At 42.5% G+C, this 72,089-nt stretch overlaps 1 protein-coding gene across 4 annotated transcripts; it reads right to left on the minus strand.

Moving 5' to 3' along the window:
- Window positions 1-1,689: 1,689 nt before the first annotated feature.
- RNF32 (ring finger protein 32) lies at window positions 1,690-44,626 on the minus strand. 4 transcript variants are annotated; one of them, XM_059932952.1, is made up of 9 exons: window positions 44,483-44,626; window positions 41,729-41,817; window positions 40,907-41,189; window positions 26,624-26,766; window positions 23,970-24,002; window positions 23,287-23,411; window positions 23,034-23,142; window positions 2,614-2,781; window positions 1,690-1,920 (listed from the first exon to the last, which is right to left on the minus strand). In XM_059932952.1, exons 2-9 carry the CDS (start codon window positions 41,741-41,743, stop codon window positions 1,690-1,692), a joined length of 1,107 nt encoding a protein of 368 aa, XP_059788935.1. In that variant the 5' UTR covers window positions 41,744-41,817; window positions 44,483-44,626. The 4 variants fall into 4 exon arrangements, with proteins under 4 accessions (XP_059788935.1, XP_059788934.1, XP_059788936.1 ...); XM_059932951.1 differs by having other exon boundaries at window positions 41,729-41,820; XM_059932953.1 differs by having other exon boundaries at window positions 41,729-41,820; window positions 44,447-44,496.
- Window positions 44,627-72,089: the final 27,463 nt, after the last annotated feature.

Here is a 72,089-nt window from a genome sequence, read left to right on the forward strand (position 1 = left end):
GTCTGGGATCCAGCCTCCCTCTGCTGTCTCACAACAGAAGTGTTCACTCACTCTTTAAATCATTCTCCAAGTTAGTCTCCACATTTTGTAATGGGAAAAATCACATCAGAACAGCTCCACTGTGATAGTTTCGTGATAACCAGCCAACCTGACGTCCATTCCCCCTGTAACTCCACCATTGAAAAGTGAGCACACGCCAACATGTATGGATTGACTCATTTAAATGACATACATGTATATGGCTATATATAAATAAAACATGCCAGATGAGTGTTTTAAAAGGATGGGGTAGAAAATAAATAGGAACATACATTTAGTATTTCTTCCCACACGACACTGGGGCTGTTCTGCACCCGTGGCAGGCGTGCTCCTGGCCTTGGCAACCTGTCTATCTTTTTCCTCCCAGGCCGGGCTTCCTGTCTCCTTGCCTGCAGTTAGCTGTGGCTGCAGTCTTGTGTGCCAGGTGCCCCGGCGTGGCCACAAACGTCTCTGCCTCAGCACATGGGAGAGTCACTTGGGAGCCCGGGCAGAGCCACGAGCCACGGGCCAGGAGCCAGGGTCCACTTAGAGAAGCCCCTCAGCCCTCACCCGCTGCCGAAGGGCTGGGGTTCAAAAGAACAGGCCGCTTTGTCCGTCCCTGAGGTTTGGGCCTTATCTGTTCCAGCAGCTGGGGCACCTCACCATCCAACTGCGCTTCATTCTTTTTTTTTTTTTTTTTTTTTTTTTAATATTTTATTTATTTATTTATTTATTTATGGCTGTGTTGGGTCTTCGTTTCTGTGCGAGGGCTTTCTCCAGTTGCGGCAAGTGGGGGCCATTCTTCATCGCGGTGCGCGGGCCTCTCACTATCGCGGCCTCTCTTGTTGCGGAGCACAGGCTCCAGACGCGCAGGCTCAGTAATTGTGGCTCACGGGCCCAGTCGCTCCGCGGCATGTGGGATCTTCCCAGACCAGGGCTCGAACCCGTGCCCCCTGCATTGGCAGGCAGATTCTCAACCACTGCGCCACCAGGGAAGCCCGCGCTTCATTCTTGTAAGCGACCAGGCTCCCAGGAAGATTTCGTGGATTTCTTCACGTATGAACTCAAACAGTGTATGTGGCTCTAAGTCATTACTATGTGATTTACTATTTTCTGATGTTGAAACCACTGAATATTTTATTTTCATGTCTTGGGTTTATATATTCAAAGTGCTGAAGTACAACAGTAATTTATCCTATAGAAATAAAGCAGTTACTACAAAACAAGAATTAGGAGCGGCAGAGGACCTTTAGGTTGCGGTCGACACTAGCTGTAGGTAAGTACCCAGCCACGCGGGGGCCAGGCCTGGGAAGACAGAGTATTGTAACCCTACCGGCAGCCCCCCTGCGGGCCAATCAGAACCGCTGTGGAAATGGGCCAGTGAGCCAGGCTACTGTGTCAGAAGGGAGTCCCTTTACTGTTACGAGCAATTCCAGATGGCCCACTAGAGGCAGAGCAAATCAGCAAATTACAGAACCTCTAAGACAGAAGTTTTTAGTCCATCCCTCACTTACCTCAACTGATTCAACTCATGAATCTGAAGTTTTCTTTTTATAAAGACTAAAATTGGATGGGTTGTCAGCTTTTAAAATATCGTTAGCTTTCCTAAGTACACTACCAAAATTAAGGTAAACCTTTCCCCCTGAATTATATAATTTTATTCCTGTGAATTCAACATTCAAGAATTTTCTTTTGATAGCAAGAGCGGCAGAGAGGACACACATGGAAGGGAGAACTGTCCCCCAAGGAGAACTCCTCCAGAGCAAGGAGACACGTGTAGTGGAACACGTGTGAGCAGGACAGGAGGGCCGTGTGCCGTGCCGAGGGGGCCGGGTGAGCCTGGCCACCGACGGAGAGCGGGCTGAGGCAGATGGAGCACTCGGGGCTCTCCCGGAGCAGGGCCTGCAACACAGAAGGACACGGGGGTTTGTCACGCAGATGGTTGGTTTCATCGTGATAGGAAGTTCCGGAAATGTAAGTGAGAACTGTACACTGACAGACGTGGATCTTCTAAAAATGAAGACATTTCATTCTGTGTTAAAATAACATTAATTATCTACGTACTCTGCTACTCTTGTGAAAAATGGAAAGGGATAGTGACACCCCTGGGATAACCCATTTTGAAACACAAATACTTTATAAAATGCTGAACATTAATAATACAGAGTTTCTTTTAATTAAGCAATGAAGAGTAGTCTTTTTCAAATTTCTTGATACTGTGTAGCTGCTAAACTTCTTTATACATTTTCCTCTTTCTGTGATTTTCTAAGCAATTGTTTCCTCTGTGGGATTTGGAGTGTCGTTCTTTCACGGCTCCTACAGATGCAAGAGGAGGGCAGGCTGGGACCTGCGGGGAAACTCCGGGGGGCGGGGGAAGAGCATGTGGGGAGGCCTTTTCCCTCGGCGCTTTCACAAAATGCCATCATCAAAGCAGAATTTCACACTCAAGGGCCTTGGCACTCACCCCAGAGTGGGTGGTGAAGGTCCTGGGGCCCCACGTGGTGCGGGCACAGGCCGGGCCCCCCCTTTCCTGGTGGGTCCCGCCCCAGGCAGCACTGCAGAGCCGCTGGCTGCTCTGTCCCGGGCACAGCCTACCTGTGTCTGGATCTTCCTCCACTCCTCTTCCGTGAGCTCGTGGCCACACCTGTCCTCGAGCTGCTGCAGCACGCTGCGGTTGAGGGCCAGGCAGCGGTCGATCTCTGAGAAGAGCTCGTCTATGTCCGTGTGGTAAGAGCACAGCAGGCGGTGGCTGATTTCTGTGAACTGGGGACACGGCGGGGGCACACTTACACAAAGGCAGTGAGAAGTTCTGGAGGGAGGTTGAAGGGAAGCACCTTCTTGAGTCCCGACCACCCTTCCTGCTCATTTCCCTAAGGCCCTGCCTCTGAATAGTACTTCTTGGGGAAATAGACACACGGCGATTTCCTTAATCACTCCAAGTCCAGAGAATTGGTGCAGAGATTTTACCAGAACGGGGCACCTGGTTGTAAGCCTTGCTTGTTAGCAGGGAGTACATTGATGAGAAGTTGAGAGGAGAAAGGATTAGAATTTTGCACAAGTAGTCACATGGTCATCCTGGTCTGGCACCAGCTACTCTAGTCTTCACGGGGACGGTCACTGCACAGGGCCGCTCTCCTGGGGCCACCACCAGGCCATCACTAATGAGAACTGCTTCGCTTCCCCTTGCTCCACAACATCTTCCCCTGGGGTTGCAGACTATGAATGATCATTTTAGTGTGAACGTTTTAAAAAATGGTTTTTAAAAAACATTTAGAAAGTAATCTTTCCAAGAGAAAGATTATCTCCTTCTTTCAAACCGGTTACTCATTCTGCTTTTCTCACCGAGCTCTAAAATCATAATTTTGAACCCCACCCCTTGCCTAAGGACCTTAAAAAATAAGCTGAGTTAATCAGTTATGGACAATTGTATGTCCCCTTGCTACAGAACACATCTTTAGGACTTACCTTAAAATTCTGTTTTCACTGCTAGCATAAATATGGAGACGGCATGTTACATTTTATCTCAAACTTTTGTTCTGCTTTAGAAGCATTAGCCTTAAATACAGTCTCTAATGTTCCGCCAAGCTCAGTCCTTTTATAAAGGTCTATATTTTGATACAAAAAGATTTAGAAAAGCATAGTGATCTCAGGACAAATGAGTTAGTTGTTGGCTGTGGCATGCTGTTGCCTCCTGATGGCAGCAAACCAGAATTGCCAGGATGAATGCACGCATTTGCAGTGCAAGTTCCCTCCCGTGTGATTCGTAAAATGCAACATGCCTAGATCACGTGGGAGGTATGTGGACTCATGCGTGACTTCCCCCAGATGGACCAAAGTGTGTGCATTTTTGGTCCATTAAGTGGTAACAGTTGCTCACTGCAAAGTAGCGAAACTGTGATATCCTCCAGCCTCCCTGCTCTGGACTCAGTCTGGCCTTTGGAAATGTTTACTGTGTGAGTCTCTCTGATCTCTGTGAATTGTAATCTCCCAAATTAGGAATCTTTAAGTCTTCTGTGTATACCCTTCCATCAAGGTGCCATCCACTCCTTTTTAGAAAAGACAAGGTCGTATAGTTATTGGTTTATTAGAAATGTAACGTCTTAAACTTTTTAGGGTTTTTGTTAGTGTTTTGGTTACAGTTGTGCAGGTTTTAGATGGCTTGCCCATTTTCCCATAAGTCCTGCATGATTTTTCAGGAACATACACATTAGCAGGGTTGCCTAGATAGGTGAGTGATATTGTGATTCCAAAGGGCTTCAAGATTCCAGAAGTCGGTCTCCTTAGATGGGCTGGGAAGGAAAAAGAGTTTCATGGATTTCAGTTACGTTTTAAAGACCTGGATTATCACTGTGGGTTCAAATCCAGACTCTCAGTTACCAGCTGAGTGACCTTGGGCAAGTTACATTCGTTGTTGAGGGAATCTTATGAGAAAAGACTGGGCAAGTTCATTTGTACCCCCTCCCTTTTTTTTAGATTCCACATACAAGCGCTATCATATGATATTTGTCTTTCTCTGCCTGACTTACTTCACTCAGTATGAATTTATCTACAAAACAGAAATAGAGTCACAGATTTAGAAAACAAATTTATGGTTACCAGAGGTGAGGGGAGAGGGATAAATTGGAAGACTGGGATTGACATATACACACTACTATATATAAAATAGGTAACTAATAAGGACCTACTGTATAGCACAGGGAACTCTACTCAGTACTCTGTAATGACCTATATGGGAAAAGAACCTAAAAAAGAGTGGATATATGTATATGTATAACTGATTCACTTTGCTTTACACCTGAAACTAACACAACACTGTAAATCAACTACACTCCAATAAAAATTTAAAGAAAAGAAAAAGGCCTGTGAACAGCTGGGGCACAGGAGTAAATGGTTTTTATTAAAGAGATTTGGGGATAGGGCTGTATTTGGTCTTATTTTTTTTCTCTCCCTGATCTTCTCAAAGTGCTGTATGATATACTTGGAAAAAACCCTTTTCGTATAATTGTTTTAGAACTTGCTAAAATGTAAGACTTCACCAGCTAGTCTAGATCGACACCGTCTGCAAGAAATGTCACGTGAGCCATGTCTAATCTTAAAATTTATAGGAGCCACATTAAGAAAAGTTTCTAAATAGGTGGAATTAAATTTAATATTTTACGTAACCCAGCATATCCAAAATATTTATCACTTCAAAATGTATCAGTTGAATAAGCTGTTGAGATCTTTATATCCTTTCCTTCCTGAAAGGCTTTGAAATCCGAGCTTGCTGTGCCCGCGCATCACACCTCCATTTGGACTGGACGGCCACAGGTGGCTCGTGGCTCCCTGCACTGGACAGCGTGGCCTGGCGGCTCAGAAAGACACTAGAAAGGAGTGACCTCACGTCCGGGCACGGAGAGGTAGCCAACCCAGGGCCACTCCGATAGCTCCTCTGTTAAACGTTTGAAGGCTGATGTAAATGGTAGGGGTGATCTGTTGTTTAAAGGGTGTGACAGTGGCGGCTGTCACCTGCTGGCTGTCGTGCTCGTCCTTCCCCAGCACAGAGCGGTCTGCAGAAGTTGGCGTCCCGTCCAGAAACCACATTCCCCGTTCCCCCTGTGCTAGGTGGGGCCACGTGACACAGCGTTTCCAATGGGAATGGGGTCTCTGGGCTGGACACACAGGTCTCTGAGGCCCAGGGGATGGTAGGGCAAAAGGATGGGGGGGACAGTATCTGTGTCCCACAGGGTGGCACGCTGCGACTCAGGTCACTGAAGCTTCTATTTTCAGTCGTTGAAATTAGGGGTTTATTTGTTTCAGCAATTAGCAGTGTCCTGGCTGAGAGACCGTGGCTGTTTCATGGAACTGGGCAGGATGAAAGGAACTCAGCCCATCAAACCTCGCAGTCATTTAGGTGTGTGATGCACGGAACATGTTCTCCGTGGACGTGGAGGACTTTCCCATTTCAAGTATCCTACTCTACTGGACATCCCATGTGCGCGGTTTGTCTGTTCATTTGTTTTTATGTGGACAACCTGGCGGGATGCCACGTCTGGGTAAGTCACCTCCATCAGAAGGTGCCTTCGCGGACCTGGTGTTCCCTCCCAATTCCCATCCGTCCCGCAAGAAGACTCGAGCCTGCGCGGGAAGGGGGCAGCGGCTGTGGTGAGTGAGCCTGCCCAGCCTTGGTCCCTGGGTGTTAACAAGGATGCGTGCTGGGTTTCAGGGAAAGGCCGTGCTGTAACACGGCAGGCGGCCCACGGGGTTTGAATCCAGGCACCTGTGTTTTGGGGTTTTGCATGCAGTTGTTTTTCAGCCGTACTTGGAGGTCTGGAGGAAGATGCTTTTCCATCTATGAATCCAATTCTGTTTCTTGCTGATTCTAATTACACTTGCCTGGCAGCTGGATCCTAGCTTATGGGCTCCAGCCGGCAGTGTTTCATTTTCTCTGTTCCTCAGCCTTTCAAATACCTGATAAACTCCAAATAAATTATTGAAAGTAGAAGAGTTCCCTATACTTTATAAAAAGGAAGAATTACTTGGAAATGCATACAACTGCCTTCCAATTAATGTTTTATAATTCAAGTTTTCTGTAAATTGGGTTTTCTTGAAGTGTGAGGTATTTCCCATATAGACCTGTAAGGTAAGGTCTTTTCTTCCTCCAAAATTATACCTCAGAATAAAAAGGATCACGTTCTATTCCAGACCTTACAGAGCATCTCAGATTATGAGGTATGGTCTCAAATTAGTTCTGAACAGAAGTGCTACTTGGAGCAGACAGGTTGGTGTGAAAGGATCGCAATGCTGCTTCTCAGGTGAGGTCCCCGGACCCGCAGCATCTGCATCACCTGGTAACTTGTCAGCAATGCCAACTCCCGGGCCGGCCCAGCCCTCCTGGGTCAGAACCTGCAGGTAGGAAGCAGCCGTCTGTGGTTTAACAACCCCCACGGGGTTCTGATGCTCACTCATGCTTGAGAACTGCCATCATAGAAGTTTCCCGATTAATTTTTGAGTCAAAGTTATTTAACACAGCTTTAGTCATCATTCCTGGAGACGTAACCACCCAACTCCAAGTGTGAGGTGTCCCCGTGAGCTTTCAAAGGTCACTTAGAGCCACAGAGTAAATGTGGAGGCCACGAGTATTTACATATCCCCCTCTGTATATATATGTTAATGTTGTCACGTGTGTGGCGAGGTATCTCTGTGGTGCTCTTCCTACACGTTGAGTGAGTTCTCACGGCTTGAGTTGGAGCTGGTGTGCACGCTGCTGGGTCCCACGTGGCCCCGTGGGGACGGCCCCCGCTGTCGCCTCCCTGCGCTGCGGGCCGCCTCCGTTCCTTCTCACTGTCAGCTCGGGCGCTGGGAGTGCTGCACTCAGCGCTGGCCCACCGTGCAGAGCTCTCCCTGGGTCCCCGCCTCTGTCTGTCTGTGGGTCGCTCTGTACGCCAACTACGGGGGACACGGCAGAACCACTAGCTGAAGAAACGGGCTCGTCAGTTTCGCAGATGCAGCTAGTGCCTGTGCGGAGGGCGGGCCTTAACGCGCCCGGCCGGCCTCGCTGGCCTCCGACCCTCACAGTCGGCTCCCTGCGCCTTCGTCTCCTCGGGGTTTTCTCCATGACACGGCTGGTTGAAACTGATACCGTTTTCAACGGCGTGTTTCCTGCCTCTTTCCCTCCAGGAAGGTGGGGCGCACCCAGAGGCGGCCGTGAGTCTGGTGGGGAAGCAGGCAGGGGCTCCGGGGCGACGCTCGGGTCTGCGGAGGCCGCTGGGAAGCAGCGGCTCCCCACCCGGAACCACGTCCTGACCGGGCGAGGTGCAGGGTCAGTGCCGGACGCAGGTGCGCGCGATTGCGGTTTCCTGTCCGCCAGCCTGCCTGGCGCACCTGGCGCACCTGGCACACCTGGCGTCACTTTCACACTCGGTAACGACCACGCCTTCTTCCTCGGCTTACACGGAAGCATGTCGTCAGGAGAAGAGTAACAGTCCCCTTTATAGGCAGTGGTGGTTAAAGACTTAAACTGCAGGTTATTCAACCTAAGCTAAGTAATTTTGCCTTTACGCTGCCGTTTAGCTGTGGCAGGGTGAGGGATAGAAAGCACAGACGGGTCCCAGAGGAGCCTGGGCCGGGCCGGGCCGGGCCGGGGCACATCTTGTTCCTTTAAGGACAGGGCGCCCAACCCAGCAGGAAGGCGGGGTGGGGCCGGGAGAGGGTGCGGAAGAGAGGGTCTGACTGCGAGGTGCAGGGGCAGGAGGGGCGGGCAGGCGTGGGCCAGGCGCCCCCAGCTGCTCCCTCGCCCTCACCGCCTGCAGGGGGCACTGCCGTCCCCACCTCGCCCTCCATCCCTGACGCCAGCTTCTCCGCCCCGGGCCTCGCCCCCGCCTCTCCTCAGGAAAGGCACTACTTTCCCATAGGGATCTTCCGGTCTGGCCAGACTCACTCAGCCCACGAGTGACTGTCATGCTCCTCCGTCCCTGCGACCTCTGCACAGCTGTGTGTCCCCCGCGCCTGGGCTGGACGTGCGCTCTCTCCGGACGCCCAGAGAGCACTTTTGGCCCCTTCGCTTGACACTTGTCACCGGCTGGGTGCTCATACCTTTTTCCTGTGTGTATTTCTTATCTCCTCGTTCCTTAGATTCATCTTGGCGAGGCCCTTGGCGTTCAATAAAAAATGTCGACTTTAGTTTGCAAAAGATTAGAAATGGAGACACATACATGCCCTAATGTGCATATTCTAAAGGAGTGCAGTACAAGTTTCTTTGTGGGGGTTGAAAAAAAGGACAGTGTCTGCGTGGAATGATGCTGAAGGAGCCTGCCGTGTCAAGATTCAGTGACGCATCAATGTTTGGCTTCTAATTATAATACTGACGTTAGCTTGTTAATAAACATACCGAAAATCCTTCAGTATATATTTATGGCAAATTTCTAAAAGTGAACTGATGTGACCGTCTTTATTCTTGTGCTTCAAGTATTGGAAAGTTAACAAGGGTAATATTGTAAAAACTTAAATCAGCATATATTTACGGACTCCCTATCGTGGCCAGGTCAGAGCAACGTCCTAAGTGTAGCTATTAAGAAATATTTCTTAAATGTCAAATTCCTGTGTGATTAGCATCCTTCTATTTACTGCCTCACTGTCACACGGGTCAGAGGCCTTCAGTGATTGAAAAGGCAAGCACCACACACGTAAAGACGATTGAGTTCTAGTTTTCAAACTAGTGGTTAATATTAATTCTATGGACAAAATACATAAAATTTTCAATTAAAAAAATGAATATCTTCTTATATTTTTCTTTTTCAGTCTCACATTTCAGATAGTTGATAAATTAAGTAATTACGAATTCAGGTTATTGATATATAAAGCAATTACTGGTCATTTACAAGTACATCCTGGCTAAACAGTAAAAAAAATATACTAACACAAGTGCCCAGGTGAACTCTGTCTGCCCAGGAGGCCCCTCTCAGCATCCATCTTGATGTCAGCAATTGCTTACTAATGTGTTGACTTACGGCCGCCCTCAAAAGCAAAGTGAAAAGCCTGGAATTTACAGCATATCAATGAATCAGTTGATAAGCTTTTACTGGTTTAATATCCTCCCCGTCTTGCTGCTTGGAGCCACTTCAAGTTAGCAACAGAATGTTTGCCATCTCTATGTGATAAAGGAAGTCAAAGGACTAAACAAACTTTAAGACCATTATGCTGTTTGGCGAGATGTAAATGAAAAAAAGTAAGAGAAATCTCCTGCGGGAGGGTGTGGGAGCGGCAGCCCCTAAAGTCACCCACAGCATCTGACAAATCCCTAACCTCACTTTTTAAACAATGCTCAGGACTTTTAGCTTGGGTTGAGATAGTATAATGCATTTGAAAAGTTTTAATTGCAGCAATAAAAGGCCATACCTCAATTATATGACATATGCTAGCAGAATTTCTAGATAAGGATCAAAGGCATTCAAGGACCAACCACTGCATTCTGGGCAACACTTGGGCTTTCTGTACACACTGGTGACAGGTATGAGCACAGCAGCTCTAGTGACCTCTCCAGGCGGCTTTGATCTGAGTTCACCAGACGACGCAGGAGCGCACCAGGCCTCCTGGATCATCCCTACGGCCCCAGCGCCCTCCATGACAAAGGCGCTGCTGACTCAAGGTTACTTCTGACACTTACTTGTGGGTACAAAACGCAACATTTGACCCGCGCAGTTCTTACCGCGGGACTGCCATCTATTTAAAAGAACCTACAGTGTAACACAACTTCACTTTGCTCTGCTTCAGTCTTGTTAGGAATGTGCCAGCGATATTTCAAAGCAAGGCAGATCTGCGAAGAGAAATCCTCAGCATATGGAAGCATGGCTATTTGTACAAAGATGACCTCTGTATTCTACTAATTAGTTAAGACCCAGTAGATGCAGGAAAACTAAGGTAAGGAAAGACTTCATTAATTCCCCTCTGCAACAGAAGAGTGAAAATGCAAGGCCACAGTTCTTTTGCAAGTAAGATAGATTAATTTATAAAAATAGAATGGCCTGAGCTAATCTAATCTAGAGTATTAAAAACATATCCATCTTGGTGAGAGCTTGAAACTTTAAAGGAAACAAGCACTTCCTCATTTATTGTGCCTAAAAATATCACATTATTATCCCTCTTTGCCTTTCTTTTCTGTTGATTAGACTTCTTTTCCCTGAAGGTAATTAAACCAGTGGTTCCCAAGTATGACAAAGAAGTTTTCACCCATCTGCCAGAAGAGAAAAAAAGTGAATTCAGTGGAGTGAAATTTTTTAAAGCTAAATGGTTCAGTGTAAAGGCATATCCTTTAGTATGTGGTCAAGCATTTCCAACTTTCCTGGTGTTGAAAAATAGTCCTCCTTTTATGAGATGATTCTGATGGTGTATGATGCTTGGTTTTAACTCTTGGCAGTGACCTTGTTGGAGCCCTGAGTCTCTCTTTGACCATCTGTAGACTCCAAAGGTCTGGAGGCCACTGGAGTACAGAATGGCAGCAGGCTGCTGGGGGAGAAGGCAGAAGCTGCTGCAACGTCTTGGTCTCACTGACTAATGAGGCGGTGGATCTGACATTTATTTATCTGCCTTGGACAGCAGGATGCATCACATGATCTATTTCTTCTAGTAATTTGCAATTTCAATTGTTTAGACTAAACATAAGACGAATTTGCATTAATTTAACTGTCACCAGTGGTGAGTATGGAGATACAGCTTAGAAATGTGGCTGGTGGTTGCACGTCACCCCAGATTCAAGAACTGTGGTTCCACAGATAATGAAGAATTTTACCATACCTGATACTGTAGTCACTGCACATTTTGCTTTGTAAACACTCCAATTTCTAAAATTCAAACACTGGATCCCTAATAGTCCACTGATCTAAAGTTCTGTGCACATTTATGTTGTGAGGAGGGTGACGGGGTGAAGACACGGGTGTCAAAACGCAGAGCTGAAAGGCAGGCCTGTGCAGGAAACCTGGCACTCCTGGAATGTCCCTGTCACAGAGCTGGTCTCCCGCCCAAAGGAGCCTTGATAAACTCACTGTTCACTTTGGCTTTGGAATTTATCTTTCACTGCATCTATTACTAGGAAACCTACGGACCCCAATTCTTCTGAAGCTGGGCTTCAGGATACAAGTTTAGTTCTGAAAAACTGTAAAGATGAATATAATGAGAATCCAGGACCAAGAGTTATATTTTTACTTTAAATATCTTAATCTGTGATTTCTAGATTTTAAAGCCTCATTATACGGACAAGCTTAAGTTAAAGTATTTTTACAGGTATTTAAAGGAAAATGATCAGTTCAAACTTATTTTTTTACTGAAACACACGTATGTTCCTTGATGAACTGAATAAAATTCAGTTTCTATCATTAGAAAAATGCTATTTAATTCTTTTTGTAAAATAGGGTATGCTATTAAACTAAGATAAAAGTCTTTCCTAAAGGCACCTCTGGATGATGATTTCTTTCTTTACTAACTCAGGGTGCAGGGTTGTTTCATATGTCTAACATTCTTTGTCATCAGGCTGTTCTAGTATTGCACCGTGAAATACTTATTCTACTCACAGGATTACATCTTTTAAAAACCACAAGAAAATAGCCGAAACCCCTAAATAATATATGTGTCTTAATGTATGCGTAAGCCAATGCTCCACTGTTACTAAAAATCCAAGTGAAGGCGGTCCCTTTGCCTTGCCCACCGTCAGTGTGTCCAGTACTTTTCTGCACAGCGGCCTGGCGAGGTGGGGGCCGCTGACCCCTCGCTCCACCTGCAGCGTCAGGAGGGCTTTCGAAGCTCCTACCTCACACCGGGGTCACCAGGCCGTTCCCCCTGCCAGAGCGCGGGCAGAGCTCAGTGCCCAGTACGACATCTATGTTGTAATCTACTAATTTTATTTATTCACTTAAAAAGTATTTACATAATTAATCCAAGTGGAACTTTTCTGAGGATAAGGTATGAAGTAATGTCTATTTTTCTCCTTCACATGAATGCATAAATTAATTGATTTTCTCAATCTTTTTCTTCACTGATCTCATATGTGTCCTTTACTGTAGACTTAGAATCCCTGTGCACTGAGGTGGGTGACTTTCTACTGGTTCATCTAACATTTCACAAGAATCTTAGTTACCAAAATTTTATATATATTTTGATATTTAACAAGGATGTTCTCCCTCATTACAGCTTTATTGGGATATAACTGATGTACAACATGGTGTAAGTTTAAGGTGTACAATGTGATGATTTGATGCATTTATATGTTGGGAAACGATGGCCACCGGAGGGTTAGTTAACACCCCCACCATCTCACACAGTTACCATTTCTTTTTTGTGGTGAGAACGTTTCAGATCTCTTGGCAACTTTCAAGGCTATAATACCATACGGTTAACAGCAGTCACCACGCTATGCATTAGGACATCTCCTAACTGGAAGCTTGCTCTCTGACCGGCATCTCCCCGTTCCCCCCGCCCCTCTCCCCAAGCCCCTGGCCACCACCATCTGCTCTGTTTCTGTGAGTTTGACTTTTTTAGATTCTACACATAAGTGGAATCATACCATATTTGTCTTTCTCTGTCTGATTTATTTCATTTAGCATAACGTCCTCAAGGTTCATTCATGTTGTTGCAAATGGTAGGATTTCTTTCTTTCTCTTGGCTGAATTCCATTGTAGATGTACCACATCTTCTTATCCATTTATCTGCTGACTGACACTTAGGTTGTTTCCGTGTCTTGGCTGCTGTGCCTAATGCTGCCATGAACATGGAAGTGCAGAAATCTCTGTGAGATCTTGATTTCATCTCCTGTGGAAGGAGAGATGCCCAGGAGTGGAATTGCTGGGTCATATGGTAGTCCTACTTTTAATTTTTTGAGGAACCTCCATACTGTTCTCCATAGAGGCTGCACCAATTTACATTCCCACCAACAGTGCAGGAGGGTTCCCTTTTCTCCACATCACCAGCACTTGGTATTTGTTGTCTTTTTGATGACAGTCATTCTAAGAGGTGTGAGGTGATATCTCATGGTGGTGCTGATTTGCATTTCCCTGATGATTAGTGATACTGAAGACCTTTTTCATGTACCTGTTGGCCATTTGTTATGTCTTCAGAAAAATGCCTATTCACTTCCTCTGCCCAGGTGTTTAATCAGACATTTGGGTTTTTTGGCTATTGAGTTGTATGTGTTCTTTATATATTTTGGATAAAAACCCCTTATGAGATATATGATTTGCAAATATTTTCTCCCATTCTGTAAGTTGTCTTTTTTCATTTTGTAGACTGTTTCCAGTGATGTGCAGAAGCTATTAAGTTTGATGTAGTCCATTTATTTATTTTTGCTTTTGTTGCTTGTGTTTTTGGTGTTATATCCAAAAAATCATTGCCAAGACCATTGTCAAGATTTTCCCCTGTGCTTTCTTTCTTTTTTTTTAATATTTATTTTATTTTATTTATTTATTTTTCTTTTTTTGGCTGCATCGGGTCTTAGTTGTAGCACGCAGGCTCTTAGTTGTGGTGTGCGAGTTTCTCTCTAGTTGTGGCACGAGGGCTCCAGAGCACATGGGCTCTGTAGTTTGCGGCACACGGGCTCTCTCGTTGAGGCATGCGAGCTCAGTAGTTGTGGCACGCGGGCTTATTTGCCCCGCGGTGTGGGATCTTAGTTCCCTGACCAGGAATCGAACCCACGTCCCCTGCATTGGAAGGTGAAGTCTTAACCACTGGACTGGCAGGGAATTCCCTGCCCCTGTGCTTTCTTCTAGGAGTTTTGTGGTTTCAGGCTTTAGGTTTAAGTCTGTAATGCATTTTGAGTTAACTTTTGTTATATCCTCTTGATGAATTAATCACTTATCATTATATAATGACCGTCTCTGTCTGTTACAGCTTTAAAGTCCATTTTGTCTGACAGAAGCATAGCTACCCCTGCTCTCTTTTGGGTTCCACATGAGTAGAATATCTTTTTCTATCCCTGCACTTTGAGCCTATTTGTGCCCTTAATGGTGGAGTGAGTCTCTTGTCGGCAGCATATGAGTTTTGTTTTTTATCTATCCAGTCATTCTATGCCTTTTGATTGGAGAAATTAATTCATTTGCATTAAGAGTAATTACTGATAGGTAAGGACTTACTAATGCCACCTTATTGTCTTCTGGCTGTTTTGTAGTTCCCTTGTTCCTTTCTTCCTCACTTGCTGTGTTCCGTTGTGAATTGATGACTTTCCAGAGTGGTACGCACTCATTCCTTTCTCTTTATCTTAGTGTATCTACTGTAGGGTTTTGCTTTGTGGTTACCATGAGGCTTACATAAAACATCGTATAGGTATAAGTGTATTTCACACTGATAACTTTGATTGCATACAAAAACTTTACCCTTTTACTCCCCCCTTTTGTGTTTTTGATGTCACAGTTTACATCTTTTTTGTAGTGTATGTTCATTAACAAATTATTGTAGCTATAGTTATTTTTAATACTTTTGTCCTTTAACCTTTATAAGAGAGTTAAGTGGTTAATACACCACAATACTACAATATTAGAATATTCTGAATTTGACTATGTACTTTCTTTCACAAGTGTGATGAATATATTCATATGTTTTCATGTTACTAATTAGCATCCTTTCTTTTAAGCTTGAAAAACTCCTTTCAGCATTTCTCGTGAGGCAGGTCTAGTGATGAACTCCCTCAGCTTTTGTTTGTCTGGGAAAGTCTTTAATCTCTCCTTCATTTCTGAAGGACATCTTTGCCAGATAGAGTATTCTTGGTTGGCAGTGTTTTCCTTTTAGCACTTGGGCATCTTCTGGCCCATGAGGTTTCTGCTGAGAAATCCACTGTTAGCCTTTGGGCATTTTCTTGTTAAGTTAGTTAAGCTTATTTTCTCTTGCTGCTTTTAAGATTCTCTCTCTGTCTTTGATTTTTGAGTTTTATTGTAATGTGTCTTGGAGAAGATCTCTTTAAATTGAGTTTGTTTGGTGACCTATGAGCTTCATACACTTGGATATCTAAATCTCTCCCCCATCTGGGAAGTTCTCAGCCATTGTTTCTTTATATCCTTTCTGCCTCCTTCTCCCTCTCTTCTCCTGGGACTCTAATAATTTACAAATTGTTTCTTCTGCTGTATCCCAAAGATCACATATGCTTTCTTCACTCTTTTTCTTTTTTCTTTGTTCTCCTCTTACTGAATAATTTCAAAGGTTTTGTCTTCTAATTCACAGGCTCGTTCTTCTGGTTGATCCATTCTAATGTTGATGCTCTCTATTGAATTTTTCATTTCATTCATTGTATACTTCAGCTCCAGAATTTACTTGGTTCTTTTTAATTTTTTCTGTCCCTCTGTTAAACTTCTCATTTTGTTCCTGTACTGTTTTCCTGATTTCGTTGAATGGTTTTTCTGTATTTTCTTGTAGCTCATCGAGCTTCCTCAAAACATTTATTTTGAATTCTTTATCACATAAATCACAGATCTCTGTGTCTTTGAGGTCAGTTATTGGAAGATTAGTGTGATCCTTTGGTGTTGTCATATTTCCTTGATTTTCATGTTCCTTGAAGTCTTGTGTTGCTGTCTTTGCACGTGAGGAAGCAGTCACCTCCCCCAGTCGTTACTGACTGACTTCAGGAGAGAAATCCCTTCCACCAGCCCTGCTGGGATACTGAGGCTTCTCAAACGGTCTGTGGATACGCCTGCTCCTCGCTCCTTGCTCCCTCTGTGGCAGAATTCCAAGCATGTGTGCCTTCTCTCAATCCTGCAACATATCAGGCTAGGTGCTGACAGCCTCCTTTGCTTTCCCAAGGTGAGGCTGGAGCTCAAGTCGGTGGTGCCTCCCTGCCTGCAGACCTGGGCTGGCTTTCTGCACATGCTCACTAGCTAGCTGCCAAAGCTGGCTCTCCCTATCAGGGGTGCACCCAGGGAGCCAGCCACACACGTGGGCGAGGCACGTGGAGTGCTGGGGCCAGGAGAGGGACCTGCAGGAGAGGCATCCCCAGCGGCTCCTGAGAGGGCTTCTTGATGGAGTCCTCAACACTGTTGGTAGGATCCATATCCCTGCAATGTCCTCTGAGAGTCCTATTTACTGCTTCCCCAGTCTTTTCCATCCCCAGTCATGTGGCTCATGATTCAGTACTCTGGATGGGGTGAGGGAAAGATGAGCCTCTTTGGCAGTGTCCCACATGGCTGGGGAAGCCAGGCACTTACTCACATGCCTTCATTTTCCCCTGTGGGAGAAATCACTTGGCCCTGAGCTGTGCTTCCTTGGGGGGAGGGTGACATGGGTAAAGTCAGGCTATTCTTCTTTCCCTCTCCAATGTGTCCAAACTTGTATATATATTTTTTTGTTCCAACAGTGTGCTGGAACTTTGCCTTTGGAAACCTGGGCTTCCACAAAGGCTTTCTTGTTGGTAGGTGATTGTCTAAGGCAGTGCTCTCCAGGGGCACCCAGGCTGCAGGCGAGAGGGGCTGGGGCAGCTTGGAGCAGGTTCAAGGGCCACTTCAGGGTCCACAGCCTGGACCAAGGTGTGTGTGCCTGTGACCCGATGCTTGGGTGGGTGAGACTCCTCCCGGGTCTCTTGGCTTATGGTGCTGGATCCCACAGTTCCCACTAAGGCAGTTTTGTCCATGGATGAATGCCAAGCTGTGTTGCTGGTTAGGGGGAATACAAGTGAGGGACAACTTATTTGGCCATGTTGCCAACGTCATCCTCAGAAAAACTTTTCCTTATCAGTATTTGTATATTTCTTGTAAGTTTATTTTTAGGTATTAACTATTATGAAAGGGATCCTTTTCCATTGCATTTTATATCTGATTATTGTTGCTATACAGGATGCAATTATTATTGCACATTTATCTTGAATTTGAACATCTAATGGTTTCGTTCTAATAATTTTTCAAATGATTTTATAGATTTAAAATCCATGTGTATAGATAATAAATATGGATTATATAATGCACACACATTGTATTTTTGTTTTCTTGTATTATTGCATTGGCAAGGAATGGCCAAAGTGTGATTGTGGGTAACCTATTTTGCACCTTTAGGGTTTCACTATCTAAAATAATGTGTTTTTAGTTTCCGACATGTAGTCTTTATTGTGACAAGGAAATTTCATTTAGTTCTAGTTCGCTGTCATTATTAGGAATGGCTGTTAAATTTAATATATTTTCAGTAAAGACTGAGATGCTTTAATATAATTTTTCTCAGTCATTTTCTTAAAATTTATTTATTTTATTTTTGGCTGCATTAGGTCTTCATTGCTGCACGCGGGCTTTCTCTAGTTGCAGCGAGTGGGGGCTACTCTTTGTTGCAGTGCGCAGGCTTCTCATTGTGGTGGCTTCTCTTGTTGTGGAGCATGGGCTCTAGGTGTTCAGGCTTCAGTAGTTGTGGCTCACAGGCTCTAGAGTGCAGGCTCAGTAGTTGTGGCGCATGGGCTTAGGTGCTCCAAGGCATGTGGGATCTTCCCGGACCAGGGCTCGGACCCACCAGAGTCCCCTGCATTGGCAGGTGGACTCGTAACCACTGCGCCACCAGGAAAGCCCCTTTCTCAGTCATTTTTATATTTCTTTCTATGTTTGCTATTTTTATAGGAGGTAATTTCAATTACATTTTCAGATTTAACAGCACAAAGTTGTATACAATAGTCTTTTATAATTTAGAGATAATTTCCACATATGTGATTATGTCTCCCATTCTGTGTATCTGCATTCTGCTTTATCTAATTTGTTTTAACCCTGGTGAGACTTTACCTCGTAGTTGTTCCTGTTTTTGTTTTGTTTTGTTTTTGGAAGAGCTTTTTTTTCTTTTTTAACAGCTTTATTGGAGTGTAATTGCTTTACAATGTTGTGTTAGTTTCTACTGTATAACAAAGTGAATCAGCTATATGTATACATATATCGCCATATCCCCTCTCTTGCCTCTCCCTCCCACCCTCCCTAACCCACCCCTCTAGGTGGTCACAAAGCACTGAGCTGATCTCCCTGTGCTATGTGGCTGCTTCCCACTAGCTATCTGTTTTACATTTGGTAGTGTATATATGTCAATGCCACTCTCTTACTTCGTCCCAGCTTACCCTTCCCCCTCCCCGTGTCCTCAATTCCATTCTCTATGTCTGCATCTTTATTCCCGTCCTGCCCCTAGGTTCATCAGAACCATTTTTTCTGTTTTTTAGATTCCATATATATGTGTTAGCACACGGTATTTGTTTTTCTCTTTCTGGCTTACTTCACTCTGTATGACAGACTCTAGGTCCATCCACCTCACTGTTAATGTTTTTTAAACTCTGATGAGCTATTTATCTTATAGTTTCTCTTTTCCAAAATACCAGCTATTGGCTTCATTTACCAGTTTTACTTTTTTCCTAATAAATTACTTATTTTATTTTTATACTTTCTACTTCCAACATTTAAAGATTTGAATGGTTGGTTCATTATTCTTTCATCTTTCTTGTTCAATAATAAATGTACTTGACACTACTGTCCTCTAAGTACAGCTTTAGCTACGTACCACAGAATAGCAGTGTCATGAACACCAGAATAGTGTATGTTAGATTCTTGATTCCCAAATACACTTTAAAATTCATTTATTTTATTGTGATTTTCTATTTTATTTCTTTTGTTTGCACATTCCTCATTTATTCTTGAGCATGTCTTTGTGTAGAACATTTTTGTTTCATTTGGTTCAAATCTCCCATAAGCAGCTACTAGCAGATTTTTTTCAATGTAATTCAAGAATCTATTGTTTAATACAGAAATTTATCTCAATCGTTGTTTGTTGTAACTGTTATCCTATCATCTTACATTTTCTACTCATTATCCTTTCTTGTTGCCTTTTCCTGACTTGTATGAAATCTTTTTTTTTTTTATGTTTTGGCCGTGCCACGTGGTATTCGGGATTTTATTTCCCCGACCAGGGATCGAACCCGTGCCCCCTGCAGTGGAAGCGTGGAGCCCTAACCACTGGACCGCAAGGGAAGTCCCTGTAGGAAATCTTTTTATATCACCACATATATATCCACTTTGGTCTTCATAATTGCTGTGAAGAAATCATTGTATGCATGCTTCCTTGGTGGCGGGCTCTTGGGTTGTTTATGGTTCTTCCTCTTTTATAATCATTGCTATAGTTAACATACTCATGAATGTATCTTAGAAAACATTATGAGCATATCTGGGGGGTAAATTTCTAGAGAAGGGATCAAAGGGAACCGTCAGCCAGCAGGATGGTACATTCTTAGTTCTACCAATGGCTTATAAGACTATTTCCCCCTCCTTCTTATCAGCTCTAGATAATTATCATCAAAATTTTCAATTCTTGCCAATCTAATAGGTGAAACAGGTTCTTATTTTTGCTTTAGTTTAGTTTTCTCTAATTATGAGCAAGGTTGAGCGTCTTTTTATACAGTAATCACGTATCCATAGTCCTGTAAACTGCTTGTCACATATTAAGGAAATTTGCTTTTAGTCCTTTGAATTGCAAATATGTTTTCCTGATTTGTCATTGGTCTTTCAATTTTTTCTCCTTATACATACGTTTTGAAGTTTTATGTAGTTACCAATCCGTTCCTTTATGGTTTGTGTGTGTGTGTTTATCGTTTTACAGATCGTACCAGAGAGGTCTTTCTCACTACCAGATGAGGAATTTATTTTATAATGCCTTCTTCTAAAATTACTATGTTTAAGTTTTCATGTTTAACTCTTTGTTCTGTATGGAATATATTCTGGTGTAAGGAGTGAATTCCATTTTTGTTTATACCCTCTCCTCCTCCCCTCCAACCTCCCGCCCCTTCCTTCTCATTTCTGACTCAAGCCCAACTCCTTGGGATTTAGAAACTGTACATTGTAGTTCTACATTTCATATAGAGTTTATCTTTACATTTTAATTGTTAACATTTCACTGCATTTGTATTCTCTCTTCGGATGTACATGTGTATATGTGAGTGTGTGATCTATTTAAGGGTTAGATGCAGACATCACAATACTTCACCCCTAAATCCTTCAGCATGTGACTCCTGAGAACCAGGACACTGTACCTGACAGTGACACTGCAATGAACACACAACTGACACATGACTACTGTGTAATATATGGTCCATGTTCATATCCCCACATATCCAAATTATAGCACTGGTTTTACGTTTAGTTTTGATCCAGGATCCAATCAAAGACCTCTCATTACATTTAAATGTTATTATCTCTCAGACAGCTTTGTTCTAGAACATTCCTCTTCTTTTCTTTATAACGTTTTACAATTGAAGTCAGCTGCTTTGCGGAATAGTCCTCACTTTGGATTTACCTGGCTACGTGTGTCCGCATGATTGGGTTCAGGTGAAGCAGCTTTGGCGTGAACGTGCAAAGGCAGTGTTCGGTCCCAGTGCTCCCCATGCACGTGAGAGACCCATGGGTCACTCTGTGCAGCTAGTGGTGGTCACTGGGCTGCGAAGATGTCTTCCAGACCTTTCCAGTGTGCAGACTTCTCATTCTCTTTATAAATTCTCACTGATGTGTGGGATGATTCTTTGAGATTGTGTGAAAATCCAGTTCCTCGACAGTTGTTCACCCAATAGCTTACAGTAATTTCCTGACATATAGTTCTCAAACTGTTGTTTGTGTGCGTCTATATAGTCTGGACATATCTATAGAATCCTGGGTAAAATGAAATTCAGTGACCTAGTTCAATCATCTTTCAAATTCCATTAAAGCACATTGGCATTTTAAAGTTGTGGATTATCGCTTCCTAGATCATGCCTATAGCTCAGCATGTGAGCTCCATCAAGTTGGAAAAGGTAGGAAAAATCATCAAATTGCAAGAGTCATCTACTAAATGATCAGAAGTGCAACAGAACAGGACCCCATCCCCTGTCCTAGACGTCCTCCGCACCCCATCCTGCTGGAAGGGGTGTGAATGACTAGGAGAAAACAAGGTAGAATCCCAGATTCTCGATCACAGCCTCTCACCCCCCTGCTTCTGCCCCCGACTTCTCCAAAGGCCAGAGCGGCTGCAGGAACTGCCCACCCTGCCAGAGGGGCGCCTCCTAGAGCCAGGACAGGGGACAGCACCGTGGGCATCTCCAGCCGGCCGGCGCCACAGAAGCAAATCTCTCCACCCACTGTTCAACCTCCGTCATCAAGATCCACAGTATTTTAAGGCCATTTGCTCACATACTGCCTTTAATGGTCTCCTACTCCTGAGGGCAAATCAAGTATATTTTCTTGGTAAGTCTGAGGCACAGACATCACGTAAGCCATGACTCTGATTTTCTTTTGCACATACTGATAGCCACCTTGCCTGGTACAGTTACCTAAGCGATCAGGAAGGGTATTAGAAAAAAGATCTATTATCGCACTGCTTTAGAGTCGAGCCTCAATCCTCTTACTCAGGATTCCCGCGCAGTCCTGGGACACTGTGAAGAAGCCCCCTCACACCTCCCACCCCGGCACACAGAGGGTGGGCGAAGTTGCAAGATGCCAGAGAAGGAGACGCACAGACAGCAGCCCGGCGGCCTGAGGTCAGGCCGGGGGTCGGACGACAGCACGGGGGTGATGTGTTGATGGCAGCTGCACGGGGCCAAGGTCCTTACGCTTCACATGCCCACGGAAGTCACACAGCGGAAGAAAGGGGATCCCGCACACAGTGAAGGGTAATTTTCTATCACTCATTGTTCCACATGGGAGTGCAGCCCAAAAAACAGGTACGTTTAGAAAAGATCGAAATGTGTGAGTGATGCTTCCACAAATAACTGTAACAGGGAAGCGTGACTGTGAGTTTTATCTTAGTGATTTGAGGGTCACATCGTCAGAATACCATACTCTCATACAGTGCTATCCTAAAGAAGTGTGGACTAGCCCTAAATCTAAAACAGCATAAAGATTAACTTGAACAATATGTTAACATTTGTAATAGATACAGATTTTCAGGTGCCTACTGTGTGCTGCGACTCTCAGGGTTGGAGCAGCTCTGCAGGGAGGGATTACTGGCTTCACATCACAGGCGCAGACTCTGAGGCCACAGCTGCAGCTGTTGGCCTGAAGCCGCAGAGCTGGGGAGGGCAGACCGGGGACCGCGGCCCGGGGAGCTGCTCCTTCCTCTGGGCCTGGCTTTTTTGTATGAGGCACATAACAGAAAGCTGTCAAACAAGCCGAAAAGTACCGATAAAAATGGTTAAAAGAAAGGGTAGAAACTGAAGTTATTTATCTCTAAAACGCTCGCATTTTGGTGACCCCAGGAGGTCCTCGATAAAATGGTAGCACTGCGGGCCTTTTTTTTTTTTTTAAGTTCCCGTCCATTTCTCAGGGGATGTTTATTTAAACAACTGTCATAAAATGGCCAAACAGAAGTTGCTTTGAATTTAACCTTATTCCAATTTTATGAATTTTATGATTTGACTAGAAGAGAAAATCTGAAAGTATGGACCGCCTGGGTTAGAAAGCCAGTTTAAGGTGACCGCATCTCAACCATTTGTAAAAAGCCCAAAACTGAAGTAAGGCTCAGGGTTTCACGGCCTCGCTGGCCTCCATGACCCATGAGTCACCGGCAGGGACCCGGCCCGGAGCGTCGAGGGTCACACCCACCTTTGCTTCAAAGAACTTTCTCCTCAACTTGGCGTCCGTGGGCGGCACCGTCCTCTTCAGCTCCCGGTACCACTTCCTGACCACGTGTCCCCTCCAGAAGGCCTGGATCCTGGAGCACAGGACCCCATCAGCCCCGCCGTGCCAGCCCCGGGGCGCGGAGAGGCCACAGGGAAGACCCCCCAGCAGCTTCCAGAGGCCTCCGAGCACCCTCTCAGATGGGCAGGCACGTCCCTGCGGCTCGGGGACCCCTCACCTGGCCGCACACTTTATTCTGAAGAGCCGGGCCCCGTCGTGAATCACTCTGGTTTGATACTGGTTCTTTCTACAGAGAGGACAGGTTTTTTTATTTGCGAACTTTTCAAACGCCTGAAGGCATGCCTGAAGAAAAACATTTCACTTAAAATTTTGCTAGTAATTACTTATAAACAACATTTTTACTTCTAATGTAATTATAGTGTTGTTTTCTCTCATAATTATGAGACTTAGCCCAATTCAGATTATGAAGGGGAGAAGTTTCATCAGATGCTAACACCTTCCTCCTGAAACTTGTTCCAAAAATGGTATTTTACAAGAATATACATGCAGATACATCAAAAACTTCTGGGAACACCTCGTGTGAAGGCGGATGGTCCCTGCATACGGGCGACTGTGCAGTGAACTCAGAGGACGAGAGCTGTCACCCACTCTGACGTACCTTACCAGCCACACTCTCTCCTACAAACATTTGTGGCTCTTTTGCCACAGAAAATTCACCCTTTTCAAAACAGGATGAATTGTACTCTAGCCTAAAGTCATATTTCTACGCGTAAATGGTGATTATGGATAAAATAAATGGTTCCTTTTAGGAGCCTTTAAGTGAGAGAGACGAGGCTCCACCCCTCTGAGCTACAAGGATGCTGCGAGCGCTGCAGGATGGGACGGAGGCGGGTTACTCACCCTGTGGAACACATGGGAACATGAAAGCAGCACCTGTTCACGAGAAGACAGATGTTTGAAGTTTAAATTAGTTTAAAAGAGAAGCAGCATAAATGCATTAATTAAAAGAAAAATTCTGACTATTTAAAAGGTAGGCTGTGTTGTTTCTTTGAAAAATTTAAAAAGCCGATTAACAACTTTGATATTTACAATATTTAGCGTTTCAGTTTAGCATAGCGCAGGTATATAATCTCAATAAGAAAAACTAACTTAACGACAATCTGAAACATCAAACGAACACATGAAGTTTGCTGTAGAATGAGTGTATATTTAAAGCTGAAACAATTACAAAAGAGAAGTATTTCTGGGCAGATCCAAAGAGAGTGCACGCTGGTGAGGACCCAGGCTGGGGGGTGGGCAGCAGAGAAGGGAAAACAAACATCTTTTCTTAGGACTTTGTTCAACTCAACTGCACTCTTAAATTTAATTAGCAATACATCCTAGAGACATATGAAACACTTTTTCTTTTTTAAATGCAGGGAAAGTGTGGTCTCCAGAAAATTCTACCTTCCTGTGACCCAAATTCTCCACTAAGTGATGACATTCTGGGCTGTGACAAAGCAGCTTGGACTGAACAAAGAAAAAGGTAGCTGGCTCTTCTGGAAGGAAAGGCCAGGGAGGGGTGAGACCAGGACAGCCAGCACAAGTGACTCAGGCGCCCGCGGCCTCTCTCCGAATGTGCGGGACGGAGGCAGGCGGCAGAGGCATTTCCTCATTGGTGCAGGCTTCCACCTTCCCAGGGCCACCTGACCCTGGTGAAACTTTCCAGTTTCAAAGTGACCCCCGCCCCATGCCTTCGTTCGGTCTACACGTTTCTTCCTTAATGGGAAGAATGGAAGAAATATCAGAACAAATAGAACTTACAAAGTTCTAAAACCTTTCCTTGAAACTTACTGCCTGCCACCAATAAGCCTAAATTGGAAAAACTCAGTCACGAGGGTCCTTTTTAATGATCCCCCTTGAATCTAACAGCAGCCTTTCGTGCATTCAACTGCTCATTCTCTATAGAACCATCTTTCAGAGTGTTTTATCTATCAGCAGACATTTGATGATCTATACTGAATAATATTTTACTCCGTATATTTAAAATATACTTTTAAATGTCCATATATATTTGTTATTGGCAAACACTCTCTGAGATAACAAAAATAAACGATTCAGCGGTGGTGAATACACTGAAAATGTCCCAGAAGTTCAGATTAGATTCTAGCTGTCCCAAGCACACTTCCTGAGCTGGCCTACTGTGGCTCACGTGAATTGTTTATGTCCTCATCTGTTAAAGGGGTATAATGCCTATCTCAGGGACATGTGAGATTAACCGAAGCCTTCTCAAATCATTAAATGTCGGGAAAATGCCAACTATTGTTTATAACTAAGGAAAAAGCTAAACATGAGAACAATAACTAGAAATGCAAAATAAACACGTGTCTATAACCAAAAATACTATAGTGAGAAATTTATAAAAAACAAAATGGAAGAAATGGTGGGCATGTTGCATCCTGATTCCCCCTTAAGATATTCAACTTCAGACTTTCATTCTTCATACCACAGTCAGGCTAGATATTTATAGCATAATTAAGAAAGAGGTTGCTGGGGCCAGAAAGATTCCTTGTGGCTTTATTAGCTCTTTTGCTACTAAAATGCTAAATCATCCTAGAGGTATTTCTGTGCTTTAAGGGCTAATATCTTTCTGAAATATCCAACTTTCATATATGTAAGATTAGGTTCTGATAGAGAACTAGAACATAATAAGTATGTTTAAAATAACGTGTGAGTTCAAATTAGTAAAGAACAAAATTTTATGACAGTGAACTAACTCATTAACAGTGAAACTTATTAAAGCAAATTAAGTTTGAGGGTTTACGTGCCAGTATAGTAGGTAAAGCTGGGGTTCCTAGGCTGTGCATTTTAAGCCTGCCTTTAACTGTATTTGCTGTATTTTTTAAAGCAAAGTTCCAAGTGCCTCTGTGTAGGAAGCATAATGCTATGCATGTGAGAAATCACTACACGGTGGCCATTAGCTCAAAAAAAAAAAAAAAAATCTAAGAATAGCAGAGTCCCTAACTTTCAGGAGATTAAAGTTTAATTAGGCAGACAAAGTACGTATAGAAAAAACCCCTATGACATAGATTGATTGTATATTATGCATATTATCATCAATCTTACTATGGTAAACTTTCATGAATAAAGATTGTTAAAAGATTTTACTTAAAGATCCTTCCACAGATTCTTTGGAGATATTCAAGCTTGGTTTTTCTTTTATGGTTTCAAGTCACAAAACAACTTAAAAGTTCCCATCCTTCTGCCCTCGGTACTCTCCCAGCAGTGTCCCCACTCACCCCCAGCTGCTCACGGCCACTGGAATGGGAACATTCCTTTTGTACAAACTTTGTACTTGAGAACTAATAGCATTCAGTAAATAAGACTGTTTAATGAGGGTGTTTAGCTCTTTCTCACACACATACTTTAATTAATGGAAACAAAATGTAAGTCTTTGATGGTCACATAGGAGGAAGAGACTGGAAAATGAAGCATGGACTCCCTTAGCCCCAGTTCAGAGTCCAGTCACGAGAGAATGCCCCACAGGCCTGCTTATCTAAGCTCACGCTAAACACCTGCGGGCGAAGTTCGAATTCTTCTTTGCATATTGGGCACGGCTGCATGGACGCCCCGTGCAGGACGGATCTTTGCTTCACTTTTTCCCATTCATCTGATGACAGTGGCAATGGGGGAGGTTCAAAGAGGCCCAGCTTCTGTGCTGAAGTTAAAACAATATGAAATATGAGTTAAATCTCTTTTAGAATATGGTAACATGCATAATTTTAATGACATTATTTTGCAAATATTAAAGCAAAACATTTCCATTGCATACTTTATTCCACCATATTTAGAATGCTGCTTTTATATATACGGGTGCACAGAAGTCAAGGAGAATACTATCTTACATTTATGCTTTAGGCTTTTATTTACAAAGAATTCCCCATATCTATTTCATTTTCATAATGATTCTATAAGGTAGGCCGGACTGATATCCACTTTTACAAATGTCTTCACAGGTATTGGCCAAAGGTCTCCCCCATCTCTCAGCTAACTTCTCTCGGCCTTTGGCATTGCCTCCTTCCAATTTAGCTTGTTTCTGCCGTCAGTGGCCTTTGTAAAGTGAGCATCAATCCAGTTCTTCCCTTGCTAAAAGATTCCTATGACATGCGATCACCGTTAGGATAGTCCCTTCCTTCAGCGGTGTTTGAGAACCTACCGCGTGCCTACGCTGGAGCAGGCCTGGTATGCGGAAATACCAATCCGGTGGAAACACTCACTCTGAAGAAGGAAGTTCCACAAGCTCGGCAGGATGGCGGTGGGGCCGTGAGCACCAGCTTCCACTCCCTCCACCCCGACCCCAGGCCATCGAGTGGACACGGCGTCAACCTACAGGGCCGTCTTCAGGGACAGTGAGTGAAGGGTTACGTCTACCAAACAAGAACAGGAAGCTGCAACAGGAACGCTCAGAGTACCAAAAAGAGCTCCTGAAAATGGAAACCCTTCAGCCTTCAACGGAAATGTGAAAGTCAACCAAAGCCTGGGAGAGGAAGTTAAGATAATCTCAAAGTGGAAAAATATAGGAGGAGACAGAAAACAGGAAAACTGAAGGATCAGTCTGACATCTGAAAGACAGTCATTCCAGAAAGAAAGCAAAGAAAATGGAGAGTAAATAAAGAGTCCAAATGTCTCCTGGAAGAGGACCTGCATTTCTAGTTTGAGAGGACACAGCAAGGCCCAGAAGGAAGGACTCACACCAAGTCCTGTCACTGTGAAACTGCAGAGGCAGAAAAAGATCCCAAAGGACCAGGAATCAGAATCACATCAGACATATCTATAGCAACACAGACACCAGAAGGCAATTCTTCCAAAATTCTGAGATAAAGATTCCCATATCAAAATCTCTTATTAGCCACAATCCAATGTCAGAACAGAATAAAAGTATGTTTTGTCTGCAAGCCTGTATGTGGCCTCTCATGCACTCTTTCTTAGGAAGCTCCTGGGGGATAACTTCACTGCAAGGCACGAGTTAACTAAGGGAAAGAAGACCTAACACAAAAGAGCCAAAGGTCCTCAATCCACAGGATGATGCTGAGAAGAGATCCGGGGTTAACAGCTCTGCACCAGCCCCACAGAGCAACTGGTCCAGATGGGAGCAGGATGATGGAAGGTTCTAGAAGAAATGTCTCCATGAAGATAAAATGAAAGATCACCTACTGTATTTTATTTTTACTATTTAAAAAATTTTTATTTAATTTTTGGCCGCATTGGGTCTTCATGGCTGCGCACGGGCTTTCTCTAGTTGCGGCAAGCAGGGACTACTCTTCGTTGTGGTGCGCGGGCTTCTCATTGCGGTGGCTTCTCGTTGCAGAGCACGGCCTCTAGGTGCGCGGGCTTCAGTTGTTGTGGCACGTGGGCTCAGTAGTTGTGGCTCGTGGGCTCTAGAGTGCAGGCTCAGTAGTTGTGGCACACGGGCTTAGTTGCTCCGTGGCATGTGGGATCTTCCCGGACCAGGGCTCGAACCCATGTCCCCTGCACTGGCAGGCAGATTCTTAACCACTGCACCACCAGGGAAGTCCCTACCTACTGTATTTTAATGTACTGAGAGAATATATTTTTGGAAGAGATTTTTGGGGACAAATTTTGGGTCTTTTCCTACCCAGTTATTAAGACATATTACAAAATTATATAAATTAAAACAGTGAGATAATGACATAGAAACAGAAGCCCCAATCACACACACTCTATCTCTCCCTCTTTCCCATAAACACAGAAAAGTTGGTATACGCATAAGGTGGTGCCACAGCCAGCTAAGGATGGTTTATGGTTTGAGGGAAGAATCTAACTTAAACTGTTATACCAATTGATGTTCCCCAAACCATTTGCAAAATATACTGTGATGAGGCCTAAATGTGAAAGGCAAAACTTCAAAGGTAGTAAAGAAAATGTGGGGACATCTTTGTGATCTCAGAATGGGTAAGGATTTAAATCCCCCAAATCATAAACGATAAAGAGAAAAACTGATAGACTTAACAGTAATCAGAATGAAGATTTTATTCAAATATAAAATCAGACATAAAAGTAAAAGACAGTGACAGGCCCAGAGAAGATATTGTCTGTGGCTAAAACAACATGGGATTAATGTGAAGAGGACACAAAGAACTCCAGCAAATCAGCAAGGAAAGGCAGCAAACCCAAGTGCAATACTATGTTTGGATAATAATTAAGAGCATGTCAGGGGACCTTCAAAATGGCGGAGGAGTAAGACGTGGAGATCACCTTCCTCCCCACAAATACATCAGAAATACATCTACATGTGGAACAACACCTACAGAACACCTACTGAACGCTGGCAGACCTCAGACCTCCCAAAAGGCAAGAAACTCCCCACATACCGGGTAGGGCAAAAGAAAAAAGGAAAAACAGAGACAAAAGAATAGGGACGGGACCTGCACCAGTGGGAGGGAGCTGTGAAGGAGGAAAGGTGTCCACACACTAGGAGCCCCTTCACAGGCGGAGACTGCGGGTGGCGGAGGGGGGAGCTTCGGAGCCGCGGAGGAGAGCGCAGCCACAGGGGTGCGGAGGGCAAAGCGGAGAGATTCCCGCACGGAGGCTCGGGGCCGAGCAGCGCTCACCAGCCCGAGAGGCTTGTCTGCTCAGCCGCCGGGGCGGGTGGGGCTGGGAGCGGAGGCTCGGGCTGCGGTCGGATCGCAGGGAGAGGACTGGGGTTGGCGGCGTGAACACAGCCTGAAGGGGTTAGCGCACCACAGCTAGCCGGGAGGGAGTCCGGGAAAAAGTCTGCAGCTGCCGAAGAGGCAAGAGACTTTTTCTTGCCTCTTTGTTTCCTGGTGCGCGAGGAGAGGGGATTCAGAGCGCCGCCTAAACGAGCTCCAGAGTCGGGCGTGAGCCGCGGCGATCAGCGCGGACCCCACAGCAACAGGGGCGCTGAGGGAAAAGCGGAGAGATTCCCGCACAGAGGCTCAGTGCCGAGCAGCACTCACCAGTCCGAGAGGCTTGTCTGCTCACCCGCCGGGGCGGGCGGGGCTGGGAGCTGAGGCTTGGGCTTCAGAGGTCGGATCCCAGGGAGAGGACTGGGGTTGGCGGCGTGAACACAGCCTGAAGGGGCTAGTACGCCACGGTGAGCCGGGAGGGAGTCCGGGAAAAGGTCTAAAGCTGCCAAACAGGCGAGAGACTTTTTCTTGCCTCTTTGTTTCCTGGTGCGCGAGGAGAGGGGATTCAGAGCGCCGCCTAAACGAGCTCCAGAGACGGGCGCGAGCCGCGGCCATCAGCGCGGACCCCAGAGACGGGCGTGGGACGCTAAGGCTGCTGCTGCCGCCACCAAGAAGCCTGTGTGCGAGCACAGGTCACTCTCCACACCGCCCCTCCCGGGAGCCGGTGCAGCCCGCCACAGCCAGGCTCCCGTGATCCGGGGACAACTTCCCCGGGAGAACGCACGGCGCGCCTCGGGCTACTGCAACGTCACGCTGGCCTCTGCCGCCGCAGGCTCGCCCCGCCTCCTCCGTACCCCTCCCTCCCCCATGGCCTGAGCGAGCCAGAGCCCCTGAAGCAGCTGCTCCTTTAACCCCGTCCTGTCTGGGCGGGGAACAGACGCCCTCAGGCGACCTACACGCAGAGGCGGGTCCAGATCCAAAGCTGAACCCCAGGAGCTGCGCGAACAACGAAGAGAAAGGGAAATCTCTCCCAGCAGCCTCAGAAGCAGCTGATTAAATCGCCACAATCAACTTGATCTACCCTGCGTCTCTGGAATACCTGAATAGACAATGAATCATTCCAAAATTGAGGCGGTGGACTTTGGGAGCAACTGTAGACTTGGGGTTTGCTTTATGCATCTAACTTGTTTCTGGTTTTATGTTTATCTTAGTTTAGTATTTAGAGTTTATTGTCATTGGTAGATTTGTTTACTGGTTTGGTTGCTCTCTTTTATTTTTTAATTACCTTATTATTTTAGTAATTTAAAAATTTTTTTATTTTAATGATTTTATTTTATTATTATTAGTTTTCTTTCTTTTTTCCTCCCTTTTCTTGTGAGCTGTGTGGCTAATAGGGTCTTGGTGCTCTGGCCTGGTGTCAGGCCTCAGCCTGTGAGGTAGGAGAGCCGAGTTCAGGACACTGGACCACCAGAGACCTCCCGGCCCCACGTAATATCAATTGGCAAGAGCTCTCCCAGAGATTTCTGTCTCAATGCTAAGACCCAGCTCCACCCAACAGCCAGCAAGCTACACTGCTGGACACCCCATGCCAAACAACTAGCAAGACAGGAACACAACCCCACCCATTAGCAGAGAGGCTGCCTAAAATCATAGTAAGTTCACAGACACCCCAAAACACACCACCGGATGCAGTCCTGCCCACCAGAAAGACAAGATCCAGCCTCATCCACCAGAACACAGGCACCAGTCCCCTCCACCAGGAAGCCTCCACAACCCACTGAACCAACCTTACCCACGGGGGCAGACACCAAAAACAACAGGAACTACGAACCTGCAGCCTGTGAAAAGGAGACCCCAAACACAGTAAGTTAAACAAAATGAGAACACAGAGAAACACACAGCAGATGAAGAAGCAAGGTAAAAACCCACCAGACCAAACAAATGAAGAGGAAGTAGGCAGTCTACCTGAAAAAGAATTCAGAGTAATGATAGTAAAGATGATCCAAAATCTTGGAAGCAGAATGGAGAAAATACAAGAAACATTGAACAAGGACCTAGAAGAACTAAAGAGCAAACAAACAATGATGAACAACACAATAAATGAAATTAAAAATTCTCTAGAAGGAATCAATAGCAGAATAATTGAGGCAGAAAAATGGACAAGTGATGTGGAAGATAAAATAGTGGAAATAACTACTGCAGAGCAGAATAAAGAAAAAAGAATGAAAAGAATTGAGGACAATCTTAGAGACCTCTGGGACAACATTAAATGCACCAACATTCGAATTATAAGGGTCCCAGAAGAAGAAGAGAAAAGGAAAGGGACTGAGAAAATATTTGAAGAGATTATAGTTGAAAACTTCCCTAATATGGGAAAGGAAATAGTTAATCAAGTCCAGGAAGTGCAGAGAGTCCCGTACAGGATAAATCCAAGGAGAAACACGCCAAGACACATATTAATCAAACTATCAAAAATTAAATACAAAGAAAATATATTAAAAGCAGCAAGGGAAAAACAACAAACAACATACAAGGGAATCCCCATAAGGTTAACAGCTAATCTTTCAGCAGAAACTCTGCAAGCCAGAAGGGAGTGGCAGGACATATTTAAAGTGATGAAAGAGAAAAACCTACAGCCAAGATTACTCTACCCAGCAAGGATCTCATTCAGATTCCAGGGAGAAATTAAAACCTTTACAGATGAGCAAAAGCTAAGAGAATTCAGCACCACCAAACCAGCTCTACAACAAATGCTAAACGAACTTCACTAGGCAGGAAACACAAGAGAAGGAAAAGACCTACAGAAACAAACCCAAAACAGTTAAGAAAATGGTAATAGGAACATAGATATCAATAACTACCTTAAATGTAAATGGATTCAATGCTCAAACCAAAAGACATAGACTGGCTGAATGGATACAAAAACAAGACCCGTATATATGCTGTCTACAAGAGACCTACTTTGGACCTAGGGACACATACAGACTGAAAGTGAGGGGATGGAAAAAGATATTCCATGCAAATGGAAATCAAAAGAAAGCTGGAGTGGCAATTCTCATAGCAGATAAAATAGACTTTAAAATAAAGACTATTACAAGAGACAAAGAAGGACACTGCATAATGATCAAGGGAATCCAAGAAGAAGATATAACAATTGTAAATATTTATGCATCCAACATAGGAGCACCTCAATACATAAGGCAAATGCTAACAGCCATAAAGGGGGAAATTGACAGTAACACAGTAATAGTAGGGGACTTTAACACCCCACTTTCACCAATGGACAGATCATGCAAAATGAAAATAAATAAGGAAACACAAGCTTTAAATGATACATGATACATCATTCTCAATGGTGAAAAACTGAAACCATTTCCTCTATGATCAGGAACAAGACAAGGCCGTCCACTCTCACCACTATTATTCGACATAGTTTTGTAAGTTTTAGCCACAGCAATCAGAAAAGAAAAAAGAACTAAAAGGAATCTAAATTGGAAAAGAAGTAAAGCTGTCACTGTTTGCAGATGACATGACACTATACGTAGAGAATCCTAAAGATGCTACCAGAAAAATACTAGAGGTAATCAATGAATTTGGTAAAGTAGCAGGATACAAAATTAATGCACAGAAATCTCTTGCATTCCTCTACACTAATGATGAAAAATCTGAAAGAGAAATTAAGGAAACACTTCCATTTACCACTGCAACAAAAACAATAAAATACCTAGGAATAAACCTACCTAAGGACACAAAAGACCTGTATGCAGAAAACTATTAGACACTGATGAAAGAAATTAAAGATGATACAAACAGATGGAGAGATATACCATGTTTTTGGATTGGAAGAATCAACATTGTGAAAATGACTATACTACCCAAAGCAATCTACAGATTCAATGCAATCCCTATCAAGGTACCAATGGCATTTTTCACAGAACTAGAACAAAAAATTTCACAATTTGTATGGAAACACAAAAGACCCTGAATAGCCAAAGCAATCTTGAGAAAGAAAAACAGAGCTAGAGGAATCAGGCTCCCTGACTTCAGACTATACTACAAAGCTACAGTAATCAAGACAGTATGGTAGTGGCACAAAAAACAGAAATATAGACCAATGGAACAGGATAGAAAGCCCAGAGATAAACCCACGCACATATGGTCACCTTATCTTTGATAAAGGAGGGAAGAATATACAGTGGAGGAAAGACAGCCTCTTCAATAAGTGGTGCTGGGAAAACTGGACAACTACATGTAAAAGAATGAAATTAGAACACTCCCTAACACCATACACAAAAATAAACTCAAAATGGATTAAAGACCTATATGTAAGGGCAGACACTATAAAACTCTTAGAGGAAAACATAGGCAGAGCATTCTATGACATAAATCACAGCAAGATCCTTTTTGACCCACCTTCCAGAGTAAGGGAAATAAAAGCAAAAATGAACAAATGGGACCTAATGAAATTTAAAAGCTTTTGCACAGCAAAGGAAACCATAAACAAGATGAAAAGACAACCCTCAGAATGGGAGAAAATATTTGCAAATGAAGCAACTAACAAAGGATTAATCTCCAAAATTTATAAGCAGCTCATGCAGCTCAATATCAAAAAAACAAACAACGTAATCCAAAAATGGGCAGAAGACCTAAATAGACATTTCTCCAAAGAAGATATACAGATTGACAACAAACACATGAAAGAATGCTCAACATCATTAATCATTAGAGAAATGCATATCAAAACTACAATGAGGTATCACCTCACACCGATCAGAATGGCCATCATCAAAAAATCTATAAACAGTAAATGCTGGAGAGGGTGTGGAGAAAAGGGAACCCTCATACACTGTTGGTGGGAATGTAAATTGATACAGCCACTATGGAGAACAGTATGGAGGTTCCTTAAAAGACTAAAAATATAACTACCATACGACCCAGCAATCCCACTACTGGGCATATACCCTGAGAAAACCATAATTCAGAAAGAGTCATGTACCACAATCTTCATTGCAGCTCTGTTTACAATAGCCAGGACATGGAAGCAACCTAAGTGTCCATGACAGATGAATGGATAAAGAAGATGTGGCACATATATACAATGCAATATTACTCAGCCATAAAAAGAAACGAAATTGAGTTATTTGTATGTAGTGAGGTGGATGGACCTAGAGTCTGTCATACAGAGTGAAGTTAAGTCAGAAAGAGAAAAGCAAATACCGTATGCTAACACATATATGTGGAATCTAAAAAAAAAAAAAAGTTCTGAAGAACCTAGGGGCAGGACAGCAATAAAGATGCAGACGTAGAGAATGGACTTGAGGACACGGGGAGGGGGAAAGGTAAGCTGGGACGAAGTGAGAGAGTGGCATGGACATATATACACTACCAAATGTAAAATAGATAGCTAGTGGGAAGCAGCCGCATAGCACAGGGAGACCAGCTCGGTGCTTTGTGACCATGCAGGAGGGAGGAGATATGGGGATATATGTATATGTATAGCTGATTCACTTTGTTATAAAGCAGAAACCAAGACACCATTGTAAAGCAGTTATACTCCAATAAAGATGTTAAAAAAAAAAAGAGCATGTGGTCCAACCTCATTAGTAACTAATATGCATAATAATTAGATTTTCAAAATAAGAGCTATTGAAAGAATGACTCATTTACTCCAAATTGGGATTCTCTTCCTGATGTCTAATTTACATCTACCCTGCTCAGGTGACTGCTCTGAGGCTGCTTGATCATTTCTGTAAACTGTACATGCACATGGAAGACAGTCACTAAATCACTGTCACATTCTCCAAGCCTGCGCCTCTCTTGTGAGATGCCGTGTCCAGGACAGAACTAGCACTGTTAGCATTTCCAGGGAGAATGACAAAGTGTCCACTGGGCACCGCAGCGACCTCAGGCTCCCTCTTTGTGGTTCAGCTCCTGCCCACAGGCCTTCGGCTCCTCCTCCATCCGTCACCTGCCCTCGGACGCAAGGTCCCAGCCAAACCTACTTTCCGTGCCCAGCATCACTGAAAACTTCATGGTGCTTCATCAAAAAATTAAATATAGAATTACCATATGATCCAGCAATTCCTCCTCTTGGTGTATTCGCCAAAGAACTCAAAGCAGGGACTCAAGCAGATATTTGTACACCAATGTTCACAGCAGCATTATTCACAGTAACCGTAAGGGAGAAACAACTCAAGTGTCCATTGATGGAATGGATAAACCAAATGTGCTATATGCAGGCAATGGAATGGTATTCCGTCCTAAACAAGAATGAAATTCTGATAGTGCTACAACATGAACGGACCTTGGAGATGTTATGCTAAAAGCAATAAGCACAAAAGCACAAGTATCATATGACTGCTATTATACGTGGCTCCTAAAGTAGCCAGATTTGTAGAGACACAAAGTGAATTCGCGGTTGCCCAAGGCTGGGGGCGGGGACAGAGTTCGGGAAGATGAAAACGTCCTGGAGACGGACAGCAGCGATGGTTGCTCAACAGTGGGAATGCGCTTAATGCCACTGAACTGTGCACTTAAAAATGGTTGAAATGGTAAATTTGATGTTATGTATAGTTTTTTCTCGTTTTTTTTTAACATTTTTATTGGAGTATAATTGCTTTACAATGGTGTGTTAGTTTCTGCTTTATAACAAAGTGAATCAGTTATACATAATTGCTTTACAATGGTGTATTAGTTTCTGCTTTATAACAAAGTGAATCAGTTATACATATACATACAACCCCATATCTCCTCCCTCTTGCGTCTCCCTTCCTCCCACCCTCCCTATCCCACCCCTCTAGGTGGTCACAAACCACCGAGCTGATCTCCCTGTGCTATGCGGCTGCTTCCCACTAGCTATCAGATCTACATTTGGTAGTGTATATATGTCCATGCCACTCTCTCACTTTGTCACAGCTTACCCTTCCCCCTCCCTATATCCTCAAGTCCATTCTCTAGTAGGTCTGCGTCTTTATTCCAATCTTGCCCCTAGGTTCTTCCTGACCATTTTTTTTAGATTCCATATATATGTGTTAGCATACGGTATTTGTTTTACTCTTTCTGACTTATTTCACTCTGTATGACAGACTCTAGGTCCATCCACCTCACTACAAATAACTCAATTTCGTTTCTTTTTATGGCTGAGTAATATTGCATTGTATATATGTGCCACATCTTCTTTATCCATTCATCTGTCATGGACACTTAGGTTGCTTCCATGTCCTGGCTATTGTAAACAGAGCTGCAATGAAGATTGGTACATGACTCTTTTAGAATTATGGTTTTCTCAGGGTATATGCCCAGTAGTGGGATTGCTGGGTCGTATGGTAGTTCTATTTTTAGTTTTTTTTTTTTTTTTTAAACATCTTTATTGAAGTATAATTGCCTTACAATGGTGCGTTAGCTTCTGCTTTATAACAAAGTTAATCAGTTATACATATACAATATGTTCCCATATCTCTTCCCTCTTGCATCTCCCTCCCTCCCACCCTCCCCATCCCACCCCTCTAGGTGGTCACAAAGCACCGAGCTGATCTCCCTGTGCTATGCGGCTGCTTCCCACTAGCTATCTATTTTACATTTGGTAGTGTATATATGTCCATGACACTCTCTCACCCTGTCACATCTCACCCCACCCCCTCCCCATATCCTCAAGTCCATTCTTTAGTAGGTCTGTGTCTTTATTCCCGTCTTGCCGCTAGGTTCTTCATGGCTTTTTTTCCCCTTAGATTCCGTATATATGTGTTAGCATACTGTATTTGTTTTTCTCTTTCTGACTTACTTCACTCTGTATGACAGACTCTAACTCCATCCACCTCATTACAAATACCTCCATTTCATTTCTTTTTATGGCTGAGTAATATTCCATTGTATATATGTGCCACACCTTCTTTATCCATTCATCTGTCGATGGACATTTAGGTTGCTTCCATGTCCTGGCTATTGTAAACAGAGCTGCAATGAAGATTGGTACATGACTCTTTTTGAACTATGGTTTTCTCAGGGTATATGCCCAGTAGTGGGATTGCTGGGTCGTATGGTAGTTCTATTTTTAGTTTTTTAAGGAACCTCCATACTGTTCTCCATAGTGGCTGTATCAATTTACATTCCCACCAACAGTGCAAGAGGGTTGGTTCCCTTTTCTCCACACCCTCTCCAGCATTTATTGTTTGTAGATTTTTTGATGATGGCCATTCTGACCGGTGTGAGATGATATCTCATTGTAGTTTTGATTTGCATTTCTCTAATGATTAAAAATGTTGAGCATTCTTTCATGTGTTTGTTGGCCATCTGTATATCTTCTTCGGAGAAATGTCTATTTAGGTCTTCTGCCCATTTTTGGATTGGGTTGTTTGTTTTTTTGATATTGAGCTGCATGAGTTGCTTGTATGTTTTGGAGATTAATCCTTTGTCAGTTGCTTCATTTGCAAATATTTTCTCCCATTCTGAGGGTTGTCTTTTCATCTTGTTTATGGTTTCCTTTGCTGTGCAAAAGCTTTTAAGTTTCATTAGGTCCCATTCGTTTATTTTTGTTTTTATTTCCATTTCTCTAGGAGGTGGGTCAAAAAGGATCTTGCTGTGATTTATGTCATAGAGTGTTCTGCCTGTGTTTTCCTCTAAGAGTTTGATAATGTCTGGCCTTACATTTAGGTCTTTAACCCATTTTGAGTTTATTTTTGTGTATGGTGTTAGGGAGTGTTCTAATTTCATTCTTTTACATGTAGCTGTCCAGTTTTCCCAGCACCACTTATTGAAGAGGCTGTCTTTTCTCCATTGTATATTCTTGCCTCCTTTATCAAAGATAAGTTGACCATATGTGCATGGGTTTATCTCTGGACTTTCTTTTTTTTTTAATGAATTTATTTATTTTATTTTTGCTGCACGCGGGCTTTCTCTTGTTGCGGTGAGCGGGGATACTCTTTGTTGAGGTGCGCGGGCTTTACTTTGCAGTGGCTTCTCTTGTTGCGGAGCATGGGCTCTAGGTGCACAGGTTTCAGTAGTTGTGGCTCACGGGCTTAATTGCTCTGTGGCATGTGGGATCTTCCCTGACCAGGGCTTGAACCTGTGTCCTCTGCATTGGCAGGCAGATTCTTAACCACTGCACCACTAGGGAAGCCCTATCTCTGGACTTTCTATCCTGTTCCATTCATCTATATTTCTGTTTTTGTGCCAGTACCATACTGTCTTGATGACTGTAGCTTTGTAGTATAGTCTGAAGTCCAGGAGCCTGATTCCTCCAGCTCCATTTTTCTTTCTCAAGATTGCTTTGGCTATTCGAGGTGTTTTGTGTTTCCATACAAATTCTGAAATTTTTTGTTCTAGTTTGTGAAAAATGCCACTGGTACCTTGATAGGGATTGCATTGAATCTGTAGATTGCTTTGGGTAGTATAGTCATTTTCACAATGTTGATTCTTCCAATCCAAGAACATGGTATATCTCTCCATCTATTTGTATCATCTTTAATTTTTTCATCAATGTCTTATAATTTTCTGCATACAGGTCTTTTGTCTCCTTAAGTAGGTTTATTCCTAGGTATTTTATTCTTTTTGTTGCAATGGTAAATGGGAGAGTTTCCATAATTTCACTTTCAGATTTTTCATCCTAAGTGTATAGGAATGCAAGGTACTTCTGTGCATTAATTTTGTATCCTGCTACTTTACCAAATTCATTGATTAGCTCTAGTAGTTTTCTGGTAGCATATTTAGGATTCTGTATGTATAGTATCATGTCATCTGCAAACAGTGACAGCTTTACTTCTTTTCTGATTTGGATTTGTTTTATTTCTTTTTCTTCTCTGACTGCTGTGGCTAAGACTTCCAAAACTATGTTGAATAATAGTGGTGAGAGTGGGCAGATGCTATGTATATTTTACCACAACAAAAATTTTAAAACCCCAAGCCCCTCTCCTCATCCGACCCCTCCCATATCTTCCCTGCTCTCCCACTCTCCTCCATCCCGGCTCACCAGGCTCCGCCACTCTGTTCTTATTTCAGCTCCTCAAACGCCCCAGCTCTCTTGCCTCAGAGCCCTGCCTCTGTCTTCTCCTCCGTCCAGAACATTCTTCCTCCTTCTTCGCAGGGATAAACCCTTTTAATCCTTTGAATCTATGGTGGAAGCTAGCTGATGTTCACCAGCCTGTTCCCCTCCTCCTGGGCACACAGCTGGACCTTACTTCCCAGCCTCCCTTGCAAAAAATAAAAATAATAAATAAAAATCAAAACCTTTTCTATTCCTAACTTTGCAGTTTAAAATAATCTCGGACTTGTAAACGGTTGTAAAACCGTGTAAAGAATCCTCACGTGCCTTGCACTCGGCTTCCCCAGATGTTCACATTTTACACGACCTGAGTGCCACGGTCCAATCTAGCAATTTATGTTGATCCAGTGCTCTCGATTAATCTATACTCCCCACAGGATGTCATTCTTGTCTCACTGACGTCCTTTTGTTCTGACCCTGATCACTCACAGGGCTCAGTTGGCCTGTCCCCTTGGCCTCCCAGGATCTGGGACAGCACCTCAGTCTTTATTTGCTTCTCTTGATGCTTTTGCAGAGTGCTGGCCAGGAACTGTGTAGAATGTCCTTCCACCAGGGTCATCTAAGGTTTCCTCAGAGTTACACTCGGAGATGCATCTTTGGCGAGAATGCCCTAGGAGGGATCTGCGTACTTCTGAGAGCCTGGCGTCAGACTTTGTCACTTGGTAAAGGTGCTGTCACTTCTCCTGCGGTGAGTTGGCCCCTGGGGCAATGCCATGAGGCTGTGCCCCCACCTGTGTCTCAACGCGACTCCCCCGCTAGTTCCAGCATCCTCAGATGGTTGTTATCAGTATGGTCTTTACCACATGGTGATTTTCTATTTCTAGCTCTGGTCTACTATACTTATAGTTGTCATTCTACTGTAAGAAAGAGACTTTCCCATTACTTATTTATTTCTTCAATTATTTATTTCTGTCACTGTAGATTAATGGATATCTACTTTATTCTGTTTTTACTTATTCTTACTCTACTTACCATTACTATCTTTATTTTCTTGCTCAAATTGGCCCCATTATCGCTTTTAAACTTCAGTACAGACATATCTTTCTGTAAGATTATAAGTTAAAATAATTTCTGTACCAGAGAAAATGGTACTATTAATCTCAACTAGATTCTTTAGCGCTAATAAGTCAAAATACGAATGAAGATTAGCTTACCTAAAGTTAATGGTGGTGGTTTTGGATCAAGAACGTATTCTTTTTCTGGATCTTCCACTTTAGGGCCTTGGCTGGTTTTTTTAAGTCCAGTATCTATTATTGCTTTTGTATTTCTTTTTAGAGACTTGGATCTGTTCTCTGTCCAAGAATGTACGTTTGTACATTTGTCCTTTGTCTTAGAATGATCTGCTACTGAAAGATTTCGAAGTTGAAGATCATGTAACATGTGATCCTGTAAAGCCACTGCAGTGACTGCTAAGTTATCCTGTTTAGATGAATGACCCTAAAAAGTGGGGAAAAAAGCCTTACATGCAGAACATTATCTAATGTACCATTTACAAGAAAGCTTATGCTTTAACACTCAACCTTGATGGCATACCAGACCAAATCCAGTCGTAAAGAATGCTTCACCCGTCGTTACCCAAGTCAGGGGAGCAAAGCCCAGTCTCACCATTTACGTTAATGACATAGTAACATCTTTTCACTTAATTACTAAGGCCTTAATCATAATATGAATAAATGCATTCTGACGTATATAAGCTGGGCGTGCCTGAGCACATTCTGCTTCACAATAATTAGACTCCAGGCCAAGCTTGCTTCTGTGATACTAAAGAGAATCTTGCATTTAAGTGTATGCTTTTTTAGTGAAAACTTATACAAAATACAATTCCCATGCAGCTAAGAGATGCTTACACCAAGTACTACAGCTGACAGTTCCTCACTGAAGCAAGGTTTGCAAACTATTTTTTATACTGTCAAATAGCTGAATTAAAATATATTCATGAGTAAAACAATGTGTATGTTTTAAAAAGGATTGTGTACCTTATTTTTTAACATGCTGACTCAGGAGAAGTGGTTGCTTGGCTATATCAAATTATATCATCATTTCATATCCCAGTCCTTTGATTCTTCTACTGTAAAAAAGCCAACAGAAAGCCAACGTTAGAGTGTACCTAAAATCTCTGATGACGTTTACGGGGAAGAGAAATATGGAGAGTCTGACTGATGATGAATGCGCACCAGCACAGCACGAAGCTCTGTGCTCTGATCCCAGAGGAACTCAAGCCGGTTATGACTTGATTTACCTGTCCTCAAGCAGCTCTCCTGATAGTTGGAGGGAACCTATTAATATGAATGAGAACAATCTGTTGCTAAATGTAATGATACTATACGTGAATACAACAAAATTTCAGACTACAAAGATCAGAGAATGTAAGTGAAATACCTCTTAAAGGGATAATATTAAAACAGGGATTTGAAGGACAGAGAGCGGGCAACGAACATGCTACCCCACAGGTACAAGAAAAGCACAGGCACTCCAGAACTCAGCAGGTGTTTATGTTTTAGAGGAGAAGGGAACCGTGGACGCCCTGGGATGTAAGAGGAATACTGTCTGACTTCACTCTGTCCACAACAGAGACATACAGAATATGAGGCACAAACATGGGTTCTAGTCTTGCTCTACCTGTTTCTACAAGATACGTAGTATATCTGAGGTTGTTTCCCCACCTCAAGACAGATATAATAACGCTCTCCTTGCAAGGTTATTGTTAGGATTAAATGAGACAACCTTTGTAAAGTATCTAAAATAGGTCCTTCTACACAGAAGATACTCTGTAAACAGTTATTCTTGATCCAGTTCCCTTCAAAGCTGACGGAAAGGGGCTTCCCTGGTGGCGCAGTGGTTAAGAATCCTCCTGCCAATGCAGGGGACACGGGTTCGAGCCCTGGTCTGGAAAGATCCCACATGCTGCAGTGCAACTAAGCCCGTGCGCCACAACTACTGAGCCTGTGCTCTAGAGCCCGCGAGCCACAACTACTGAGCCCACGTGCCACAACTACTGAAGCCCACGCGCCTAGAGCCCATGCTCTGCAACAAGAGAAGCCACCACAGTGAGAAGCCCGCACACCGCAACAAAGAGTAGCCCCTGCTCGCCGCAACTAGAGAAAGCCTGCGCGCAGCAAAGGAGACCCAACGCAGACAAAAAAAAAAAAAAAAAAAGCTGGTGGAAGAATTTGGAATTGGCCCTTTTAGTTTTTAGACAAGGGTATATTTTATGAAGACGAGAGTCCAAAATATATTGGGATGGGGAGGAACAGTAAACTGCTGGAGTAATCTAGGGAGTACTGCTGAGGGCCTGATTGTAAGACGAGAGACGAATTAATCCAAATATGTATCTGAGGATCAACACCTATATTCAGTTAGTCCTGCAGAATGAGCTTCCTCAGGGGTGAGTGCAGAATGAGGAAAGCAAGCACAGTGGAAAGGAGTCTGTGAGATCCCCAAGACCCCTTAGCAGTGAGGTGACAGCTTCTATGGCAACCTCGTTCCCCTTCAATTCTGGCATCAAGAGGAGAATGAAGGAGTTTCCACCTAATATTGCATCACAACAGTCTAGGCTGAAGAAATGGTAGAAGGTATTTAAAATGCTGAAAAATCACTAACAGAATCTTCTACTTTAAAAATGCCCACAACCTGGCAGAATATAGTTTGCATTATCCTAAAAATTGTTTAATAATCATAGCTAGCTATCTGCAGTCGACAATTTTATCTCAAGTGTCTACACTGTAAGCCACTGGGCTTAACATCAAGAGCTTTTAAAAACTGTGCCCCTTGTAAGTCCTATAGTGCTGTTAAATTTCAGCATTAGAAACTATTTTCAACTATTTAGTCCAACTTCATTTTAAAAGGAGAAAACATATCCAGAGATTACTGACTCCTCCAAAATTATATAATTAGTCTGTGGCAGCGGTAGGGTTAGAAACTTAATCCTTACCCAGTATTAAGAGCTAAAATTAATAGGAATATTTTTTCTTTGTAAATTCCATTGTTAACAATTAGTTAAAAGAGGTAGGGCTTGGTAAAAAGATACCACTGTGGTGGCAAAGTAATTAGTTACCGATCTGTCTAAGTGACTTTAAGCTAATTTATAAACATGCTAGTTAAAAACACAGGAACACCAGAGAAACAGTTTTTAAAAGACAATTGGACACACTGTGTTGCCAGGTTTTATAACTTAGGAATTCCTTGTTTTACATTTTTGATGAGATTCCACCCAGGTTGGCCAGAAGCACAGAAACAGTTGTAAAATGACAGCCCTCCTGTCCCTGGGTATCCGTGGGACTGGTTCCAGGACCCGCCGGTTTTCACCAAAACCCCAGGACGCTCAAGTCCCAGAGTCAGCCTCCACCCGACCCCCGTCCCCCGCCAGGGAGAGTGTAGCACTGCGGTACATATTTGCTGAAGAAAATCCGGGTACGGCCTGCAGGTGGGCCCGGCAGTTCACACCCTCGTTCAAGGGTCCACTGTATATGTTAACCGTGGACCCCCTTTCAGTAACGGGTTGGTTGTGGTTCTCAGACAGTGACCGTTCTAGGCCCTCCCAAGGGATGGCCACGGAGTAGGCGGGCTGCCCTGGGGACCCAAGGACCTTTGGGGCTGCACAGGACAGTCCCGGCCGCTCCCGCCTCCAGGGCGCCCCCTCCCCTGCCCTCCCCAACCCATCCCACCCCTCCTCTTTACTCCACCCGGGGCCGCACCTGCAGCGGAACCGACCCCACCCTCTGCACACCCACCGCTGCCGACGCCCTCCACCTCTAAGGCTCGCCGTTGCCTAGCAACCGCCGCCGCTCCGGTCGCACGCCAGCGCGCATGCTCAACGGCCCAGTCCTGCCCCACGCTGAGCACCACTTTCCGGAAGCCCGCTGCGGCTCTGCCACACTGCGCATGCTCACAGGTCCCGCCCTTCGTGCAGCCACACTGCGCATGCTCACCGGCTCTACCCTGAGCACGGTACAGACGCCTCTATCGCTTGGGCGGTGCTTTCACACCGCGCATGCTCATCTGCTGCGCGCCGCACAGGGCCGCGCCGCGCATGCTCGCTGCCGCGCGCGCTCGCGCAAGTGTCGGGGGCGGAGTGTGGAGCGCGGGGCGCGGACGCACGTGGGGCGGGTCTTCGAGTCCCCCGGCTCCGTGGTTTCCTTCGTGTAGTGTTCGTCGGAGCTCCGGCTCCCGGAGTGCGTCCTGCTGCGGGTCCTGGAGCCCTGACCGCTTCAGGCAGCCAGGCCGCTGGCCCTGCCTCGGGTGTAGCCTGGACACGCCTGGCCCACTTGCTTTCCCCTCTTTAAGCATCACATCCTGCACTGGCCGTTGTCCAGTGTCCGAAAACCATTGTTTCATATATTTGATTTTTTTAGTTGACGGAGGTAAGCTTAAATCCAGTCCCTAACGCTTCATGGTGGCCCAACGCAGAGGCCAATAGAAGTTTGTTGAGACAGTGACTCAGCTGTGCTATTTAAACTTTTATTGAAATGAAGTTCAGCTGAAAGTACAGAGAAAAAATACAAAATGCAAATAGTCTTTTTTTTTTTCACTTCTCTGAAAGTGAGGTCTAAAGAAGTTACCAAGTTGATTGGAAGTAGGTCATTGATGGTTAAAGGCCTAAAAGTTAAAGTTTTTGATGTAACATTGGAGTAAATGATATATTGATGAAACAAGATAATCTGAAGCTTCATTGAAGATAATTTTTTTCCTAATGGAATTAAATTTTCTAAGATGGCCACTCCTGTTTGGAAGTTTGTTGAAGCAGACTAAAAACAAGGTAAATTTTTTTGATAAAGCCAAATTAAATTCATAATGAAGTTCGTAATCTTTCACATAATATTTCAAACTTTTCCGACAAATATTGTAATCTTGATTTACATTCCAGTTGTTGATGGGTCTAGGAGACAAGTAAGGGTCACTAGTCCTGAGGACCTTTTGTTCTGTGACTCAGAGCACAGAGGAAAGAGTGGGAAAGCTTTGGATTCAGATAGGTAGATCTTACTTTTGGGTTCTATGCATAAAGGGGACATTTCTTACTTCTCCCCTCAGCATCCGTGAGCCCTTCTCCACCAGTTGTCCTGGCGATGCTTCAGTCCTGGGATGGAACATATGCCCAGCTTCAGCTCGTCAGAAGATCTCAGTGCCCTGGCCATAGTGACTTACAGTAAGTCCCCTACGTATGAACGAGATCCATTCTGAGAGCGTGTTCATAAGTCCAGTTCGTAAGTCCAACAAAGTTAGCCTAGGTACTCAACTAACACAATCGGCTATATAGTACTGTAATAGGTTTATAATACTTTTCGCGTAAAGAATACATAAAAAACAAACAAAAAATGAAGAAAATGTTTTCAGTCTTACAGTACAATACCTTGAAAAGTACAGTAGTACAGAACAACAGGTGACACACGGGCTGGCATCGAGTGAACAGGCAAGAAGAGTTACTGACTGGAGGAGGGAGAGAAGGTGGGAGATGGTAGAGCTGAAGGATCCTCAGCAATAGGAGACGGAGGGCAAGCTGCAATTCCACTCAGGCCTGACGTTGATGGCACAGGTTCTGGTTCCTTGCTGGATTCAATTCTATCTACCCTCTTGAAAAAATGATCCCGTGATATCTAGGTAGTAGCTCTTTTTTTCTTGTCATAGGTGATGCGGTAGCACTGGATTGCATTCCGAAGGGCTGCTGCAACCTTCGTGTGCCGTTCTACGTTTGGGTCCTGTCCCTCAAAAACTAACAGTGCCTCCTCAAAGAAAATCCCCTTGCCATTTGCGTCGTGAATCTCTTCTTAGCAGTACCAGCTACATCACCACTGCTTTTATGCTTGCTTCCGGACCTCCTGGGCTAGAAATAAAGGTACTGCACTACTCTACTCTATACAGTACTGTACTGTGAAGTACACAAAAGCACAACCCCTTGTAGAGGATGCACGCATGTGACAGTGTCCGCCAGACACGTGAACTACCTTACGTGATTGGACGTGCGAATGCACGTTCGCATCTCTGAAAGTTCGAAACTTGAAGGTTGGTATGTAGGGGACTTACTGTAATTGGAATGAGCATAGGACCTAGTGGGGCTAATCAGATGGACTCAGTATATTTGTGGCAGCTACCGGAAAATTCCTTTAATTCTTCCTACTGAATGTAGAAACAAGAAAAGACGTGAAACTGCAGCTGTGCTGGCTATCTTGTCATCACAAGGCGAGAGCCTGAAGCTGTTGGGGGCCATCGTGAACCTCCGAAGGAGGATTATACAGGAAGTGGCAGAGATTTGGACAGAGTCCAAGCCCTGGTGAGATAGTTTAAGCCCTGAAGGTAGCCCAACTCTGAGTCTTTCTACTTACCTGAGTGAATAAAATCCCTTTATGCTTCAGTCAGTTGAAGTCTGGTTTTCTGTTACTTGTAATGGGAAGAATTCAAATGACAAATAGGTATATTGTTACCACCTTAAGGCTCTGGTGAGGTTAAGACGGCATATGTACGTGAACTGTCTAGTTCAGTGCCTGCTAATCTTTATATCCATTTTAAGGTATTTTTATTGAACTTAAACATCTAAGAAAAATTCCCATTTTAAAAATTCCTTCCTTCCATCCAAGTGTTTAAAATTTCAGGACAGTTTTACTACCTGCATGTTTTCTATCCGAAAGAAATGGCTCTTTCTTCTTAGCTACACAGAATATTTTTCTGCAGGCATTTGCTTAAAAATTTAGTCTTGCAGTTATTACTTTGTAATTGTTGACAGAAAGCATAGCTGACATGGTTGTTATTTGAAGAAGATGTTATGAGGACCATGTCCCTCACCCCTCCTCCGGATAGAGTGTTCTGTCCATCATCAGAATGTGACATTCTTGGATGGGAAGGGTTCAATAACTTGTATAAGCCACCTTTCTCACTCCCAAAAGCATGCTGTCAGTAATTTGTAGTTATGCTTCTAGCGTTTTTGTTTGTTTGTTTGTTTCAAGATGGGCTTAAGAAATTGCATATGTAGAGTGTGTTTGCATCCTCTGAGAACCCCCTGAGTACATTTTCCAAAGTACTGTCCAGTGCCCTTTATGTAAGCGCTCATGTTACCTGAAAACTGGGTTCACCTCTTGGTGGGTGTTGAGCCAAAAGACACAACCAAGCCAAAGAGCGGGAGAAGAAAGGACTTATTACAGTAAGTCTCCTGCATACGAACGAGTTCCATTCCAAGAGCGTGTTCGTAAGTCCAATTTGTTTGTAAGTCCAACGAAGTTAGCCTAGGTACCCAACGTTCACAGATGATGCCAGACACGTGAACTAACTTACGTGACTGGACATGTGAACGCACATCTGCATCTTTGAAAGTTCACAACTTGAAGTTCATATGTAGGGGACTTCCTGTACTTGCAGCAAGTAAGGAGAACGCTGGGGATCTTTCCCAAAGTGGTGTCTCCCCAAACAGCAAAGCTGGGGAAGCTTTAAGCTAAGGGTACTTGCATATTCATGAAGGGACTTGAGCAGAGGAGAATTCAGCGCTGAATTGGGGCGAAGGTTGACGGAGTCCAAGCTTTAGTTCATCCAAGTCATGCTCTTCGAGTGTCAATGTCATCATCCCATGCTGTACCTGATGGGGGCCTTAATTTCTGCAGAACTCAATGACTGTATCAGATTGTTATGTGCACCCCTTGAGGAGGAACTCGGACTCTGTTTTATGGCTGAACTATTGTTTCTTGACTGCTTTTCCTTTGGTCCTCACTTCCCTTAAGATCAGTAATTACTGAGACCCATTCAAGGGCAAGCATTGTGGTCAGACTTAGATCACAAAATGGCTCAGGACAAAAGTGGCTTCTCTTATGTCTAGAAAGCCATGCCTGTTCCCTTTCTCTGGGGTCCCCCTACCCTATCTGCTTACACTTGCATGATTAATATATTTTAGAATTTCAGAAACATGAATTGGATGTTCTGGGAATGGTCTGAAGAGAAAGGAGCTGAGAGGAGATGAGATGCACATGGAGAGGACAAGCTGGGTCTGGCTGCTTTGCTTAGTTGCACAGAGGACACAGGTGTGCCTGGAATAAGCACGCCGTGTTCTGTTCTCCACGGTGCTGAAGAAAGAAGCCTCCTGTGTGGTGCTGTAGTTTAGAGATCCAGGCATAGACATGGTGACGAGGAGGGTGATGGTGCCCACACATCTCAAAAGAGGGGCAGCCGAAGACAGGAAGGGCTGGCTATTTAATGGGAAACATTTACATGAAGGGAAAATCTTATACTGTATTTTGTCTGTGTAGGAGCAATGCAGGTGTTACAGAGTCCAAGCCCATACTGCTCACCGCACAGCCGACCAGTAAAGCCAGAGACAAGGTCCTGGGGCAAGGAATGGTGACTTTATTCAGAAAGCCAGCAGACTGAGAAGGTGGTGGACTCGTGTCCCAAGAACCATTGTACCCAGGTTAGCATTCAGGCTTCTTTTTTGCTAAAAGAGGAGGGGTTGTTGTAGACTTCTTGGTGCCAGAATCCTTTGTTCACAGCGTTCCTTTAAACCTCCAGCAAGATAATTGTTATTTTCCGTTCTGAGACTTTTTACCTCTACATAAATGGAAAGTGTTACACCTTTAAAGGTCAAGCCTGGGAGGCAGAGCATTGAGAAAGGGCTGTTATGTACAATATATTTCAGGCTCTAGGCAACCTTCTTTTACAAAAGGTGCAGAGCCAGCATGACCAAGCACAGGCCACTGAGCCCAAAGTTTAGATTCAATATGGAGTCAGGTGTGTTCTTCTTTGCTGCCCAGGGAAAGTGTCCAAAAACTAGAACTGGCAGTTGGAGTTTGTCTCCTGGTTGAGGATGAGTTTTTTCCACTGTTAGACCAGAGACAAATTCTTGGATACTAGTGGTGGGAAAGTGTGGATTCTTAATACATTTGGTCCACACAGATTGAGTTTGCCCGTCTGCCGAGGCTCTGAGCTCTGTACTGATGGACTCCAGGCAGGATCAGAGTGGTTCTTCCTAGTTTAACCTCCTCTTCCTCCTTCTACTCACATATTTAACATGTTAATGCTCTCACGTTTCTTCTTTGTTACCTGCAGAATATTAGTCCTACTCGATGCATATTTTACTCCTGCCTGTCTTAACACAGTCCTTGACGCTGAATATATGATAAGCACATAATACAGAGCATTTCTGTACAGTTTCCCGTTATTAACATCTTGCATTTGTATGCTGTATTTGTCCCAATCAACCAACCAGTGTTGATACATTCTGATTAACTAAAGTGTATAGTTTAAGAATTCACTTCTCTTTTTGTAGAGTCCTAAATGTTTTGACAATTGCATAACATCATGTGTCCACGATTACAGTATCATTCACAGAATTTCACTGCCCTAAAAATCTCTCCCTTCCTTCCCCCAGAGCCTCTGGCAACCACTGATCTTTGTACTGTGTATAGTTTTGCCTTTTCCAGAATTTCACAGAGTTGGAATCATACAGTGTGTAGCCTTTTCAGATTGGCTTCTTTCACTAGCAATATGCATTCAAGTTTCCTTCATGTCTTTTTATAGCCTGATAGCTCATCTCTTTTTATTGCCGAGTAATATTCCATTGTTTGGTTGTATCAAGTTTGTTTACCACTCACCTCCTGAAGGACACCGTGGTAGCTTCCAGGTTTTGGCGATTGTGAATAAAGCTGTTGTAAACATTTGCGTGCAAGTTTTTGTGTAGACCTAAGTTTTCAGCTCATTAGGATTGATGGATTATATGAAGACTATGTTTAGCTTTGTAAGAAACTGCCAAATAGTCTTCCAAAGGGTACCTTTCGAATCCCCACCAGCCCCACATCCTCATCAGTACTTGATATTGTAAGTTATTTGAATTTTAGCCATTTTAATAGGTGTGTGGTGGCATCTCATTTTTGTTTTAATTTGCAGTTCTCTTATGGCAGGTGACGTTGAGCATCTTTTGGTATTCCTATTTGCTATCTGTATATTTGCCTTGGTGAGGTGTCTGTTCAGATTTTTTGTCCATTTAAAAAAATAGGTTACCTTCTTATTGTTGAGTGGTAAAAGTTCTTTGTACATTTTGAATATAAGTCCATAATTAGATATGTGTTTTGCAAAGATTTCCCCCTAGTCTGTGTCTTGTCTTTTTCATTCTCTTAACAGTGCTTTTAACAGAGCAGAGTTTTAAATTTTAATGAAGTCCATCTTTAAAATTTTTTCCTTTCATGGATTGTGCTTTTGGTGTTGTTATTAAAAAGTCATTGCCAAAGCCAAGGTCACCTAGATTTTCTCACAGGTTATCGTCTACAAATTTTATACTTTTGCATTTTACATTTAGGTGTATTATCCATTTGGAGTTAATTTTTGTGAAAGATATAAGGTCTGTATCTAGATTCCCTTTTTTTTTTTTTTTCCTGGGCTCTCTATTCTGTTCCATTTATCTGTCCATTCTTTCACCAGGGCCACATTGTCTTGATTACTGTAGCTTTATAATAAGTCTTTTAAGTTCGGAGGGGTAGTGCTTGAACTTTGTTCTTCTTCTTTAGTATCGTGTGGGCTATTCTGGGTCTTGTGCCTTTTCAAATGAACTGTAGAATCAGTTTGTTGATTGCCACAAAATAATTTGCTGGGATTTTGATTGTGTTGTATCCATAGATCAAATTGGGGAAGAACTGATATTTTAAACATACTGTCTTCCTCTCCATGGACGTGGAATATCTCTCTATTTATTTAGATCTTTGATTTCTTTCATCAGAGTCTTGTAATTTTCCATACATAGGTCTTATACATATTTTATTAGATCTGTACTTAAGTATATCATTTTTATTGGAGCTAATGTAAATGGTATTCTGTTTTTAATTTCAAATTCCACTGGTGCGTTGCTGGTATACAGAAAGTGATTGACTTTGGTGTATTAACCTTGTATCCTGCAGCCTTGCTATAATTGTTTATTAGTTCCAGGACTTTTCTTTTTCTTTTTGCTAGTTCTTTGGGATTTTCTATGTAGACAATGATGTCTTCTGAGAACAAATATAGTTTTAGTTCTTCCTTCCCAGTCTGTATACTTTTATCATTTACTTTTATTGTCTTATTGCATTAGATAGGACTTTCAGTATGATGTTGAATAGGTGTGGAATGAGGAGACATTCTTGCTTTTTTTCCCCATCAGACAGGTAAAGCATCTAGTTTCTCACAATTAAGTCTGATGTTAGCTGTAGGTTTTACACAGATGTTCTTTATCAAGTTGAGGAAGTTCTCCTCTATCCCTAGTTCACTAAGAGTTTTTATAATTAATTGGTGTTGAATTTTGTCATATGCTTTATCTGCATCTATTGATAGGATCATATGATTTTTTTTCTTTTGATGCCTGTTGATGTGATGGATTACATTAATTGATTTTTAAATGTTGGACCAGCCTTGCCTACCTGGAATAAATTTCACCTGGTCATGTGTGTAATTCTTTTCATACATTGTTGGATTCTATTGGCTAATAATTTGTTGAGGAACTGGCATCTATTTTCATCAGGGATAGTGGTTTGTAGTCTTCCTTTCTTATAATGTCTTTATCTAGTTTGGGTATCAGGGTAATGCTTCTATTTTTCTGGATGAGATTGTAGAGAATTTGTCCGAGTTCTTTCTTAAAAGTCTGGTAGTGAAACACTCTGGACCTGCTGCTTAATTTTTTTGGCAGGTTATTAGTTGTTAATGTACTATCTTAAATATAGGCCTATTCAGATTATCTGTTTCTCTTTTTATGAGTTCTGTTACATTGTATCTTTTAAGGAATTGGTCCATTTGATTTAGGTTATCAGATTTGTGGGTGTAGAGTTGTTCAGAATATTCCTTTACTATTTTTTATGTCCAATGGGTCGTTAGTGATCCATTGATAATTCCATTTAAATTTCTGATTAGCAATTTCTGTCTTCTCTCTTCTTTTCTTGGTTAGAGGTTTATAAATTTTATTGATCTTTTTAAAGTACCAGCTTTGGTTTTGTTGATTTTTCTCTATTGTTTTCCTGTTTTCAATTTCATTGATTTCTGCTCTAATTTTTAAAAAAATAAATAAATTTATTTATTTATTTATGGCTGCGTTGGGTCTTCCTTGCTGCATGTGGGCCTTCTCCAGTTGCGGTGAGCGGGGGCTGCTCCTCGTTGCGGTGCACGGGCTTCTCATTGCGGTGGCTTCTCTTGCTGCGGAGCATGGGCTCTAGGTGCGTGGGCTTCAGTAGTTGTGGCTCGTGGGCTCTAGAGTGCAGACTTAGTAGTTGTGGTGCATGGGCTTAGTTGCTCCGTGGTATGTGGGATCTTCCTGGACCAGGGCTCGAACCTGTGTCCCCTGCATTGGAGGCGGATTCTTAACCACTGCGCCACCAGGGAAGGCCCTGTGCTCTAATTTTTATTGTTTCTTTTCTTCTGTTTGCTTTACGTTTCTATTGCTCTTCTTTCTCTAGTTTCCTTATGCAGAAGCTGAGATTATTGATTTTAGAATTTTCTTATTTTCTAACATATGCATTCAATGCTATAAATTTTTCTTTAAGCACTGCTTTTGCTGCATCCCACAATTTTTGCTAAATTGTATTTTCATATTCATTTAGTTTAAAATATTTAAAAAAATCTCTTGAGACTTTTTTCTTTGACTCATGTCTTATGTAGAAATATGTATTTTATTCCTCAAATATTTTGGCATTTTCCAGCTATGTTTCAGTTATTGATATCTAGTTTCCTTCCAGAATGTGGTCTATCTTGATGAATATTCCATGTGAACTTGAGAATGTACATTGTGCTGTTGTTGAATGAAGTGTTCTTTAAATGTCAATTAAATTCAGTTGATTGGTGATGCGGATCAGCTCGACTATGTCCTCAATGATTTTCTGCTGGCTGTATCTGCCAGTTACTGATGGCAGGCTGTTGAAGTTTCCACTTATAATAGTGGATTTATCTATTTCTTCTTGCAGATATGTAAGTTTTTACCTCACAAATGTTGACACTGTTGTTGGTACATATGCATTAAAGATAGTTATGTCTCCATGTAGAATTGACCCCTGTATCATTATGTAATGCCTGTCTTTATCTTTGATAATTATCCTTGTTCTTACGTTGGATTTATCTGAAATGAGTACAGCTTCTCCAGCTTTCTTTTGATTAGTGCTAGTATGGTGTATCTTTCTCCATCCCTTTACTGTTAATCTAGCATTGTCTTTATTATATAAAGTATGTTTCTTTTAAACAACATGTAGTTGACTCTTGTTTTTTAATCCACTTTGTGAGTCTCTGTGTTTTAATTAATGTATTTAGACCATTCACATATAAAGTGATTCTTATATAGTTGGATTAATATTTATCATATGTGTTTTCTATTTTTTGCACTTGTTCTTTATTTCTTTTTTATCTTTTCCTCTTTTTCTGCCTTCTGTGATTTTACTTGAACATTTTATGTTGTTTCATTTTTCTCCTTTCTTAGTATATCAATTATACTCCTTTTAAAAATTATTTTAGTGGTTGCCTTAAAGTTTACCATATACATTTGCAACTAATGTAAATCCGATTTCAAATAACACTATACTGCTTCATGGATAGGAGTAGACCCACCCCCTCTCCCATCCCTATAATACTGCTGTCATCCATTTCACTTATCTATAAGCTATAAATCACCCAATATACTGCTCTTTGTTGATTATATTGAATGAACAGTAAATCTATTAGATCAGTTAAGAACATGAAAGATTTTGTTTTGCCTTCATCTATTCCTTCTCTAACAATCTTTTTTTTCTTTAAGTATATTTGAATTTCTGACCTATATCAATTTCCTTCTTTCTGAAGAACTTCTTTCAACATTTCTTGCAAGGCAAATCTACTGGTAGCAAATTCCTTCAGTTCTTTTTTTTTTTTTTGCCTGTAAAGGTCTTTATTTCTTCATCATTTAAAAAACTACTTAGGTGAAATTCACATAGCATAAAATTAATCACTTTATTTTATTTATTCTTGGCTGTGTTGGGTCTTTGTTGCTGTGCATGGGCTTTCTCTAGTTGCGGCGAGCGGGGGCTACTCTTTGTTGCGGTGCATGGGCTTCTCATTGCGGTGGCTTCTCTTGTTGCGGAGCATGGGCTCTAGGCGCATGGGCTTCAGCAGTTGTGCACGGGCTTAGTTGCTCCGTGGCATATGGTGTCTTTCCGGACCAGAGCTCGAACCCGTGTCCCCTGCATTGGCAGGCAGATTCTCAACCACTGTGCCACCAGGGAAGCCCGAGACTACAACTTTGCTCTTCTTTTTCAAGATTGTTTTAGGTATTCTGGGTCCCTTGATTGAAATTCCATATGAATTTTTTTAGAATTTATTTTTTCATTTCTTCAAAAACACCATTGGGATTTTGATAGGGGATTCATTGCAATGAATCTGTGCACTGCTTTGGGTAACACTGTCATTTTAACAGTATTAAGCCTTCCAATCCAAGAACACAAGATGATTTCCATTTACTAAGGTCTTTAATTACTTTCAGCAACATTTTGTAGTTTTCAGTGTAAAAGTCTTACACCTTCTTGGATAAATTTATTCCTAAATACTTTATTCTTTTTGATGCTGTTGTAAATGGAATTGTTTTCTTAATTTCCTTTTCAGGTTGTTCATTGCCAGTGTCTTTTTCACTTTGGAAGGATAATTTCACCAGATACAGAATTCTAGGTTAGTGGGTTGTTTTTTCTTTCAACACTTTAAATATTTTACTCCACTCTCTTCTTGCTTGTGTGATTTCTGAGGAGAAGTCTGATGTAAATCTTATCCTTATTCCTTTATAGGTAGGGTGTTTTTCTTCTCTGACTTTCAAGATTTTCTCTTTTTCTTTGGTTTTCTGTAGTTTGTATATGATATGCCCAGGTGTACACTTTTTGGTATTTATCTTGCATGATGTTCTCTGAGCTTCCTGGATCTGTGGTTTGCTGTCATTAATTTTGGAAATTCTTATCCATTATTATTTCAAATATTTCTTCTGCTCCTCTCTTTCCTTCTCCTCTGGTATTCTCACTACATGGATGTTAAATCTTCAGTAATTGTCCCACAGTTCTTGGATATTCTCTTTGTTTCTTTTCTTTTCTTTTCTTTCATTCTTTTTTCTCTTTGCACTTCAGTTTGAGAAGTGTTTATGGCCAAATCTTCAAGCTCACTGAGTCTTTCCTTAGTTATATGCAGTTCACTGATGAGCCATCAAAGGCACTCATTTCTGTACAGCGTTTTTGATTTCTAGCATTTCCTTTTGAATCTTTCTTGGAGTTTCCATCTCTGCTTACATTACCCATCTGTTCCTGCATGTTGTTCACTTTTTCCATTAGAGCTATTATTATATTAATCATAGTTAAAAAAATCCCCATTTGATAATTTCAAATCTCTGCCATATTGGAGTCTGGTTCTCATGCTTGCTTTGTTTCTTCAGACTGCAGTTTTTTAATGCCTTCTGTATGTCTCATTATTTTTGGTGAAAGCCAGGCTTTTTTTTATATATTGGGTAATAGAAACTGAGGTAAATAGGCCTTTAGTGTAAAGTTTTATGTTTATCTGTCAAGGAGTCGCGCTGTGTTTAATTTTTGCTGCAGCTGGAGGTATCAAAGCTTCCATCTCCCCTGATGTCTTTGTTTTTCTCTCCTCTACTGCCTTTGGATTTCCCCTGAAACTCTCTCTTAGGTAGATGCTGTGTTTCAGCTCTTAGTCATAACCACTCTGATTCTCCTGCAGCTCTGCTGATGTGTTGGCAAGGTATTGGGGAGGAAAAGCATTCTATAATCTTACGATTAAATGGGCCGGCGTCCTTGGGCTGTGACCTTTAGAAGAGTCCCTCAGCCTTCTCCCCATCCCCTTATGTGAGACAAGAAGACCAGTGGGGGCTCGATTCACCCAGTTGTCCTCTCCCCAGGTCACACTGGCTCCAACAAGAAAGTTTCTCCTGAGGGCTGGTTCCTGGGCAAAGAAGGGAAAGCTCTGAGTGTATTTCGAAATACCTCCTCCCTTACCTGTCCCCTCTCACTGCCACAGACACCGGAGGTCTTCCTGCAGGATTCACCATGAGAACATGCTCAAGCTCCTGTAGGTAAAATGCACCGAAGACCCGCCCCCCAGTGGTTTTTAAATCTTAAGGTAGTCCACACCCAGGCTCCAGAGATTCTCCGTTAGCCTCTAAATGAGCCTGCCAGCTGCTGCTGCTGGAGCAGAGGCTTCCCAGCCAGTGAGCCAGGAGTCTCTGCATTCACTTCTCTCTGGTCTTCTGGTGATGGTTGGCCCTCTGACCTCAATCTTCTGGTCATTCTAAGAAAAGTTGTTGATTTTTTTCAGCTTTTTTCTTGTTGTGAGGATGGGAGTGATGGCTGCAAGCTATTTATATGTCAAAGTAAAAACCAGAATTTGTGAATCTAGATAAGTTTTTTTTTTTCTATAACTGTCTTCTTGTTGTGTTACTTCCTTTCATTGCATATTTTTTCTTTCTCCCTCATTATCGGTCCTTTTAGTTTTTCAAACTTTTATTTTATATGATCCTAGAATTTTTTTTACTTATTCCTTTAGCTCTCTAGTACCTACTTTTTGTTTGTTTGTTTATTTTTTTTAAAGGAACTCATTTATTTATTTATTTTTCGCTGTGTTGGGTCTTTGTTTCTGTGCGAGGGCTTTCTCCAGTTGCAGCAAGCGGGGGCCACTCTTCATCGCGGTGCGCAGGCCTCTCACTATTGTGGCCTCTCTTGTTGCGGAGCACAGGCTCCAGACGCGCAGGCTCAGTAGTTGTGCCTCACGGGCCTAGTTGCTCTGCGGCATGTGGGACCTTCCCAGACCAGGGCTCAAACCCGTGTCTCCTGCATTGGCAGACAGATTCTCAACCACTGCGCCACCAGGGAAGCCCAGTACTTACTTTTTATTTGGTGTATATATTATTTCTAAACTTTTCCCAGATTTTTTTTACTTTCATAAGTTGTTAAGTTACTGAATGAATAGATTTAGATCTTTGTTTATTTTCAAGTTTTGGGTTTTTAAAAAGAAAACCTTTACTGTTTTTGTAAAATCATAGAGCCTTGTTATAAAATTTCTACAATATATAACTGTACAAAGAAGAAAGTAAACATATACACACACATATAAACATATTCGGACATACTTAAAATCCCACCACCAAGGAGTAATTATCATGAACATTTGGTGAACATCATTTAGCCATATTTCCAATGCATATATACAGAGAGACAGATTATAAGAGCAAATTTGAGATAAAGAGAATCCCACTATACATGCTTTTTTAAAAATATAAAGTATTGAGGTTATTTTTAGATAAAATATTTTACTACAGTATTTTTGTTTCTAAAAGATCTTTCTAAAATATATGAAAACAGTGAAGTAGTGCTATCCCAGTTTCATGATCAAATTTATCTACTGAAACATTTATAAAATTCGCTCTATGGAAATATCCCTTCCACCTTCAACTATCATCTATGCCTCAGCTTCTTTGTCCGTCTCTCACAGACAGAGGACACTCTAAACTTTTAAGAATATGAGACAAATAGGTCGCAAAGCTAAAATTACAAATCTTGTGAAAGAATCAGGACTTAATGTTGTTGATGAAAATGACATGGTAGCCTCACAGGTAAAGCCATCACTGATCGAAGATCTGGTAGATTTAGAACAGGTAGTGATTTTAGAGGAGAAAAGGACAAGGATGATGGCCAGGAAGGAGCTTCAAAAGAGAAAGGTTTAGAGGTTGAAGGATTAAGAGAAGCTCTTGGGAACACATTGAAGAATGTCTTGAATCATCTGCGACAAGAGACTCTGTTTTAAAAGGTGAAGTTGAAGTGGGGCTTCCCTGGTGGCGCAGTGGTTGAGAGTCTGCCTGCCAATGAAGGGGACACGGGTTCGAGCCCTGGTCTGGGAAGATCCCACATGCCACGGAGCGACTAAGCCCGTGAGCCACAACTACTGAGCCTGCGCGTCTGGAGCTTGTGCTCTGCAACGGGAGAGGCCGCGGCAGTAAGAGGCCCGCGCACCGCGATGAAGAGTGGCCCCCGCTCGCCGCAGCTGGAGAAAGCCCTCGCACAGAAACGAAGACCCAACACAGCCAAAAAAAAATAAATTAATTAATTAATAAATTAATATTAAAAAAAAAGGTGTAGTTGAAGTGAAGGGATGTTACAATGCAGTTTTTAGATCTGGCACTATTTATGCATATTATGACCCATCCATTTGGCTTCTGGTTATACATCTGTCACAGCTTGTAATGACGTCTACAGTTCTCTACTCCCTTCATGTTGTGGAAATAAAGACCGGCCAAGAACACACAGGCTGTTGATTCAGGGCTTGCTATCGCAAGGGAGTCGGCCACCAGCACTTGTGTTCAGCAGAGCCTTGAAGGCAGGCAGGGGAGTGGGGAGCTGCACAGTGAAAAAGGGGAAGGCTCAGGTGTGCCCTGCTGGAGGCTGCCGGCACAGGGAAGCTGGAGGTGGGCTAAACAGAAGTGGGACATCTTACACGACTGGTTGGGGGCAACTTAGCTCTTCTGCTTTGCCCTGAGTTGACAGTAGGGGTAAAACACACGGAAGCCGGCATGGACCAATCCTGACTGCCTGGCTGATGGCCGCAGTAGGCTGTGGTCTGGCTTCCTGGGCTGGTTGCTGCAGAGATTGTGGGTCGGCGTTCTGTTGTCACGTACGGTCTGGCTGTTGTCCATTTGTATACTTAGTCCCTCCATGTTTCCATGCCGTGTCAGTTGCCTGTTGTCACAGTAATGCCCTATTACAACCCCTCTCCACCCCAGACTCAGGGGGTTTCAAACAATAGGATTCATCTGACTTATGCGTAAGCCTACATGTTGGCGATTTTGGCTGGGCTTAGCTGGAGGTTATTCTGGCCTCATCTGGGATGACTTCTCACATGAACAGCCAACTTACTAAGGAAGAAACCAAAAAGAGCTGTCATTCAAATAGCATTGGCAGGCCGTCGGCTGACCTGGGCTGGCTGGGGCAGCTGGGGTCGCTCAGTCGTGCCCCACAAGCTTTTCATCCCCAGGCTGGCTGGCCTAGGTGTGTTCTTCACGATGACGGCAAAGTGCAAAGGGGCCACTCTGGCCTTTGTTTGCACGTGTGTTACTATGCTGACAGTCAACGCAAGTCACAGGGTGAAGCCCAAATCAGAGGGGCGGCACCGCAAAGGACTGGGAGAGTGTCTGGGTACAGGAAGAAGGGGCGGATCCAGCTGGTGTGCGAGCTCTTTGCCTGCGACTTTGTGTTTGTTCACCCCTCGCCCCTGGGCGTGGCCACATCGTGTGCTTTGTCTGGACAGGTGAAATTGTGGGGTATGAGAAGACAACTTCGTTGACATATGAAACATATCATTACTACTTTTTAAGTGAGATCTTAGCTCATGGGTCCAGAATTTATTAACTCATCCAGACACTTTAAAATGAGGCCATTAAACTACTTTTATGCAGTTGCCTATGTATTTTTTTCACAGCTCAAAGGTAAGTTGGAAGTAAATGTGTGAAAATTTTGTGTCATACGTGTCATTCATATGGTATTTATTTTCACTGTTACTGAAATCCTCTAGAAGTTTCCATATGAAGTATCCATTCTTTTTTTTTTTTTTAAATTGCACTCAATTTCTTAGCTCTGAGCCTTTAGGTAGCAACAGTCTTTTACATAGGTTGTACTTTTCATTCATATTAAATCCTATTATAATAACTGTCACTATCTCTTTATTACCCTTAAAATGATTCATAAAGAAAGTGAGTTTGGAGTATACTTAAGTACAGCAGGTGTGTGAATTTTGTAAGAAATCATCACGTTTTGTGTACACAGCAATGCATGAAGTTGAATACTGAAAGGGTCCAGCTGCCTCAGTTGTGACAGTGTCGAATAGGAAATAAACACCACACTGGAACAAATGTCATGTTAAGAACTTCTACAAAGCTTAAACTTCTTTAACAGAAAAAGAGGTAGTTTTTTTTGTTTTTTTTTTTTTTAAAAGGTAGTTTTATGTAAGTAGAAATACAAAAAGAAACTGCTAAATGAAAGATAATACATGAAATATTAGTTCTCTTTTTCTAAAGCTGTTCTATTATGTTATACTCCTCTCAGTGGCTTGGTTTGGGAGTATTTTCACGTATACTTTAATTGAAGTTTGTTTCTGTGTTATTCTCGACATAACTACTTCATGTGGCCACATCTTTAGATATATGTTTGATTTGTTTATTCATTAAACTAATACTTATTAAACGTCTATTCTATGAAACTATGATGCCAAGAACTCTAGAGACATTACAGTTAAGTCAGTTCAGAGCCCTGCCCTCAAGGAGACTTTAGTTTCAAAGGGGGAGAAGAACGAGTGTGTGAAGAACTGAAGTTAAGGTAAGAAGAGCTGCCCTCCACTCGTGGAGAAGCATGGGTAAGCTGGGGTGGGGTGGGGGGGAGAGATGGCCCTCCTGGCTTTGGGGTGACGGGCTGGAATCAGAGAAGCCTTGCAGGGGAAGGTGGACCATGAGAGACCAAGAGATCTGGGCACAAGGCGCAGAGCAAGTGTCCTGGAAGGAGTCACACAGGTGAGCAGGTGGGGAAGCTGTGTTCGGGACCAGGTGAGAGCAGGTTTGGCTGCGGAAGGAGGGAGAGGGGACAGGTTTGCAGAGAGCCGGTGGGAAGTGAGAAGGACCAGAGGTGCTGAGTGAGGGCAGGACCCGTCAGGACTGTGCTGTGAGGAGCCTGACCTGGCAGGAGTCGGGCCGGAGAGAGGAGAGTCTGGGCTGGAAGAGCTTTCCGGGAGGGATAGAGCAGCATTAGCGACGCGGGCGGGCGGGAGGGCGGCCAGGGTGCCCCGGAGCTCGGGGACCAGGTGCTCGGAGGCCGCAGGAGACAGTGTTCTGTGCACGGAGCCGGTACTTAACCTATGTGGCCTCAAACAATCACAACTCATTAAAAATAGTTTCAATGTGGCAAAGAAGAAAGCTTTAGGTTCCTAATTGAGACTTACTTTTTTTTCCTGTAGGAATTTCCATAATAACTTAAAAAAAAGATGTCGACAGCCATGAAACTAAGCATCACTAAGGCCTTCCAAGTGAGTACACGTAGCCTTTGCTGGAGAGTAAAGAGTGAAGACGGATCTTTTGCTGTCACTTCTGATGTTGCCATAGCTCAGTGCTTCTTGCACGTTTTGTCACTTCTGATCTCACAGAGGAAGGCCAACCGCTTTCATTCCGCAGTTTGCAATTTCCCTATTTTTGTTCTGTGATTATCAGTTGTTGCCCAAATTGCGTTACCTAATTTTTATGGATCGTTATGGGGGGAGAAGGATTAGTCACATTTTGAAATGTTAGCTGAGTTTTGAATTTACTGATTTTTAGATTCTGGCAGGACATCTGAATCCAAAAATATACTAAAAAAATTAAAACCAGCAATCTCATGGAATTGAACATAGTTTTGCTTGTTTTTCTTATCTGCGGTGTTCCCAGCACACAGTTCTGCAGCCCACCCCCCCAATAGGAGACACCCAGCGAACGTTTGTGGAATTCATCCTTTTCTGTGTTGGAATACCCATATGATTTAAACCCTCCAACCCTCCGTTAGGGATAAAAAAGGAGGACTTTTTTCTTTGATTCCGGAAGGGTTTTGAAGTAAAAGATCAGTGTATCAGTTCTTAAACCATTATAGTAACTATGTTTATTAGGATAAACTGTTCTTAACACAGTGCGATAAAGCTTGGGTTTTAGAAGTAAAAAAGACAGGTTCAAATCCAGGCTCTGTCACTTACTAGGTGTGTGTGTGATCTTGGGCAAGATCTAGCCAAGTTGCCCAAGATCTTCTTTGTGCCTTAGTTTCCTCACCTGGAAAATGGGAGTAATAATATCTGCCTCCGGGGATTTTTGTAGGGTTAAGTTAGGTAGTATATGTAAATTAAATTAGGTGATTTTGTAGGATTAAGTGAGAGAATATATGTAAAGCACTTACCTGGTGCCTAGTAGGTAGCACGTGCTTGGAAACGGTTGGTGTTTTTGCTGTTAGTAGTGGTTACAGGTGGTGTAATGTACAACCAGGCAAAGCTGGTGTTTCTGTCCCGATGAATTTGATGGCCAGTCCTTATCAAAGCGTCCCTTGTGGTAAAAGTCCATGCGGGAGAGAGCTAGGCTGTGTAGTGTTGCTGATGATATGGAAGTCTTGCTTCTATACCGTCTGGTTGGGCACAGATACACTAAAAATTATTTTTCAACTATGAAAATAGAGGCAAATTAACTTGTTTTATTTGAACTTATGTTACTTAGTTTAAACTTTACAACTGGGTTTCAGACAACAGCAGATTGCAATCACAGTTCTCTGAACAATGGAAATTTCAGTGCTTGTAGTATGTGAGTTTTATTTATGTCTTTTCCTTATTATTTAAAGCTCTTCGCGCTTTGAGAATGTAGTAGAGTTCTATCATTTCAGACCTCAGAATTAGCATTGAAAACATGGGATTCTTTACCTGGATTGATGAAAGTAATTTATTGTTTGCTGGGTCAAACACAGCATGCTATTTGTCACACTGTGGTTTGTGTATCTTTCTAGAAGCTTTCAACTTTGATCTGAGTCAAAGTACACTCAGTAGCACAGATGACAGTTAAAAAAAACCCCAGTGATGTGCATTGTCACTCATAGAAACTCTAAATCAACAAGTACAGAGACACAGAGTGAAAAACCCAAGTCCTTTAAAGAGGCTTGTACGTTCTTGTGAGAGAGCAGACCTGGGTCTTTCTCGGGCGAGACAAAGGTGTGGGACAGTTTATTAGTTCAAGGCTGAGCTCCCTGGGTGCCATCTGAAGGCGCCTCTTCAAGGACAGATCTGGCCCTTGCCGGTATTTTAGGTAAACACTCGCATTTAAAAGACCTTGCACCGCAGGGCTCCCCGCACATAAAAGCGGCTTTCTTAAACTGTCATCAGAGCGGATTTTAGAACGTGCTTTTAATACTTACAAGGTTGATGTTTGCCTTTTAAAAATGCTATTTGAGATAGCTTTTTATTTAACTTTCCCCTCGGCGTGGCTTTTACCTGATTGGCGGCAGCATTAAGGAAACTCGCCTTGTTGTGAGACTAGACAAAGATTTAGGGAAATGTTGCGCATGTGACCTTTTGAAAGTCAAGGCTTTAAAAAAAAATCCTTGTTCAAACACCGTAAAAACTGGATGGAAAACAAAGGCATATAATCTTCATCTGAACATTTGGTTTCAGATTCTTTTTATTGAGCTTGGGTTGATTATACTGGGAGGTAAATTAATTGTTTTCCGGGATGCTCTGTACTTCCATTTCCTCTCTGGTTTTAACGAGCAATGGCTCAGATCAATAAAAAGGTAAAAGAAAGAGGTTTGGGATGTAGGACATTTGGATGCACTTAACCCTCTCTCTTCTACATTACGATTCTCTTAAAAGAAGTTTAGCTCTGCTGCTCAGTCTGCATCTGTAGACTTAATGATTGGTAGGAAATTCAAGCTTGCATATTACAAATATTATTAATAGCTGCAAAATAATACATGGTATGGGTGTACCAGAATTTATCCAGGCATACCTTTATTTATCGGCATTCCCTTTGTTTCCTGTTTGAAGCAATAACTTTCCTTTACATTTATATTTCTATACCTAGAATATTTTTAAAGTCAAGTATATTGAGGTAAAAAATTCACACCCCTTTTTGACTGTACAGTGCCATGCGTTTTGATGAACACAAACAATCGCGTAACCACCACCAAAATCAAGATGAACAACGTACCAGTCATCACAAAATGTTTCCTTCCGTCCATTTGTAATCAATCCCTTCCCTTTGTCCCCAGCCCCTGGCAGCCACTCATCTACTTCTGTCCCCCCAGTTTTGCCTACTCCGGAATGTCCTATACATGAAATCACGCCGTATGTGACCTTTTGAGTCTGGCTTTCCCCCTTAGCATAATGCAGTTGAGATTCATTCGTGTTGTGACGTGCATCCAAAGTTCCTTTTTATTGCTGAGACATGTACCGATTTGTGAGTGTGTCTCACTTTGTTAATCCATTCACAGGTTAATGGGCATTTGGGTTGATTTCAGTTTTTGGCAACTATGGATAAAGCCACTATAAACATTCATATACTGGTTTTTGTGTGATGATATGTTTTCATTTTTCTTGGATAGATATCTAGGAGTGGGGGGTCCCGTGTAAGTGTATTTAACTTCACACGATGCTGTCAGCGTGCATGTGGGAGAGTTCTCGTTGCTTCGCATCCTCACCAGCGCGTGATGTTGTCAGTTTCTCCTTTCTCCTTCTCCTCCTCTTCCCCCTCCTCCTAGTAGCCATCCTCATAATGCATGTGGTGCTATTTCATTGTGGTTTGAATTTCCCCCAATGGAGAATGGTGTTGAGAATCTTTTCGGGTGCTTATTTTCCATCTGCATATTCTCTTTGGTGAAGTGTCTGTTCTTTTGCCCATTAAAAAAAAAGGGTTGCCACAGGGAGATCAGCTCCGTGCTCCGTGCTTTGTGACCACCTAGAGGGGTGGGATAGGGAGGGTGGGAGGGAGACGCAAGAGGGAGGGGATATGGGAATATATGTATATATATAGCTGACTCACTTTGTTATACAGCAGAAACTAACAGCATTGTGAAGCAATTATACTCCAATAAAGATGTTGAAAAAAAAAAGGGTTGCTTGAATTCATTGTATTTTCTGGATACAAGTCTTTTGGTGGATAAGTGATTTACAAATATTGCCCCCCAGTCTATAGCGTATCTTTTTGTTTTCTTAACAGTGCCTTTGCAGAGCAAACATTTCTAATTTTGATGAAGTCCAATTCATCTTTATTTCCATGGATTGTGCTTTTAGTGTCATATCTAAAAAATCTCTACCTAACTCCAGGTCACAAAGACTGCTCCTATGATTTCTTCTAAAATTTTTATAGATTAACATTGGAGATTTAGATCTGTGATGCATTTTGGGTTTATTTTTATATAAGCTGTGAGGTTTAGATGGTGGTTAACTTTTTGTTTTTTGTTTTTTTGCATACAGATGTCCAGTTATTCCAGCAGCATTTGTTGAAAAGACTATCCATTTTCTACTAATTGCCTTTGCCTCTCTGTCAAAGATCAACTGGCCATATTTGTGTGGGTCTGTTTTTGAACTCTCTATTCTGTTCCACTGATATGTTTCTTCTATTCCTTTGCCAATACCATACTGTCTTGATTGCTGTAGCTTTATAATAATTCTTAAAATTGGTTAGTGGGGGGGTCCTCCAAGTTTGCTCTTCTTTTCAGTTGTTTGGCTATTTTAGATCCTTTGTCTTTCCCTATCAATTTTTGAATCAGCTTGAATGTATACACAAAAGTTCTGCTGGGATTTTGATTGGAATTGCATTAAACCTGTAGGTTGATTGGAGAGTCTTCCAACCCATGAACATTGTTATGTCTCCCCTTTTAATTAGATCTTCCTTCCTTTCTTTAAACAGGTTTTACAGTTTTCATACCTAAATGTATGATTTTTGGAACTAGTATAAATATTACTATTTAAAAATGTTTCTAATTCTTTATTGCTTATATACAGAAACATGATTTTTGTGGGTTGACTTTGTATCCTACAAACTTGCTAAGCTCACTTATTAGTTTTAGAAGCTTGTTTTGTAGAACCTTTGGGATTTCTATAATCATGGCATCTGAGAACAGGGAAAATTTTTGTATGCCTTTTATTTTTCTTTTTTGCCACATTGAATTGGCTAGGACCTGCAATATGATGTTTATATAATGTTAGTTCTAGGTTTTGTTTTTTTTTTGTAGATGCCCCTTATCAGATTAAGGGATTTCCCTTTATTCCCAGTTTTCTGAGTACTTTATCATGAGTTGATGTTGAATTTTGTTAAGTGCTTTTGCGCACCAATTCATACGATCATGTGGTTTGTCTTCTTTTGTCTGTTTATATGATGCATTACATTGATTGATTTTTTTTTTTTAAAGAAATTCACGTTCTTTCTTTCTTTCTTTATTTATTTATTTATTTATTTATGACTGTGTTGGGTCTTCGTTTCTGTGCGAGGGCTTTCTCTAGTTGTGGCAAGTGGGGACCACTCTTCATCGCGGTGCGCGGGCCTCTCACCATCGCGGCCTCTCCTGTTGCGGAGCACAGGCTCCAGACGCGCAGGCTCAGTAATTGTGGCTCACGGGCCCAGTTGCTCCGTGGCATGTGGGATCTTCCCAGACCAGGGCTCGAACCCGTGTCCCCTGCATTGGCAGGCAGATTCTCAACCACTGTGCCACCAGGGAAGCCCCTGATTGATTTTTGAATGTTGAACCAGTCTTGCATTCCTGGAATAATCCCCACCTTCCCACCTGACAATGGAGTATTATTCTTTTCTTTGTATTGCTAGATTCAATCTGCTCATATTTTGTGGGGAATTTTTGCATCTATGTTCATGAGGGATATTGTTGTGTGGTTTACTTGTACTCTGTTTGCCTGGGTTTGGTATTAGATAAGGTAGAGTTTCTTTCTCTTATATATTATATGTGAATATATGTGAAAGTTTCATAAGGTAATATTTGAACCCACACCCTAATGTAGGGACTAGAAGATCACCACTGCCTTGCATGTACCTCTGTACCTTTTTCATTCTATCACAGGGATTCTCTTACAGAGGTAACCCACCATTCTGAATTTGGTGTTTATCATTTCCTTGCTTTTGTTTATACAGTTTTATTCTATATGTTTCATATCTTCAACAATATGTTTACATTTTCCCCCTTATTTTTCAGCTTTATACAAATGGTCTCATACTTAATATTATCTTCTAGGACTTTTTTTCATTTAATGTTATGTTTTTTAGATTCATCCACACTGTTGCCTACAGTTGTAGGTCATCTTTTTTTTTCTTCATTGCTACTGTGTCATGCTTATACCTCAATTTGTTTATTCATTCTCCAGTCAATGGACATTCAGGTTTTTCCTAGTTTATTTTTTATTAGACTTAGGGCTGCTCTAAACATTTCTACACATGTTCCCTGGGATAGAGATACAAGAATTTTTCTAGGGTATATACCTAATAATAAAATTCCTAGGTAAGGTATGTAAGTGTCCAACTTTATTAAACAATGTCAAAATGCTTTTTATAGTGATTTCATAGTGGTTATAACAATGTATATTCCCAAGAGTGGGGTGTAAAGTTCTCTCCAATCCAGTGTCTCTTAACATTTGGCATTGTTAAGTTTCTTAAATCTAGTAAGTGTAACATGTGACCCCATCATAGTCTTAGTTTGAATTTTCCTGATTACTCAGGTAGAACAACTTTTCATATGATAACTTTCTGTTATTTCCTCTTCTGTGAAATCCCTGATCATGTCTTTTTCTATTTATTTAATGTCATTTACTTTACCTAGTATGTTCATATGTAGTACTTTATATATTCTGAATATAGGTCCTTTGTCAGTTAGATGTGTTGCTAATATCCCAGTTTGGGGCTTATTTTTCATTTTCTTTATATTCTTTTTTGACAAAGAGAAGCTCTTAATTTTAATGTAGCCCAATTTGTCAAGCTTTCTCTTTATAGTTAGTGCTTTTTGTCATCTGTTTAAGAGAAATTTCTCTACCCTAGGATCATAAAGATATTCACCTATAGTGCCTTTGATTTACCTGGACTTGAGTTTTGTGTATGATATAATGTAGAGATCCAGTCTGATATAAATATATATTCTCACTAAAGACACTTAATTTTCCCAGGACCATTTAATAAATAGCTATCCTTTCTTCAATGGTATACAGAACTGTCTCTGTTTTATACCAACTTTCCATATATACATGGGTTTAATTCTGTAATTTCTATTCTTTTCCATTGGTTTGTTGTCTATAGCTGTGCCACCATCTTAAATACTCTAGATATATGTGGAGTTATCTGGCACATCTGGTTGGGGGAGAATTCAGCATGATATTGAGTCTTTCTGTGCATAAACATAGTATCGCTCTGCATTTGTTTTGTAGTTCTTTTTAAATGCCTTTCAATAAAACTTTATAAAATGTCTCCATGCAGGTTTTACCCATCTGATGTCAGACCCATACCTTGTGATGTATAAAGGTTTTTTTTGCTATTTGAGTGGTATTAAAATTTTGTGATGTTCTTTTCTGTCACTGGTCAAGAAATGATATTGATTATTGTATATGGATTGTATGGTAAGCTATTTTGATAAACTCTATTTTCAATAATTTTTCTGAATATTCTTTGGGTCTTCTGGACAGTTGTATCATCTATAAATAATGAAATCTGTTCCTTTCCAATTCTCATGCCGTTAATTTCTTTTTCTTTTCTTACTGTGCAAACTATACCTCTTGTCCAATGTTGACTGTAAGAGATTGCGGCATCATTGTTTCATTTGTGATAGTAAAAGAAATGCTTCTAATGTTTCACCACTAAAGTGAACTTTGATGCAGATTTTGGTAGATATTCCTTATCTGGACAAACGTTTCCCCTCTATTCCTATTTTGTTAAGGGATTAGTGATCTGTTCCTTGAAAGTTTGGTAAAAGTCACTTATAAAACCACTTGAGTATGGCGTTTTTTTTAGTGGGAAAATCTGTTGATTTAATTTCATTAATTATTATAGAATGATTTAGGCTTTGCTTTATTTCTTGAGTCAGTTTGTTGTATTTTTCAAGGAATTAAAAACTTTGTTCTAAGTTTTCAATTTTATAGGCATAAAGTTGTTCATAACATTATCTTTATAATTCCTAAAGTGTCTCTAGTGATGTCCCTTTTTTCACTCCTGATATTGGCTATTTGTTCATCTTCTCTAAATCCTTGCTCAGGTCAGAAATTTATCAACTTCACTAATTACTTCAAAAAGCAAATTTTGGCCTTTGATCTTCTTTATTGAATGTTTGTTTTTATCGCATTAATTTCAGCCCTTTATTTCTTTCTTTCTCTTATCTTCTTTAGTTTACTTTACATTTTTTCTTCCTTTTTGTGGTGGATGGTTACCTCATTTATTTTCAGCTTGCTTCTTTTCTAACATATACATTTAAGGCTAAAGATTTTCCACTAATTACTGCTTTAGCTGAAGCCTACAAACTTGATATGTAATATTTTCTGCATGATTTTTTACTGCTACCTTTACCCCTAAGCTACTGAAACCTCTATACATGAATATTCTATATCTTACCTAGTATCAGCCTGGGATACAAGGGAAAAGGTAGACTGTGTAATTTGTGTGCACGTGAGTACGTTGATGGAGCAGACGGCACTGATGCAGAGACGTTTTGTGGTGAGAAAGGAAGCTGTTAACTGTCCTGATTTTGCCTGAAGGAGCAAGGTGAGGTATTGAACCCCATGTATCTGGTCGGTGTGTATAATCTTTTTGAAACTGCTACAGAATTATCTATAAGAAGTATAATGCTAGATACAACCAATTTAACACATATTTATGAAATTTTGTCTATGTCAGGCACCAGTTCCTTGAGCATTTTAAATTTTAGGGTAGGAGGAGGAAAATATGTAGGCAGATAATGTTAGTAAAGTGTAGTAATGATTATGATAAAGGGATATAACGTGATTTGTGAGACCCCTGCTCAGTCCGAGGACATGTGCATTTGAGGAGGTCTGACTCCGGAAAGATTTCCTGGGGCAGTGCCTGAGCTGAACTTTGAACCTTATTTGGGCCACTGATTCAGAGCATACAGCATAGTTGGGAGGATGTTACCCCAGCCCTACAAGGCTACCATTCCACTAGGCAGCTGCTTCAGAAGAACGGAGAAGGTGGTAGGAGCAGTGAATTTCACGGACAGGAGCCGACTGCCACACGGTATTTGCCATCAGATGAGTTCCCTGGTCAGAAGCAGTGTTACATGGAATATCTGTTGATGAAAAAAGTATTGCCTAATTCCATGGACGGCAATTTTGGCAAAAGCATTGTGGGGAGGGAAAGCAAATCTCTGTCTAGAGTACCTGTCTATTCCAGAGAGAAGACAGACCTACCTCTCCCATGATGGAAATGCTATCAGCCCGCTGTCAGGGGGCAACTGGTCTCCCTGGGGTCTGGTACCTCCCGAGGACTCAGCAATGGCCTCTGCTGCTGGCAATGTGGGACTCAGGGTGGCCGCAGCCACAGCAGCCTCTGTGAGTGGACGTCCATGCTGCTGAGCCCAAGAATAACCTCCATTCTTGGTGCTGTAGCCCCTCTGTTCAAGAGTCCATGTGACATGGCCATGGCGACTGGGAGAGAGGCTGTCGGACATTCACGAAGCCCATCCAGTCCTTCTCTGATGAAGCTGCCGTTTGCTAAGCCTTCCCACGAGACACAGATACACTCACACTCTGTGTCCATTGGAGAGGTCTCTCCACGTGTTTCCTCACACCTTGTTGTCACCTTTCCAAATCTTTGACCATCCAGCCAAATGGATAGCCACTGCTCGGGAAAGCTCTGGCCATATTTCCTTCTGGGCAGAATGAACAATGAGATGCTTTACCTGAAGTTCTGCCTGCTAGGAGGATTTCCCTTAACCACTGTCCTTCAGAGCAGCCTGTCCGGGGCTGTAGGGCTGCAGCTGCCCAGTTTTGGGTGGTACCAGCCTATCGTACACGACCATTCACACAAGAGGCCCGAGTTCTCATTGCTAACTCAGCTGGTCAATGGATACTCTGCCCGAGGCCTCGGGTGTGGGATGAGATGCAGGAGCGCAGGTGCCGGGGAGCTCAGCCACCGGCTCAGGCAGCGTACTTGTGCTCTCAGGATCTGCGTGGCTCTGATCGAACGTTTGTCTCTTCATCCTGATAATGGAGAGCTGCTGTACAGGCCCGATTTTATGACACTGGGGTCAGACAACATCCAGTTCGTGACGAAGAGGAAGAAAGAGAAAGGAGAAATGGGGAAAGGTAGAATTAAGAAGCTTGAAGCTTTTTCTTTAATATATCTTAATCAGATATTTGAGGATTCTATCGATAAGTTAAAACCAACAGATGATCTTGAAAGAAAGCAATACACTATGTTTCTTGTCATTGAGTCCTGCAGATTTTACCTCAGATTTAAAAATCTCATCTATCCCTTGCCTTCCAACTTTCTCTTTGTCTTTACTAGGACCACTGCTGTGCAAAAAAGGTCTATCAGTTCCTCTTTAAAGCAGTCGGACGATCTATCTAAAATGCAGACTTGGCCATGACACTCCCCACGTGAAGGATTTAATGGCTCTGCATATCATTCAGTAAATACCCACACCGAGTGCCTGCCAGGTGCTGGTGATGTGCGGGGCAGCGGGCTGTAGGATGCCCGGGATGATGACGGAGGTCCCTGCCCTGTGCAGCTCACAGTTCAGTGCAAGGTGGGGCGGGGCCCACCCAAGAGATAGGTAAGACGATCGCCGGGCCCAGGACCCACGCCAGACCTATGAAGAAGTAGCTGGTGTAAACTGGGAGGAGAAATCTCTGATATCCTGCTTCCTGACTCCAGCT

Source organism: Balaenoptera ricei, chromosome 9 (genome assembly GCF_028023285.1).
Source record: "Balaenoptera ricei isolate mBalRic1 chromosome 9, mBalRic1.hap2, whole genome shotgun sequence".
Classification (NCBI taxonomy): domain Eukaryota; kingdom Metazoa; phylum Chordata; class Mammalia; order Artiodactyla; family Balaenopteridae; genus Balaenoptera; species Balaenoptera ricei.

Bases quoted from the DNA above. Each gene is read 5' to 3' on its own strand.
- RNF32 (XM_059932952.1), bottom strand. The intron at 26,767-40,906 runs GTAAGCTAATCT...TTTTAACTTCAG, and splicing joins ACCACCACCATTAACTTTAG to CACAGAAGCTGGGCCTCTTT. The intron at 23,143-23,286 runs GTGAGGGGTCCC...CCTGTGCTCCAG, and splicing joins AGAATAAAGTGTGCGGCCAG to GATCCAGGCCTTCTGGAGGG.